Source organism: Schistocerca piceifrons, chromosome 1 (genome assembly GCF_021461385.2).
Source record: "Schistocerca piceifrons isolate TAMUIC-IGC-003096 chromosome 1, iqSchPice1.1, whole genome shotgun sequence".
NCBI lineage: Eukaryota > Metazoa > Arthropoda > Insecta > Orthoptera > Acrididae > Schistocerca > Schistocerca piceifrons.
In genome coordinates, this window is record NC_060138.1 from 1,026,599,249 (window position 1) to 1,026,671,337 (window position 72,089).

Consider the following 72,089-nt stretch of genomic DNA (forward strand, 5'->3'; position numbering starts at 1 on the left):
GGCGGCTTCCTCTTTCATTTCTTAGCCCCAATCCATATTCACCTACTACGTTTCCTTCTCTTCCTTTTCCTACTACCGAATTCCAGTCACCCATGACTATTAAATTTTCGTCTCCCTTCACCATCTGAATAATTCTTTTATTTCATCACACATTTCTTCAATTTCTTCGTCATCTGCAGAGCTAGTTGGCATATAAACTTGTACTACTGTAGTAGGCGTGGGCTTCGTGTCTATCTTGGCCACGATAATGCGTCCACTATGCTGTTTGTAGTAGCTTACCCACACTCCTCCTTTTTTATTCATTATTAAACCGACTCCTGCATTACTCCTATTTGATTTTGTATTTATAACCCTGCATTCGCCTGACCAAAAGTCTTGTTCCTCCTGCCAGCGAACTTCACTAATTCCTAATATATATAACTTTAACCTATCTATTTCCCTTTTTAAATTTTCTAACCTACCTGCTCGATTAAGGGATCTGACATTCCACGCTCCCATCCGTAGAACGCCAGTTTTCTTTCTCCTGATAACGACGTCCTCCTGAGTAGTCCCCGCCCGGAGAATGGGGGACTATTTTACCTCCGGAATATTTTACCCAAGAGGACGCCATCATCAGTTAACCATACAGTAAAGCTGCATGCCCTCGGGAAAATTTATGGCTGTTGTTTCCCCTTGCTTTCGGCCGTTCGCAGTACCAGCACAGCAAGGCCGTTTTGGTTATTGTTACAAGGCCAGATCAGTCAATCATCCAGACTATTGCCCCCGCAACTACTGAAAAGACTGCCGCCCCTCTTCAGGAACCACACGTTTGTCTGGCCTCTCTACAGATACCTCTCCGTTGTGGTTGCATCTACGGTACGGCTATCTGTATCGCTTAGGCACGCAAGCGTCCCCACCAACGGCAAGGTACATGGTTCTTGGGGGAGGAGTCAAATGGAGTATGCAAACCTATACGATTCTAGCAGCATCCAAATGATACTTTTTCCTCGTAGATCAGTCAAGTAACGCGAACAGATGTGGCTCATATGACTGGTAGACAGCGATCATGAAGTGTCGAGTTGTCGAATCGCTTCTACTGTCCATCAGTACGTATCATTTAACAACAAACGGGTCTATGTGTGTAAATTCAGAATACCAGCTGACAATGACCTTAAAGCTATAGTGACATATATATCGAGGTGCAGTTGATGGCTGAGTACGACACATTCTGTTTCGGCGTTCCCATCTTCGACAGCAGCAATGTTAGTGAATCGATACTCATTGTACTTGTTGTTACCACTTTAAAATTAACTGCTTCAGAGACATGACTGGACGTATCACTAAAGCAACAAAATGTCATGAATACATGATCTGCAGGAAATGGTATGTTCTGCAGTCGAGTGACAGTAGATCTGTGGTATTGTTTTGTTTAAGGTAGTGGCAGCATTGAGATGGAGATTTGCAGTTCGTTATTTCGGTCACTCAATCATTCTAAGGTCAACGAAAGCTCATTTCAAGATGGAGTATCTGGTCCAACATGTATTGCATGCAGAGAATGAGGAATTCAAAACAAGAAAAGAAAAACAGTTATCTGCGAAATGCTGTCGCATACTATCCAAACGTTTGTCAGGCCTATTTAAGTAAACTGATGCTGTGTGTAGCACTCCTCCCGCCATGAACAGATGTTCCATTAACTAGAGTCTCCCATGTCATGTAAATGTGTATAGACGCCATTCTAATTTCGAAATGGAGTTTGCCTACGAAGGAAAAAAATAAATAATAATTAAACGGTGCATTGCAATAAGATGTATGTAACATAGGTTCTAAATGACTTTCAGGGCTATTTAATTACAGTGATGCTGTATAGGGTGCTCCCTTTCGTAACTAACAAATGTTTCATTAAAATTACAGTCTTCCGCATCATATACACCCCATACGGAATTTTTAAATATTCTTCTGTATCACTAGCATTGAGACAGGTTAATATTCAAAGAGTCCATTTCCATAGTTATAATTCAGAGCTTAAAAACCATGCCCTATTTAGTGAAAGAAGATGTAAACGTTTCTCCCAAACATTTTATAGTCGCACATATCCATTCAGATCATCCTAATCCACAAGCTATTAGTCATCATTGAAGGCCATTGCAAAAGCACAGGCCGATGGTCCGTCTGAACGTCAACCAGTTCTGCTTTAGATGGATTTTTGTGTTCCCGCCGCATCCGTACCAATTTCTCCTAATATGCACCATGCTCCTGACTATGTAATATGGTAAATGTCTCTAGAGTGCATAGACTTCCTCCTATACGTACTGATAAATGACATCATCCTTCCATCTATCAAATAGTGTGTACGTTAAGAAACCAAGCACCTTCAACCACCAATTCTGATTATGTCTGCTGTGTAATGCCTTATACTAAAATAATAAATCGCATGGCTGTAGGCAGCGGTCAGATTTTCTTTCTCCCCCCGCAACACATTGCAATACAGAATCTACTCGCTACTAGCTTAGTGAGGTATACATGTCGCAGAGCACTTACCACCGAATCGTATGGAACTCTGCAGCACAGATCTTAACAATAGTGCTCTGCTGGGAGACGAAATGATGCTTTCTTTAACCACGTGGAAGGCTGCTTACGTTGGCGGAATGGTGGTATCGTATGCCAGTTCAACGCTACAGCACTAAAAGAAAACGATTCCACAGCACAGATCAGGACGTGTTAAAATCACACTAATCATAGCTACCACATTAAGAAGAGACCAAAGTGTGATCAACGCAGAAAAAAAGGGAAAAGAATGCATTTCAAACGATAACGCTTTTTTCTTCACTATGTGTGTTAGCAGAATATAAAGAGGACATCATAAAATAATCCTATCTCTTACAAGATAGTAGCCTTCGTCAATAAGTTCTGGCACACAGCATACGAGGAGAGGATAGGTCCACATTTAGCGCAAACAGCAATATGTCTGCATGGAAAAAATACTATTTCCACTTCATTTTGGAAGCATATTTTACACACGTGACCGTTGTCAGAAGTTCTCACAGTCACATGGTGTTCTAACCCTCGCAAGAGGGCGACTGGGACTTTAAATGTGAAGAAATTAAAAACTACATGTGGAGTTCAAAGTCCAAAGAAGATGAAAGCCATTAAGCAGCTAATAAAAAATGGCAAAAGTAGAATAAACTTACAGTTGATAAGCATAGATAAGACATATTATGCAGACTGTTTAAACAAGATTTGTCCGAACTTCACGATATATGCTCCTTTGCAGGCAACGAACATGACACGAAATCCTGGAGATAACAACAACAGCCTTACAGGACATAGTAATTCCAAAATGATGAAGCACAAGCACCTGGAGCTGTACATATGGAGTGGTGGGAGGCCGGTCCAGAGGTATTATCTGAACATCTCGCAAGAAATAAAATCCTTATCGAGTTAAAAGGGGGTTCATCACAAATACATTTAAAAAGAGAAGCAAGGATGACTGCGCAGATTACTGAGGCATCACAGTTCTCAGTTCCATATCGAGACTACGAGGAAAAATACTTAAAACTACAGAAGAGGGAGAAATTGAGGAAGAAGAAGAACAGAGTGGTTTGCGTTCAGGAAAGTCTTGTATCGATAATATCTGCATCATTAGACAGACGACTGTCAAGAGAATGACATATGACTTGAAGAAATACTTGGTTTTTATAGAGTAGCAGAAGGTATATGACAGTATACCACTTTCTAGGGTGTGTGAAGCAATGGAAAACCTGAACATTCATAAATTTTATGTACAAAACACTAGAAATCTATATTCACATAATGCTTATCTTGTAAAATTTGGAAAGTTACTATCACAGGAACTTGGTTAATAAAGGACTCAGGCAAAGATTCTAGTTAGAATATACTCTCTTTAAAATATCTTTGAACGATGTGCTGAAAAATGGGAAAAGGAAGTGCCAAAACATGAGGATTAGAGTAGATGGTGACATCCTGTTCTCCCTAAATTTTGTCGACGATTAGGTCATCTTCGCCGAGGAAGAAGGGGACGCGCTTATAGGTTACGCAAGTTTAAAGAAGAATATAAGCATTGGGGCATGAAAATTAACTTCACAAAGAGTGATTACTTGGTTCTCGGAAGTATAGGAAGGAATCTTGTGAGCTATGGATCTGTAGCACAGTGTATTTGATAACATAAATATTTAGGGACAATAATTTTTGATGAACGAGGTAATAAAGTACAGAATAGGAAAGAGAAAGATGGTAATTAAGCAGTTACTGTCCATTATTTGGAGAAAAATGATGTCAACGAATCTGAAGAGGGGTATATACACTAAGGTGACAAAAGTCATGGTATAGCGATATGCAAGTGTACAGATGGCGGTAGTATAGTGTACACAATGTATAAAGGGCCAGTGTACTGTCGGAGCTGTCATACGTACTCAGGCGGTTCAAGTGAAAAAGTTTCCTACGTGACGAGTATGACGGGAATTAATAGATTTGAAACCCGGAACTGTAAATGAAAATCGTTAGGGACTTCAATATTCCGGAATAGACAGTGTCAAGAGCATCCGAGAATACCAAACTTCAGGCATTACCTGTCACCACGGCAAAGCAGCACTAAACGACCGAGAGCAGCGGCGTTTCCGGAGGGTTGTCAGACAAGACACACTGCGTGAAATAACCGCAGAAATCATTGTGTGACGTACGACAAACGTATTCGTTACAACAGTGCGAAGAAATCTAGTCAGTGGGCTATGGCGGCAGACGATCAATGCTAACACCATGACATACAGTGTCTCTGTTGGGCTCGTAACCATATCGGTTGGAGTCTACACGACTGGAAGACCGTCGCGTAGTTAGATGAGTCCCGATTTCCGTTGCTAAGAGCTGATGGTAGGATTCGAGTGTGGCGCAGACCCCACGAAGCCATAGGCCCCAGTTGTCAACAAAGCACTGTGTCAGCTGAGGGTGGCTTCATAATGAACAGATCGTTGACTGGAAGTGGTTATGTTCGGCTACGTGAAGACAATGTGAAGCCACTAAAGGGCTTCATGTTTCTAAACAACTGCCACAATAGTTTCGAAGGAATGATTTGGCAATCCAGATAGCCCGATATAAACTCCCGTGGAACATTTATGGGACATAAATAGAGAAGTCAGTTCGTGTACAAAATCCTACAATGGCAACACCTTCGCAATTATGGACTGTTACAGAGGCACCATGGTTCAATATTTCTCAAGGGGACTTCCATCGACTTGTTGCGTCTATGGTACGCTGAAATGATGCACTATTCCGGGAAAATGGTCATCTGACACAATATTAGGAGCTATTCCATGACTTTTGTCACTACAATGTACGAAATTATACACTACTAGCCATTAAAATTGCTACACCAAGAAGCAATGAGATGATAAACGGGTATTCATTGGACATACATATTATACTAGAACTGATGTGATTACATTTTCACGCAATGTGAGAAATCAGTACCTAGAACAACCACGTCTGGGCATTGAGTCAAACGGAGCTTGGTTGGCGTGCACAGGTACAGCTGCCCATGCAGCTTCAACACGATGCCACAGTTCAAGAGCAGTGACTTGCGTATTGTGACGAGCCAGTTGCTCGGCCACCATTGACCAGACGTTTTCAGTTGGTGAGAGATCTGGAGAATGTGCTGTCCAGGGCAGCAGTCGAACATTTTCTGTATCCAGAAAGGTCCGTACAGGACCTGCAACATGCGGTCGTGCATTATCCTGCTGAAATGTGGGGTTTCGCAGGGATCGAATGAAGGGTAGATCCACGGGTCGTAACACATCTGAAATGTTACGGCCACTGTTCAAGTGCCGTCAATACAAACAAGAGGTGACCGAGACGTGTAACCAATGGCACCCCATACCATCACGCCGGGTGATACGCCAGTATGGCGATGACGAATACACGTTTCCAGTGTGCGTTCACCGCGATGTTGCCAAACACGGATGCGACCATCATGATGCTGTACACAGAACCTGGATTCATCCGAAAGAATGACGTTTTGACATTCGTGCACCCAGGTTCGTCGTTAAGTACACCATCGCAGGCGCTCCTGTCTGTGATGCAGCGTCAGGGGTAACCGCAGCCGTGGTCTCCGAGCTGATAGTCCATGCTGCTGCAAACGTCGTCGAACTGTTCGTGCAGATGGTTGTTGTCTTGCAAACGTCCCCATCTGTTGACTCATGGATCGAGACGTGGCTGCACGATCCGTTACAGCCATGCGGATAAGATGCCTGTCATCTCGACCGCTAGTGATACGAGGCCGTTTTGATCCAGCACGGCGTTCCGTATTATCCTCCTGAACCCATCGATTCCATATTCTGCTAACAGTCATTGAATCTCGACAACGCGAGCAGCAATGTCGCGATACGATGAACCGTAATCGCGATAGGCTACAATCCGACCTTTATCAAAGTCGGAAACGTGATGGTACGCATTTCTCCTCCTTACACGAGGCATCAGAACAGCGTTTCACCAGGCAACGCCGGTCAACAGCTGTTTGTGTATGAGAAATCGGTTGGAAACTTTCCTCATGTCAGCAAGTTGTAGGTGTCGCCACCGGCGCCAACCTTGTGTGAATGCTCTGAAAAGGTAATCATTTGCATATCACAGCATCTTCTTCCTGTCGGTTAAATGTCGCGTCTGTAGCACGTCATCTTCGTGTTGTAGCAATTATAATGGCCAGTAGTGTATTTCAAAGCACTGCTCTCTATGGCACTGAAGTATGGAATGTTTCCCGGGTCATTGAGAATCAATTAAAAACAGTGGAAAAGGAGCTTTGGAGACGAAGTTGTGAAGTAGCAAGAAGAGACAAAATAAGAAATGTGCTACGAGAACAGATGGGAGCCACAAGAGATACTGGAAACACAATTCAAAATAAACGGTTATCATGATTCGGGCATCTTAGGAGAATGTCGGAGGAAAGATAGCCTTCTAAAATACGACAATGGATATCTCCACGACACAATAGAAGAGGACCACCCAAGCTACGTTGGAACGATGAAGTGAGGCTTGCGATGCAGGACAGGGCCATACAGGGAGAGGACTGACAGGACTGAAGGAGATGGAAACTTGAAAGCGACGGACTCCGAATGCTGTAGAAAACTCGCAGAGAGAAGAAGTAATGTTGATATTACTGTAAGACACATGCAGAACTATGTGAAATTGTAGGCAGTCTGAAGGCATCTTACATTATTTAATGGTAACAATATATGCATAAAAACTGTTGATTTACGATTTTTATTAGTTCTGCTCTTACGCTTCAAGCTGGAGTGCCACTACTTTTATTTTATGACCGCACTGGAACCTAAAAGCGCTTTCTTTGGTTAAAATTGGTTATCGTTAAATTGACGTCGATTACCTGTATATTCTCGTTAGGTTCTACCGGTGCTCTCGAGGCCGCAAACAATGGTTTGAAGCGAGGTTAGAAAGGAGACTAGCCAGCGTAGCAAAGTTGTAGAGACACTGACCGCGCAAGCAGAAATTCCGAAGCTCAAATCCTCGTTAGCCTTCCTTATTTAACATATTAATTTACCCATTTCGGCCAATATTGTTTTTCTATAAACGTCTTCCCTTTCCATCTCATGAGACTTGTAGAATGTCTTTTCAGCAGGCTGGGAGCGGGGCTGAGAGAATCCCAGTTTTCAGCCCGGCGTTCACTGATGACCAAGAGAAACTTCCGAATTGTCCGTAGTAAAGCAGAGGATAGTCCACCACGGGTAAATCAAGTGAGACAGGTACTGCTGACGATGTTAACCTACTGCAGCGAGGACATGAAAAGGGCGTAAGGCCATGTCTGTAGTGCTGAGCTATACAAAAGTTCTATTAACTGTCCTTTGATGATAGTAGCTTGGAGGTTAAGTACATATACCGCAGACGTGTAGCAGTAACTGAGGCAATGAATATGTAATTACACGTGGAATCAGTGTCATGTCAGACGTAAATGGAGCCGAACAAGATCGTAAAAGTAGTTCAGCAGTATGTCGTCACAAATTTCTTTCATTATTCCCCATTAACAATGCAGTGTCTTGATTATATGTTCTGCCGTGCAGCTATTGCAACACGTGTAATACGTGTGTCTGCGTCACCGGCATTCTGTCAGTGGGATCGACACTTCATGCACGTACGTGCACAAGATTAAATATGTACCCGCAGGTCGTGAAAGTGTCTCATTTTCAACAACCTTTTCATTTCGATTCCCAATCTGTCTGTCTCTCTTGGTGATAAGTTACTGTCTTTAGTGATGACTACAAACGAGAAACCGCCTTTGTAATTCAGAAACAAAGCCACATATTTGTAATTTTAGCGGATGTACTAGTAACGTTCTTCGGAATATTAAGATGTTTCATGTGGATCACTTTTTGAGATATTGGCATAATGATAAGTGATTTTAATTCCAAGGGTATTTTCCTACGAATGAAAAATAATACCCAAAAATGTGACTTAAAGAAATAAGTAGGAAAGATTTAATCCAATAAGTACTAAAGCCTCTGTTTGGATTTGTTAATAAAATATATCGAAGAGAGAAACTGAAACAAGTGAAGTAAGAAAAAATTATATTTCAAACATTAACTGTGTGGCGTTTGCTGCCCCTTGCGACGTCTATCTAGAAAGCATACTAAGGCACATAAGGAATACTTTTGCCAAAAGTCTGACAGAGGTTCCAATACAACACCCAGCAGAGAAACTGGTAAATCACATGTGACATTAAGACCAACTGACAACAGGAATTTTGGAAGTAGCGATAAGATTTTGAATTTTGAAATGGATCGTCATTAGCTGTAAACATGCATATAACATGGAGCTAGGGATTTTATACTAGTGTAATTAACAGTGACGTAAAATGAGAAGTGGCAGAAAAGGAGTTTAAATGCGTCATCGTTATGAGTTATACAAAAAAATTCAAATTGCAGAGGTATGTGGTGGTGGTGTAAGTGCACCTCGCAACGTGACTGTATTTGTTCTCTGATGGAATAGGAATAGCGAATACTGCAGCCTTCATACTAGTTAATATCACAAAATATAGTAAAGAAATTATCATCTTTCAGCTTCGGTAGCCATGGAACAGTCACACACTAACAAAACATAGATCTGACTGTCGCGTCCAGGTACTAGCACAAATCCGCATGAATGTGAGCTGGAATTTATGATTCTGCAGCCAAGTTAGACGAGAATCTGCTGGCACTTGGTCCGGCATGGTACAAAGAACGTCACAGAGAGAAATGAGTTACGTCAGTGTCGAATAGTCTGAACACAGCCTATCCCAGCCCATACATTCAACTAAACTGGTGTCGTTACCTAGAATTTTCAGTACAAATGATTTCCCCTGCCTAAATACGAGTGTTGTGGGGGTTCACAACGCCCTCTACAATGAGTACAATCGTTGGTGAATAGCACCAAAGTCAAATTGTGTCTAGAATGTACACTGCACAAGTCCAGCATCAATTTTGCCTCAATATTTACCGAGAGGAACCACCCTCGAATGCATGGTTTGCGCGTCAAGTAGCTTCAGGCTGAGAACAGATCTGACATGATAATAGGCCAAGGACCAAACTTCACAGGTAAACCTCGCCTGTGCCTTAAGCTTGATTCACTTGACAGTTGTTGGTGAGCGATTCTTCTTCATGAGGGTCAAAATGTCCTCCTCAAATGAAACGTATCGAACCGAGTGTGGTAGTAGTTGTAGTACAGGTTATGCAAGCAGTAAGAGGTGCAAAATTTTTATCTTGATCACCAACAGGACACTCAAAATACAATTAAAATGCTTCCTAACCAAATCAGCGATTGGTTTCCTTTGGGCTTTGCGAGCGAATTTCCCATATACATAACAAAAGTTGTCGCGGTGGTTTAGACAGCAATGAGATTTACTAGTTGCCATTTTTCTTAGTGTAAGTTTTAGATACAAGAAGTCTGCACTGCCTTTCACAGGAAACACTCACAGAGGATCTCTTTCATACCAGTGGATAACCACACCAGCCATTTACTGACAATTTGTAGATCCTTAGCTCTTGTCTGCTAATCATAAACAAACAATTAAACATCAAAACAGAAGAATAGCAAAAAGCGAAATACTGAATACGAAAATAAAAATCCTTTAAAAACTCAAAAATGGTTAGTGCTAGAACAGATTTGAAAGTTATGTTCTGATTCTACACACCAAAATACGTAGTAGTTTATGTAACACATCCCAGATGCAAAATGGCTGTTGACTAGTGTCATCGTGACTTAAATGTTCACATCTCAAGAGTTCTATCAGAGCACGTAGGTTCATACAACATGTATCTGAGAAATTCTTTTAGTTCTTCTTGATAGATGGTGTGATATATTGCGCTGGGAAAAGATCCTCTTTCAGTAAGAAACTGATTACAGATGAAGTCCCAAATAGGAATATCAGGATCAGGTACAATGATCAGAAGGCGCATCATAGAAATGTTGCTGTTACGAGCTGTTCAGACAAGGATGACCTAAACTCGGCACTGGTGCACGAAATCGCCCCCGAGGACTGTCAAGACGAAGTGTCGCATATGTTACTCTGCGATGTCTCTACATCTTTTCGCAGTCTCTTCGGTTCGTAATACTTCGATAATTTTCTTCACTGATTTGTACGAAACTTTGAAATAAGACTGATGAAACAGAAGGTTGTGTCCTTCTCGGAGACAGTCTTTCGTAATGCGGTCGGGGTTAAATGCCACGTGGCAAGTTCAGTATTGTGCAGGTGAGGAACTCTAGCACACTATGACAGCTGAGTGATAATCTTCAGAGAAAATTATTTGTTTTAGTCCGTAGTAGACATTTTCTTTATTTTACTTATTGGCTACCTGATTCTGTTCATAGCACCATTCTCAGCTCGTTCTCTAGAACACAGTTGTCAGGCTCGCTTCCCAAATGGGACGGGAATGACCTGAGGATGGTACTGTGTGCCGAAACCGGTAACCAGTCGGCAAAATAAAGAAAAATGATGAATATAGACTAAAACTTCATTTTCCTGAGTGTACTGGTCGCTGCTGCAACCGACAGAATGTCAGGAATATGATGATCTTCACTTGGTACGAACAACTTCCACGATTTAACTATACCGACGACATTTGTCAGGCAACTTTTCGGCGTTACATAGAAAGGAACTTTTAGGAGCTCTGAAACACCACTATTAGAAAGAAACATTTCTTTTAATTCCTTTTTAAATCAGTTAGAAACTGTAGGGAACTGGGTCATAGTGAATATGAAATTATTAATTCAAGAATATAATCTAGATGTCACAATAAAGTGAGATGAGAATATTAATAGACAAAAGTATTGTCCTTCCTAGTATGAACAGCAGCTGGTGTGACAGTGAAGATAGAATATTCGAGCTGACAGGCACCTACAGTAGTATGTCGGAATTTCCAAGTGACACTTGTAACCTTATGTGGCGCCATACAATAAAATCGGACGCAAACGTAACGTCGCGATTGGACAATCTCAAGACTGCGGACATATATAATTACTCCCGCCGAAAAATTCTCCGCATCCACAAATTGTAAAGCATAGTATTTTCAGTCCGATCACCACTAAGCCTTCTGACTGTTTTATTGTCACGTGATTTATATGATAAATTAAATATTAATTTGTAGTCTCTGTGCAGCGTCGTAAGTTCTTACACACAACGAGTGCAACAGGAGCAATGAGTAACATAAAAAAGCGTCGTTCGGTGATGGTAACTCGTGAGAAAGTCTGACTCCATGACATTCCCAATTCACTAGTACTTAGGCCCTAGAACCATGAAGTTTACAAACAAAGTTAGCTCAGGTATTTACAGTTCAGCCAAGCGAAGGCACTGTACACAGCCTCAGATGGCTTGGAATACTCTCAAAGTGTATAGTCCTACTGTGTGGCTAGTTAATCTTCTCCTTCTAGTCTGAAGCCTTTGAAGTACGGAAATTAGAAACCATTTGATGTATAATAAAGAATAAACTATGTTTTTCGAAAGTTCCAATTACACTATTTTACCTTTTACAGGGTGTATTGTGTGCAGTCCTTTGGAGTGTTTGTTATAAGCAGAAATTTCAGGGTTCATTGCGATCGAATTGCGAACAGAGTTTCATCAAAATAGCATCCCAGAGACATTCATGTGTTTATTGTCGTATTTCCAGAACACCACGGTAGTTTTTCATTCTCGTAAATTCGCTCTCTCCGGAATTTCCAAGGCCGTCATTGAGCATTTTCTGTGAACTAACAAGCTCTTTACTCAGGAGGAATTCCAACTCTAACGTGGGACCGGTGTGGGCCTGCTCCGAGTCGTCACACTGAAGGATAACAAGTGTCAGCCTGGTTGAACACGTGGGGAGCCCGCCGGCTGGCGAAACACGATGCTTGCAGCGAACACGATGCGGGAATAACAAGGAGCGGAGCGCCGGCTGTGCCTCTGTTAATTGAAGGAGTCTCCAGCTGCCAGCCTGCGAAGGCCAATCCCTGATAACAACACAGGAAATGGAACTGATTAAGGCCTGTCGTTTCACCCTGAAGTGCATTGGTAGGCCGTACGTTAACGAGCTCTGGGACTGTACCGGCGAACAATGAACAGATCAAAGGCCGACCGTGGCCACTCATTCGGCGGAACCTTGGCCTGTTGAGCTCCAGATACATACCAAGCCCAGGACGACGAAGACAGGAGCGTATCTGGTGCAGCTCCAGTGACCCGTCGTACGTAATGGTGTGATCATTATCTGCCCAGATCTACAGTGTATGTCGTCAGCCCAGAACCCTCGACTCTCAATCCCAACTATGTTGGCCACTGAGTGAAGGCATTACGTTTTTGTTACTAAACGTCAGGTGCTCAGCTGTGCGATGTTTATCGCGATATTAGCATTGCGGTAGCAGGAGATGTGATTCAAAGTGGTGGAGTTCTCCGAATGCAAGATGCTGATACTCTTCACCAATTCGTAACTTTATCACACAAGCGACTGAAAAGACAGATTTTAACCTCCACCTCACTTATCGACCTTAATGGCAGTGAAAAATTAAACCGCATGTACCTAATGGAAATTTTGGGAAAAGCAATAGTCAAGGAACTTAATCTGTCGGTAAAGGAGAGGAAGGGTTACATCTAAATGAAAGGAAAAATGCAAATGAAATTGGTGGAAATTAATTTTGAAAAAGGGTAAAGTTAACAAAGAAAGTAAATGTGCGGTCGTTACGTTAACAATTAACTGGAGTTAATTAGATATCTGAGATGTGGGGAAAATTACGGTCGCTAGTCCTATGGACAACGGCTATTATAACTGAAAAAGAATGCAAATGAAATTGGTGGAAATTAATTTTGAAAAAGGGTAAAGTTAACAAAGAAAGTAAATGTGAGGTCGTTACGTTAACAATTAACTGGAGTTAATTAGATATCTGAGATGTGGGGAAAATTACGGTCGCTAGTCCTATGGACAACGGCTGTTATAACTGAAAAAGAAAGGTTAATGCACATATAATTAGCACTAAAAGCGTGGTAACTGAAAGTTGACACGTGTTGTGTGAAAACTGAATGTTTGTCAGAAGTAATAAATTTCGCTACACTGTGAATTAATTTAGAAAAAGTATTAATAAAACTGGAAAATTTAAAGTTAATTTAGTGACTGAAATTAATCGTGAAATTTGTTCCTGAAGTACTACGAAATAAAATAAAACAAGGTTAGTCCTCGGCTACCTCAACAATCATCTCAAAAGCAATTTGAATCTAGGCAATTTAGAAATAAGAGCTTTAACTCTGAACTTGAATTAAATGATTTTGAACAATTGACAATAGTAAAATTTAGTACGTACCAAGCTGAGCTGCAGTCACAGGTAAGCTAAAATATGGTAACAAAACTCGCACTCTTAATTTGTGCTTGTGTAATCTAAATATAGTTCTGTTTGGTTACTGTATCCAGTTACGAATACTTCAACTGAACTTTGAAATTAAAGCAGTGAAATGGAATGATATTACTTAAATGCTGGCGTTTGAATTTCAACAACACTCGGATTCATTTCGGAAAAGGAAGGGACCCTGCTTGATAACGCAATTGGGACAATGAGCAACAAAGGTTCATGCTAAGTTGCTCTATTTTAGTGATGCAAATGGAACAGTTTGAAAAGCTGAGGTCTGCCATACAGTTCTAAAACTTTATGTGCTTTCAGTCTTCCTCGTTGGTTGATTGAAGGTTTGAAGTCGTCGATCGAGGAGATGGCGACAATCACTTATTGTCGGCCGTCGCTGTTGCAGAAGCTGGATGTTGGCGCGCCTTCTTCTCGACACGGTCACCAGGCGAAACGGGCTCTTGATGTGTGCCAGCTAATGTTTCCCGTCCTCGACACCGTGCCAGAAACTATCATAGCAAGTCGAGCGCAATTACATGCTGCCAAAGCCCGAAAGCGCGGCAACTCGCGGGAGCGTCACTCAACACACCGGCTCCACCGCCCTACTCCAGCCAGACTCTGCTCTGTCCGTGCTCCATGCGGCAGAGATGACACTACCAAAGATCCTAAACACTTTCGTTCTCCACACGAATTATCGATGTAATCGTTCGATAGCATAGTTTCCCCTAGGCAAGACCCAGCGTAAAAATACAAATGATATTTACAAAACAAACCAATTATACATCGACATAAATGCATAAATATATATATACAAATTGTAAAACAATTACAATATACAAAGACACAGAAATGTCATATCTTCAGGTAACAAAATGAAGAAAATATTTATAGTACAATAGATGGAAATAGGTTGACATGCATTTCCGGCGTTACAAGATACGTGAAGTTTCTTATAAAATGAGGGATACATTACATTTGCTTTCTGAATAATACACATTTATACAGGCACCATTAGTTTGCACGTAGCATAGCAAGACGGTACCCAGTTTCTTGCCGTGTTTGCTGAAGCAAACACACAGCAATTGTAAGTAGGCTGTTTAGGTTTTTGTGTTGGTAACGCCACATAGTGCTCTGTGTGAAAATTGCTGACTGCACTGTGTGCAATCTGCGGCTGATTGGTCTCATTATTGGAATATTCGCTTGTGTAGCGATGAGCAGTTAGATGTGAACAGCGCGTAGCGTTGGCAGGTGGAGGTGAGCCGCTAGCAGTGGCGGATGTGGGGAAAGAGATGCCAGAGTTTTGAGATGTTACTACAAGGGGGCGATCTGGACATGTGTCCGTCAGAAAAAGGAAAGTTGGGAAACTGGATGTCATGAACTTATATATATATATATATATATATATATATATATATATATATATAAAGGTAAATACATTGTTTGTTCTCTAACAAAATTTTTGATTTGCTAACTTTGCCTCTCAGTAGATAGTGCTTTCAGTAGTTATAATTGGCAGTATTGGCGCTCGCTGTATTGCAGTAGTTCGAGTGACGAAGATTTTTGTGAGGAAAGTGATTCATGAAAGGTATAGGTTATTGTTAGTCAGGGCCATTCTTTTGTAGGGATTATTGAAAGTCAGACTGCGTTGCGCTAAAAATATTGTGTGTCAGTTTACCGATGATCAGAATAAGTAAAGAGAGAACTGTCTGCGTACGTTCAGTTTTTCTCAGCTATTTGAAAATAAAATAATGTAAGAATTTTTCTATCACTGTCATTCTTTACATACAAAGGGGAAGTTTCACAATGGCTGTATTGTCATCAGATTCCTTGTCTGAAACCAGTGATGTCCCATGCTTTTCTACCGATGCATGTTATCTTGAATGTAACAGTTTCACCAGAAGACATTTGTCCGGAATGTTAGCTGAAAGTTATTTTCGTCTTGCTTTATCATTTGGCTCCAGTGTCCGCAGTATTTGCTCTTTGTAAGTGGACAACCGTACATTTACTTATAGAACGTTGTGTGGTGTGAATATGACAGATACAACTGCCTGGAAGCAATACAAAGGGAGTCTCTGCGAAAACGATCGCAGTTTTGTCTTATACTATCGATGTTTTGTTCAGATTGTAACACCACAACATTAACGAGGCTCGTCATTTCCGATAGGACCGCTGTAGCAACTTGAGCTGCCCTAGGAACATGGTAAAATCTGCTTCTGCTTGTAAAATAACCTATACCTCTGCAGCAGAAATTTGTCTCCAAAAGAAGTTCTGACTTGGAAGCATTTGAGTTTGAACGGGAACATATGTATCATTGATATATACCTGGAAACAGATACCACCACGTGGGACTTTCGTAAAATCAAGGACACTTTTCCTTTCGCTACGCAGTAATCCGAGCCTGAGCCTGCTACCTTTACAGAGTTAATTAACACTACTCAACAAAATTAAATCGTCACTTTTTGGAAGCCCGTCATTTTCTCCCATTGCGATACAGAAATTCGAAATTCGTCCGCTCCTCTCTTATGTTACGGAAGCGTAGCGCCTTCCAAGGTCACCTTCACGCTTGGTGACGCTTCAAACACCATAGTGCCGACGCATGCTGAAAAGGGCCAGTGCTCAGAAATGTATGGAAGATGTGGGATGGGTTAAGACTCTCACATTGTAACCACATTTCACAACGAGTCTACCCGACATCAACATCGAAGTTTCACACCATGAGAAGCTGTCATGCCTCATCACACCCATTCTCCTCATGTCTATGCGATGGAGGACAGCACCACTATGACGCGGTCTTCTTGTGGATGGCCGAGGAAAACGTTTCGGGCATACATGTAAAGGCTTCAGGGGACATAAAACGTGTGAATGAAACCACCCCTTCCTTCGAGGTTTTCACTTTCACACGTTTCTCGGTTGAAAAACGCGAGTTTGCAGTGCGATGTGCAACTGGAGAACGTTCTTGACAAGCTTTGACACTGCTCAGATCCCCCAGGTGATTCAACTCTACTCTACCGGCATCGCACAACTGCAACACCACTGAACATGATATCACCCTTTCGACGAGCAGTGTGACTGTAATTTCTACTCTGGTATGCAGGGTGAACGCAATAGTGGCCTTTAAAACCCATTTGACGAAATTTGAACCTGCTTATGAGCAGAAAATGGCCTCCATAAGGGCATTGCAGGGCTTCAAAACCATTGAATATGATCTCGTCCCTTTGAAATATAGTCTGACCGTAATTTTTGCTCTCGAAAACAGGCTGGAAGCATTAGCGACCGTCAAAATCATTCGACGAATTTTGGACGTGAATATAAGCAAAAAAGCAAGGATGTGTATGCTTTTTCATCCTTCCTTTTCCGCGCCCCCTATCTCGGGTGCACAGGGGAAGTACGGAATTAGTACGAGTGTGAATTAAACAAGAAAAGTTCGCACTACGACGTTCTAATCCGGCAACATCATTGTACAACTTTGTTGGGAACTTTAAAAATTTCTGTCTAAAGAGACACCCATGCATCGATCGCTACCGTCGATGGGACAGACAACCTGCCAGCACGCGAGCTTGCTGGCCGCATGTGAAATCCGTGGATTGACGACAGGAGAGCTCGAAAAATGAAAGGTTAAAGCATAAACACCATTTTCTGCTCCGTATCACGTTCAGATATCTTCGAATTACTCTGAACGTTCTCTAGTGATTCAATCCTGTATACCAGAGAAAATATTGCGGTAACACTACACTGCAAACGGACCAGATCATGTTCAATGGTGCGCAACCATCCGATGTTCGTAGACAAAAGTTAGGAGAATTATTGGCAACCAGTGCTGTACAGTCGCAATAAAGTCATGAGATTTTAAATTGACTCTTTTATTAGAACATGTTGTGCGTTTCGGGATTTCACCCATCTTCAGACATTTGTTACAAAAAAGTACAAAACATAAGTGAACAGCACATTCAACATGTCTCAACGTTACAGGAAATACCACAAACTTCAACTCCTTCCTAACCAATCCTTTAAAAACTGCAGATTTTTAGATTGGCATACTGTACCTAAAGCCAGTGGTGGCACTAATCACAACTCAAACCATATGTCAATATAAAACAAACAATAGGGGGGGGAGGGAGGGAGTTCCTTCATGCATAAACCTTTTGTAAGTAGGATGTTTAGGTTCTTATATTGGTAACGCCGCCGCCACGTAGCGCTCTGCTCACTGGCTGTGCTGTGTGCAGTCTGTGGCTAGTTTGCATTGTTGTCTGCCATTGTAGTGTTGGGCAGCTGGATGTTAACAGCGCGTAGCGTTGCGCAGTTGGAGGTGAGCCGCCAGCAGTGGTGGATGTGGGGAGTGAGATGGCAGAGTTTTGATAGCGGATGATCTGGACAGAGACAGTAAATTTGTAAGACTGGATATCATGAACAGATATATATATTATGACTTTTGAACACTATCAAGGTAAATACATTGTTTGTTCTCTATCAAAATCTTTCATTTGCTAACTATGCCTATCAGTAGTTAGTGCCTTCAGTAGTTTGAATCTTTTATTTAGCTGGCAGTAGCGGCGCCCGCTGTATTGCAGTAGTTCGAGTAACGAAGATTTTAGTGTGGTAAGTGATTTGTGAAAGGTATAGGTTAATGTTAGTCAGGGCCATTCTTTTGTAGGGATTTTTGAAAGTCAGACTGCGTTGCGCTAAAATTATTGTGTGTCAGTTTAAGCACAGTCTTGTGCAATTGTTCTAAGGGGACGTTTCATATGTCGACCCTTAGCCGAGGATACCTCACTGGAATCTTCTGATTTTTTCTTGTAGTTTGTGTAATTAGTGTAGCTTTTGTTTATTGCTAGCGCGTAATTATAGAGAGAATTTCCTTTGTAGTTGCAGTCTTTCATTGTTGTACAGTAAAACAGTTGTGGCATGCATGTAGATTTGCACCAAGTATTTCGCAGCTGCGCTTGCGATTAACTAGATATTATTTTCAGTGCTATGTTAATGTGTTTTCTTATTTTTACTCTTCAAATTGTGCTTTTCTGTGTTATCGTGTAAAATATTGTGACAATTATGGCGTGTGAAAAACGTAATACTAGGCTCCAAAGTAAACTGAGAAATGACAGTGAAGACGAAAGCAGTTTGTTAGCGCCACCGTGTAATGAATTAACTAATGTTCAACATAGTAATTTGGTAATTGTGCATAGGGAAATGAAGCTGGCGGCAAACACTGGTGTAGACAGTGAAACAATTAGTGAACAGGGAAGCATTATCGATAGATCGATCGGCAACAGCCCGCCTCAGGTATCGGGAATGACAGGACACAATCTTGCAAATACTGCAGATTCAGGTTTTGGGTCCTCACCATTTTCTCAAATAAGTCAAGACACATTTTCTGCTTGTCAAAATGTGAATGTTGCCGGTGCAACTTCACTGCCGAAAAGCACTGAGGAACATGTTTCAGATACCAGTGCATTGTTATTACAGTTAATGCAACAAATGGGACAAAGGCTACAAAAGTTGGACACAACGCTTGAACTACTGAGCTACATAAAATCGAATCGAAATGTCAGAAAGTCTGTAAAGAAGTAAAAACACAAATTTGTGAGCATTTCCAACCTATTTTTTCGCAGCATGAAAATACATTACAGAATCACGAAGCAGCCATAAAAGAACTGTAAACGATTGTTCATGAAAATCATGAGACCTTGCAAGCTAAAATTAACTCAGTTGCATCTACCGATTCGGTTACGCAACTTGCAAAAACTCAAGAAAACTTAAAGGACACAGTAGATACGATTTCAACACAAATTGACACTATGGAACTTGGTCCAGAAATACACACTGAGGAAATAAGTTCACTATCGGAGAAAGTAGCCGAACTTTAGGATCAGTTCACTAACTTATCTGCAAAGGTAGATGATGATCTAAATGACACAAGACCTGTAGGCATCACTGACACAGAAGACTATGAACAAGTTAAGAAATTCAAACAAAATCAGAATGAAATTAATACGCAACACAAAAGAGAAATCTGGGAAGTACAAGATCAGTTGGCACAAGTAATACAAAAATTACATATTTCAGAGGACCCTCGCGCTCCAACACGGGAAGAGGGACTTAGAAATACGGAAAAGCCACAAAATAATAACATAGGGCATTTCAGAAAATAAGGAAAGAAATTGGCAAGGTGCACCGAATTTTGAGATGGAACCGCCGACACGACGTAACAATGACCGATATGCTACTCGCCGACACGATGATTTTGAATATAAATTGTTCATTACTACATGTAAATTCAAAACATTTAAGAATTCTGGCAACGACATTCATCCACAAGCGTGGCTCCATCAATTCTCTCTTTGTTTTCCTCCCAACTGGTCACTAGAGCACAGATTAGAATTTATGTGTGGCTACTTAGAGAATGAACCAGCTGAAAGAATGCGATCGGTCATTCACGATTATCACAGTGAAGGAGAATTTTATCATGCCTTCCTCTCAGCATATTGGTCTCAAGCTACACAAGTCCGAGTAAAACATAGCATCATAATGATGAAACATTTCGAACAATCTGAATTTTCCAGTCTTGTGAAATATTTTGAAGACATGTTGCACAAGAATCAGTACCTGTCAAACCCATACAGCCCCTCAGAACTCATCCGCATTTGCTGAATCAAATTACCTGAACATTTATGACATATTATTTTGGCAGGACGTTGCAAAGACGACATTGAAGCTTTGCAGGGACTCTTACAAGAAATGGAAATTGACACTGACAATCGCGGGACGCGAAAATAGGAACACAACAATTACAGGTCACATCCGTCACAATTCCGCGATGACAGAAATAATAAATGGACAGGACAAGGCTATTCTTACAACTTAAATCGTGACCAAAACAGACACCACCCATATGACAACCGTTGGCAGAGTAGTAATAATTACAGGGAAAGATCACCTCTCTGCAGTAATGACTATCACAGAGACAATCAGAGAAACAGACAATATGGGAACCAAAATAATTATTATCAAGGTAGACACAATACCTTCAGACACAACGGTCCTCCGCACAGTTACGACTCAGGGAGAAGTTCTCCACCACATGACCGACAAGAAGTTAAGTACAGAAATTACCGACATGACGACAGACTATATAATCGTAACGAAAAACCTGAATTGCATCAGAACTGGCGAGCTTCAAACAGGGCAGGGCCTTCTCGTCAAGGTGAATTTGTAGAAGTTAGGTCTCCTAATCCCAATAACGATGCACGCCAACAAAGAGATAGCAGACAATGACTCGCACCGCAGGCAGCCACGTGCGCCGGCTGGCTCAGAGAAAAATAACATAGACGCTAACATTGAGAAAAATTCCAGTATTCTTTACCGACGTATACCGCATGATAACTGCGTTCAAGTTGAAACTCTGTGTACTAGGAAGAGTAAAGGTTTACACCATATTTAACATGTAAAACCGTTTATTGAAAGATAATCTGCTTTTTAACTTTGTATTTGCCACAAAATTTTTCACTTCACGCTACTAGCACAAATTGTCACACTGAGAAACTGTTAACATGCAGCAATGTTTTGAAGGTAACTATCCAGTCTAGAACCTAGGGAACTTATTTAGACAGTAATTACGAATGCATTGTTATAGTGAACAGACGACAGAGTGTTATTGTGTGTGTACATTCTTCCTTGTTAGTTGCACGATTACATAACGACTATAAGGCTTACATACTTAGAACATATACCAGTACTGCTAATGAGATTTTACTGCAACATTTTGGTTTACTTCAAAATACATTATGGATTTAAAGTGTTTTCTGAGAGATACCAGATGACACAGTGGTTAGTTTATTTGACAGCTACACGACTATATCATGACGCTGTTAATATATGACACAATTTACATTGTTGCTTTTGCGGTGTATCTGTTTTATATCTGCACAGTTTTTCTGAATTATTCTGGAAAGGAAAACATGTTTTAGTAGTAACTTTTGTGGTATAGCTACAATGAGACAGCCTTTTCCGTAGCACGACAATACGTTACAGCACAGTACTTTCTTCATCACGGCAATAAGCGTAATAAGTAAGACATCTATACGCAAAGCATTTCACTTTGTTTATCATGAGGTAAGTACATTGACTTCTGCAGAACTTAGCTGTCGGAGGACGATAACTACTACACTTCCACAGAGATTATCTTACAATAAGACGCACAGTTTAGCGCTACAGTGCACATATTTGAGTGATTAATTTTGTACTTAAAACATTTATTTTTAAAGATTTTTGAATTACAATGATACAAAGGTTTTCCGTGATACGTTTCATTCCATTGCTATAATCTGTAACACATGAGGGTATAATTACATTAATCCTCAGGGGGTTACACGCTTACTTTATGCACCATGTGTCTGCAAAGCACAAAGAGCCCTAGCTAATATTGTATTTACTTATACAACTTTACACATCGGTACCATATTCCTTTAACACATAAATTACACAGCTATCTGATCATTTAACTGAGAGACAAACATTTTTTTTACTACATCAGTGACACATGTTTACGCAATTACACAGTTGGATAACTTCACACTTATGAAATTGTATTTTGTCTGCACTGTGTGAACTGTTCATACTTTTTTGGAACCATTGTGATACTATGAGAGCTTTGAATGATATATTTGGTATGGGATCACGATTTTTAAAGTACGATTGAGGTAGATGGCACTATTAAAACGAGCAGAGAACTTTCTTTAGGTTTTGAAATTATTGCAGAAAGCTACGACGTTTTTGAGATTTGGCTGACTTTTTATGATGTTATTATTACGATGATGATGTGTATTATGTTGTTGAGGTATGTTTATGATCAATAAACTGATGCTATATGAGAAATTTGATTATGCTACGTATTTATTATGATGAAATATTGAAAAAGTGAAGACGAATTTGTATATGTGTAATAAGGTAAGGAATAACGAGTAGTGGATAGGGACTCTGACTTGTGGAAAAGGATGTTGGAAACCAAGAATAGTACTTTAAGAGTTATAAAATGTGTGTAAATGCGTGAATGTATCACAATGCCGGAGAAAATTTTTTGGTCACTGTTATATTTATAGGATTTTGTTTCTACAGATTTGTAACGCAAATATTTCGACCTGTGAAATTTTATTTGTATCAATCTGCCACTGTAGCGGAAACTGATGTAAATATTTCGGTAAGAAAGGTAAGTGACCATCACGTAATGCGTCGTGGGCACCCAGCTGCGCGGCAGTCGCCTGGAAAAAAGCCATTGGTGTGTGCCTTTCAGAGGTACAGGTGGAGAAAAAAGGAGGCCATTATCCTCGCTATTGACATTTCTTTGTAGAAAGCATCGCAAATACCACACGCTCAAATTTGAAAACATATGATTACACTGTGGAGCTCTTAATTTATGATATTTACTAAAATGCCTAATGAAATGATAAGAAACATTTTACGTCTATTGTCTTTTTAGTTGAGAGATTGCTCATTTTGTTTAATATCTGGTTTCCAGCTGTGTTGCAGCATTGGTTTTATAAAATAAAATTAAGTGCATTTGCTAATGTGAACACTTTCTGCCAATAGATCTATTAAATAATAATTTTACTATCCACATTCTTCGAAAAAGGAGCACTTGGAATGGAAAGAACAATAAGAAGGGATTAATAACAGTAACTGCATACATAATTTTCTTTTCAACAACTTGGTAATTTTTTTGGTAGTGTAAGTTATCGTGATGCATCACTCTAGTGTTAAGATGTGACATAGGTATTAAACATGGCCATTTTTACTGTAATATTTTTTCTGCTTGAGCTTTGTCATATTTAGATATAAGTTATTGCATTTGCTGCTGCTGTTTGCCAGGCATAGTGCTACTAAATTTCACTTTGTATTACTCTGTTAACCCAGTTTTACTACTGATTTATTTTTCTTGTTGCTGCACATTGGCTCATATTAGTTGTAATGTTGCATTTGCTTGGTAATTTAGATTTACTGTAGCTTGCTTTGCCAATTTCCATTTTTTGTCATTGTTGTTTGTGTTAATTGTTTTGTGCTGCTGCATTGCCTCATCCCTTAGTTTAGCATCTGAGCTCAGTAGATTTAAGTTAGCTTAAGATGGGGTAGGCTATATGTGGGAACGAGTTGTGATGAATTGGAAGAAATGCATTGAGAAGCTATAAGAAAATGGTTTGGCCAAAAAAGAATTTTGAAAGATGATGTGAACAGAATATAGAAAGCATGCTTGGATAGGATTTTTTTGGTGGAAACAAATGTTGAAATAAGAGGAAAGATCTGCAGAACGAAGTTTTGGGTTGGACTGCAGTACCAAATGTCACACTGAAAACGAACCCTGTCTTTCCTTTTGTATTATTCCGCTATGTGTTTATGTACCCTTGTGTATTTGTCTTTTTCCTGTCTTTAAGTGTTTAGCTAATAAGATTTATGTTGTAGAATTTTTCAAATACTATATTATTTACTTTGTAAAGATATTTAGACATTATTAATTCTGTTCTGTTTCAGTGCTCATGTGTGAAATTAATGCTTCGAAAACTATTCTCATTATTTTATGTATTTACTTATTTCATAATTCCTGTAACACTGATGTATATGTTTCTTCCTATTCTTCTGTAAAGTCTGTGTTATTACAAATGTTATCTGTACTGTTATGTTCTTTAATGATGTACTTTGTACCTTTGTTATTGTATTCTTATGTTACAAAATTGTAATTGACACCAGTTCATCAAATTAAGTAACTTGTAAGTTACATTTCTCTGCACACGTTTCTGTTGGTCATAATATATGCACAGTATGTGAGAAGTTGGGACTGTTAGTGCTTGCACGTGTGTTGATAATTCATCAAGAGGCTGATTAACAGCATTGCTGGTTCTAAGGACAATTCCAAAAACTTTGTGAGTGCACAAGTGGTGGTTTATGGACTTGCAATACAGGGTGAGTCACCTAACATTACCGCTGGATATATTTCGTAAACCACATCAAATACTGACGAATCGATTCCACAGACCGAACGTGAGGAGAGGGGCTAGTGTAATTGGTTAATACAAACCATACAAAAATGCACGGAAGTACGTTTTTTAACACAAACCTACGTTTTTTTAAATGGAACCCCGTTAGTTTTGTTAGCACATCTGAACATATAAATAAATACGTAATCAGTGCCGTTTATTGCATTGTAAAATGTTAATTACATCCAGAGATATTGTAACCTAAAGTTGACACTTGAGTACCACTCCTCCGCTGTTCGATCATGTGTATCAGAGAGCACCGAATTACGTAGGGATCCAAAGGGAACGGTGATGTACCTTAGGTACAGAAGAGACTGGAACAGCACATTACGTCCACATGCTAACACCTTTTTATTGGTCTTTTTCACTGACGCACATGTACATTACCATGAGGGGTGAGGTACACGTACACACGTGGTTTCCGTTTTCAATTACGGAGTGGAATAGAGTGTGTCCCGACATGTCAGGCCAATAGATGTTCAATGTGGTGGCCATCATTTGCTGCACACAATTGCAATCTCTGGCGTAATGAATGTCGTACACGCCGCAGTACATCTGGTGTAATGTCGCCGCAGGCTGCCACAATACGTTGTTTCATATCCTCTGGGGTTGTAGGAACATCACGGTACACATTCTCCTTTAACGTACCCCACAGAAAGAAGTCCAGTGGTGTAAGATCAGGAGAACGGGCTGGCCAATTTATGCGTCCTCCACGTCCTATGATTTGCCCATCGAACATCCTGTCAAGGGTCAGCCTGGTGTTAATTGCGGAATGTGCAGGTGTACCATCATGCTGATACCACATACGTCGGCGCGTTTCCAGTGGGACATTTTCGAGCAACGTTGGCAGATCATTCTGTAGAAACGCAATGTATGTCGAAGCTGTTTGGGCCCCTGCAATGAAGTGAGGACCAATGAGGTGGTCGCCAATGAATCCGCACCATACATTTACAGTCCACGGTCGCTGTCGCTCTACCTGTCTGAGCCAGCGAGGATTGTCCACGGACCAGTAATGCATGTTCCGTAGATTCACTTCCCTGTGATTTGTGAAACCCGCTTCATCGGTAAACAGGTAGAACTGCAACGCATTCTCTGTTAATGCCCATTGACAGAATTGCACTCGAGATTAAAGTCATCACCATGTAATTGCTGATGTAGCGACACATAAAACGGGTGAAAGCGGTGACGATGCAGTATGCGCATGACACTACTTTGACTCAGTCCACAGGCTCTCGCACTGTCCCGTGTACTCATGTATGGGTTCATGGCAACAGCAGCTAACACACCAACTGCACCCGCTTCTCCTGTGACCGGCCTGTTATGGACCCGTTTGCGTGCTACGACAATACCTGTTGCATACAGTTGGCGGTAGATGTTCTGCAATGTGCGTCATGTTGGATGATCTCTGTCCGGGTACCGTTCTGCATACACCCTGCAGGCTTCAGCTGCATTTCGTCGACACTCGCCATAGATGAGTATCATCTCCGCCTTTTCAGAGTTCGAATACACAATGGTCACAGTTCCTACAACACTACACTATCTCAGACGTCTGGTAACACGGTGTACTACAGTTGGTCTACGTGCGGAGACGAATGCAGAATAACAATAGCAGCAAGCGCTACATGCGGACACTGCGACAGCTACACCAAACCACAACAGTGCACTACAGGCACACTCGTAAAACCGGTCATCATCGTAAACATGTCCCTGCAGATGCTGCTCGCCGACCGTGGCCCGTGTTTGTTACAACACGGAACTGAACGTCGGAGGTTTCTAGCGTCAACTTTAGGTTACAATATCTCCGGATGTAATTAACATTTTACAATGCAACAAACGGCACTGATTACTTATTTGTTTATATGTTCAGCTGTGCTAACAAAACTAAAGTGGTTCCATTTAAAAAAACGTAGGTTTGTGTTAAAAAACATACCTCCGTGCATTTTTGCATTGTTTGTATTAAACAATTACACTAGCCCCTCTCCTCAAGTTCGGTCTGTGGAATCGGTTCGTCAGTATTTGATGTGGTTTACGAAATATATCCAGCGGTAACGTTAGGTGACTCACCCTGTATTGTCCGCAAGACTCTTCGATGGTGATTGTGCACCAGCACAGTTGCAACAGATGGCTGCTGGCCGTCTCTACAAGGACTACAGTGGGTCTGCATCTTTGATGGCCGCCCCAATACCATTATTTCTACAAGGACTACAGTGGGTCTGCACGTTTGATGGCCCACCAATACCATTATTTCTACAAGTACTGCAGTGGGTCTGCACCTCTGGTGGCCCACCAATACCTTAATCTCTACCAGGACTACAGTGGGTCTACTCTGCGATGACCTACCTACCAGTATTCTTCAAAACTTAGACTGACTCTGCTGTCGGTTTGCTCTGTTGTGGCCCATTACCTGTCTGCATGTCAACAGTCAGCATTGTCTTTCCGTTAGAAGGACAACACTACTTCTTCAAGATTGCATGGAAATCCACTACTTCTATGTGCATTCTCTTTTACTGCTCAGACTTTGAGGAAAAAAAAACACTGCAATTTTACTGTGATGAATGATCAGGACTGTCTTTATGGACTGTGAGAAAATTTTAGCTTTTGACCAACATTGTATCAATAAGTGTGTGCATTTGATATCTTTGTTATTGTAATTATGAAAAATTTTATCAAATCATTAGTGGCCATTGCCCAAAACAATTTGTAAAATTTTTTGTGGGGAGCATGGGGGCTATGTAAGTAGGCTGTTTAGGTCAGTGTGCGATTTGCAGGCGGGGATTTCCCCCTCTCTGCATCAGACCATCCCCTCCTCTGGTTTTAGTTTATGCATCCCAACCTCGGATGTTTATTTCCCACGCACTGGAGTAAAACTTTACATATAATTTAAATTTGTGGAGCCGAACACTGAAAGTTTTTAATAAGTCTTAGTATTAATACTATTAATATGTTTCAGTATTCTGTCATCAGAATAAGTACAAATTTTCACAAATGTGCCTCTTCTTTTTGAATTCCCCTAGTATATCCGTACCCGTATGTAGATGATTTTGTAAGTAAGATTTACCTATAATGTGCTTTTAAAGATATAACAAGGGATGTCTTTTCTGACAGTGCATACGCATCAGTAGGGAGTTTCGGCATTAACATCTATTTATAAATAGCTGTTTAACCATGCGTAACGCCACGGTCCAAGATAGTAACATATATAATTCTACTAACCCCCTAAGACATCCCACCCACTGGTAAAAGCACAAATCGCATCCTGGTTTAGGTTCTTATATTGGTATCGCCGCTGCCACGTAGCGCTCTGTATGAAGATCACTGGCTGTGATGTGTGCAGTCTGTGGCTAGTTTGCATTGTTGTCTGCCATTGTAGTGTTGGGCAGCTGGATGTTAACAGCGCGTAGCGTTGCGCAGTTGGAGGTGAGCCGCCAGCAGTGGTGGATGTGGGGAGTGAGATGGCAGAGTTTTGATAGCGGATGATCTGGACAGAGACAGTAAATTTGTAAGACTGGATATCATGAACTGATATATATATTATGACTTTTGAACACTATCAAGGTAAATACATTGTTTGTTCTCTATCAAAATCTTTCATTTGCTAACTATGCCTATCAGTAGTTAGTGCCTTCAGTAGTTTGAATCTTTTATTTAGCTGGCAGTAGCGGCGCCCGCTGTATTGCAGTAGTTCGAGTAACGAAGATTTTAGTGTGGTAAGTGATTTGTGAAAGGTATAGGTTAATGTTAGTCAGGGCCATTCTTTTGTAGGGATTTTTGAAAGTCAGATGCGTTGCGCTAAAAATATTGTGTGTCAGTTTAACCACAGTCTTGTGTAATTGTTCTAAGGGGACGTTTCATTTTCAACCTCCCTAGTCTCTAAGAGAATGCCACCAAATTAAATATAACCAACATTATCCATCATAAACTAAAACCCTGTGATCAGCTCTCGTACCCGCTTATTATTTATTTTATATTGACATATGATTTGAGTTGTGATTAGTGCCACTACTGGCTATATGTATAGTATGGCAATGTAAAAATTTGGAGTTTTTAATTTTTTTAAATAAAATCCTTTATTGTCACATGTAAGGAAGTGCTATTCCGGTTACTAGTCATAATTACACCCTGTTAGATGTTATATGGTGAGTATATTATTATTAAATTACATGTGAACGCATGGAACACATGACCATGCAGCGCCCACTATCGAGGGCGCTTCGCTTCTAGTTGACTTGTTTAGCGTCAGTATACACTATGCTTCAAGACTGCTGTCGCAGTTATAGTCATATGTTATTGGACACTTTCTTTGAGTTTTCAAAGCTGTACGCCTCGTTGGTTAGGAAGAAGTAGAAGTTTGTGGTATGTAACTCATACGACCCGATCTCATTTTCTGTAACCTTGAGATGTGTTGATGTGCCGTTCACTTATGTTTTGTACTTCTTTGTAACAGATGTCTGAGGATGCGTGTAATCCCGAAACGCGTACGTGTTCTAATAAGAGAGGCAATTGAACATCTCATGAATTTATTGCGATTGTATAGCACTGGTTGCCAATTATTAACATAAAAAATGATCGCAGGCCTCAGCCGGGATTTTATGTCCTGTATATAAAAAGAATAGGAGATTGACAGCAGTGTCAAAGACTGTCAGTGTCAAAGAACGTCAATCTGTTGCTCACCGCACAGGAAACTGTCGTTTCCGATCGGGAAATGTTTGATAATAAACTCTCGAAGGGAAGGGGTGGTTTCATTCACACCCTTTATGACACCTCTAAGGCCTTTACGTATCGGTTCTAAGCACCAGAGTGTCTTTAATATTTTCCTTACACACCCATAAGAAAATCGCGTGATTCCAGCGCTGGGCGTCGTGGTTCTGACTCCGTCACAGAGAAAGGGTGAGATCTGAACATGGCGAGGCATGACGGCCTTCCTATGGCGTGACACGACCAAGGTGGTATCAGGTAGACTTAATTTGGAACAAATGTACCATCATTAACACGCATTGCACCTCACGTGAACTTCTGAGCTCTGGATTTTTTTTATTTATTTATTTATTTTGTTTTTTGAAGCGTCGCCGAGCACGTGGGTGACGCAGCAGGGCGCGCCATCTTTTACACCGTTACAGAGTGAGGTTTAGTGCCACATTTCGAACATCTGCGTCGCAGAGGGGCATATGACGCGGTTACAGAATAGAGACCCTTCAATTTTCTTAGGCAGTGTATTTGCTTGGCACTAAGTCTGTGTGCAGAAACAGTGCGTCAACACACAGCTCAAATTCGGGCAGTGAAAATTTATTCCTTCATCAGATGTCGAACCTGGCGTTGTTGGTTTGCGTGCAGTGACACTTTCAGGTGTAAGTGACTTCTACTATGGAAATCGAATATGCTATGGAGACGGCACTTAAATGACACACCGGATAACCTGCTAGTAGCGACGATGTACAACGATCTTCCTATCTAGGAAAAATAAGAAATTTCAACAATTTTCCCTCCGGATACCCTACTTCCAGTTCCCAAAGTAGGTTACTTATCTAATAACTGATTAATACCTAAGACTATTAATACCCGAAACTTCCCTTTCTTCCGAATTTTCGATACCGAGGCTTCATACCCATATACTGTTGTGGTCAAGACAAAGACATTTTGAGTAACGTACTCTTAAACAGCTGCTCAAAATTTGATGCCAGCTGATTTTTGTAGATAAGTTTCTTCTTTGCCTGCCTTTATCTGCACTTTATATCCTCTTTGGAGCCTTTCTTTTCTGACACTAATATGTTTGTGCCAATTTCCATCTTCTTTTCATGTTTTTATATTCCATGAATGATTCCTGAATTCATATATGTGCTATTCGTCCCTTTTACTAGCCGGATAGCTACACCATTATTAATCTTCGAATTGTCTTACTCGTACAATTTACCGCACAGCGGACTTGTTTGCGAAACAGGAAGGTAATCCAGCGTGGATAGGTCTGTAAGTCAAGTTATGAACAATCAGATCTCTCCTAGCTGCATCAGACACCTCGGCTTGTAAGAATTTAAGAACTTTCAGCATTGCAGCGCGTCAGCAATCGTAAGTATCGAAATAATTATTAAAAATGAGCCTCGATTGCACAAACTACCTGGTGTTTACCTAGGTTTCAGCGTGGGTAACCACGCCTCCATCAGAACAAAATTATTCAGTTACTCAGCTTCTCAAGTTCCCTGTTCGTACGTATTTAAATGTTTTGTGACTCATATATTTGGGCTTATTTCCTATTCTACTCTAAAATGCACATCTGAACTATTCTTCTAGCCGTAATATTATCTACTTTGATATACATGACTGATTGACAGTTCATACAGTGAAGAGTTTTTTAATACAGGTGTTAAAACTATTAAATATAAAACTGAATGCAAAGTCCCATGAAGGGTGCAGGGTGCACCCATCTGCAGGTGGTCGCTCATGTCGGCACCAATGATGTGTGTCGCTATGGATCGGAGGAAATCCTCTCTGGCTTCCGGCGGCTATCTGAATTGGTGAAGACTGCCAGTCTTGCTAGTGGGATGAAAGCAGAGCTCACCATCTGCAGCATCGTCGACAGGACTGACTGCTGACCTTTGGTACATAGCCGTGTGGAGGGTCTGAATCAGAGGCTGAGACGGTTCTGCGACCGTGTGGGCTGCAGATTCCTCGAACTGCGCCATTGGGAGGTGGGGTTTCGGCTTCCGCTGGATAGGTCAGGAGTCCACTACACCCAGCAGTCGGCTACACGGGTAGCAGGGGCTGTGTGGCGTGGACTGGGCGTTTTTTTAGGTTAGATGGCCTCAGGCAAGTATAGAAAGGGCAACAGCCTCAAAGGGTGCGGGGCAAAGTCAGGACATACGGGGACCAAGCAGCAATCGGTATCGTAATTGTAAACTGTCGAAGCTGCTTTGGTAAAGTACTGGAATTTCAAGCGCTGATAGAAAGCACCGAAGCTTAAATCGTTATAGGCACGGAAAGCTGGCTGAAGCCAGAGATAAATTCTGCCGAAATTTTTACAAAGGCACAGACTGTGTTTAGAAAGGATAGATTTCATGCAACCGGCGGTGGCGTGTTTGTCGCTGTTGGTAGTAGTTTATCCTGTAGTGAAACAGAAGTGGATACTTCCTGTGAATTATTATGGGTGGAGGTTATACTCAACAACCGAACTAGGTCAATAATTGACTCTTTTTACCGACCTCCCGACTCACCAGCATTAGTGGCAGATCAACTGAGAGAAAATCTGGAATACATTTCACATAAATTTCCTCAGCATGTTATAGTCTTAGGTGCAGATTGCAATTTACCAGATATAGACTGGGACACTCAGATGTTTAGGACGGGTGGTAGGGACAGAGCATTATACTGAGTGCACTATCTGAAAATTACCTCGAGCAATTAAACAGAGAACCGACTCTTGGATATAACATCTTGGACCCGAACTTTTCGACTCTGTAAGCGTAGAACAGGGAATCAATGATCGTAAGGCCGTTGCAGCATCCCTGAATATGGAAGTAAATAGGAATATAAAAAAAAGGGAGGAAGGTTTATCTGTTTAACAAGAGTAATAGGAAGCAGATTTCAGACTACCTAACGGATCAAAACGAAAATTTCTGTTCCGGCACTGACAATGTTGAATGTTTATGGAAAAAGTTCAAGGCAATCGTAAAATGCGTTTTAGAGAGGTACGTGCCGAGTAAAACTGTGAGGGACGGGAAAAACCCAGCGTGGTTCAACAACAAAGTTAGGAAACTACTGCGAAAGCAAAGAGAGCTTCACTGCAAGTTTAAACGCAGCCAAAACCTCTCAGACAAACAGAAGCTAAACGATGTCAAAGTTAGCGTAAGGAGGGCTATGCGTGAAGCGTTCGGTGAAATCGAAAGTAAAATTCTATGTACCAACTTGACAGAAAACCCTAGGAAGTTCTGGTCTTAAGTTAAATCGGTAAGTGGATCGAAACAGCATATCCAGACTCTCTGGGATGATGATGATGGCATTGAAACAGAGGATGACACGCGTAAAGCTGAAATACAAAACACCTTTTTCCAAAGCAGTTTCACAGAGGAAGACCGCACTGCAGTTCCTTCTCTAAATCTTCGTACGAACGAAAAAATGACTGACATCAAAATAAGTGTCCAAGGAATAGAAAAGCAACTCAAATCACTCAACAGGGGAAAGTCCACTGGGCCTGACGGGATACCAATTCGATTCTACACAGAGTACGCGAAAGAACTTGCCCCCCTTCTAACAGCCGTGTACCGCAAGTCTCTAGAGGAACGGAAGGTTCCAAATGATTGGAAAAGAGCGCAGGTAGTCTCAGTTTTCAAGAAGGGTTGTCGAGCAGATGCACAAAACTATAGGCCTATATCTCTGACGTCGATCTGTTGTAGAATTTTAGAACATGTTTCTTGCTCGCGCATCATGTCATTTCTGGAAACCGAGAATTTACTCTATAGGAATCAACATGGATTCCGGAAACAGCGATCGTGTGAGATCCAACTCGCTTTATTTGTTCATTAGACCCAGAAAATATTAAATACAGGCTCCCAGGTAGATGCCATTTTCCCTGACTTCCGGAAGGCGTTCGATACAGTTCCGCACTGTCGCCTGATAAACAAAGTAAGAGCCTACGGAATATCAAACCAGCTGTGTGGCTGGATTGAAGAGTTTTTAGCAAACAGAACAAAGCATGTTGTTGTCAATGGAGATACGTCTACAGACGTTAAAGTAACGTCTGGCGCGCCACAGGGGAGTGTTATGGGACCATTGCTTTTCACAATATATGTAAATGACCTAGTAGATAGTGTCGGAAGTTCCATGCGGCTTTTCGCGGATGATGCCGTAGTATACAGAGAAGTTGTAGCATTAGAAAATTGTAGCGAAATGCAGGAAGATCTGCAGCGGATAGCCACTTGGTGCATGGAGTGGCAGCTGACCCTTAACATAGACAAATGTAATGTATTGCGAATACATAGAAAGAAGGATCCTTTATTGTATGATTATATGATAGCGGAACAAACACTGGTGGCAGCTACTTCCGTAAAATATCTGGGAGTATGTGCACGGAACGATTTGAAGTGGAATGATCATATAAAATTAATTGTTGGCAAGGCGGGTGCCAGGCTGAGATTCATTGGGAGAGTCCTTAGAAAACGTAGTCCTCCTTTGGGAGGTGGTTACAAAACACTCGTTCGGCCTATACTTGAGTATTGCTCATCAGTGTGACATCCGTACCAGGTCGGGTTGACAGAGGAGGTAGAGAAGATCCAAAGAAGAGCGGCGCGTTTCGTCACAGGGGTATCTGGTAAGCGTGATAGCGTTACGGAGATGTTTATCAAACTCAAGTGGCAGACCCTGCAAGAGAGGCGCTCTGCATCGCGGTGTAGCTTGCTGTCCAGATTTCGAGAGGGTGCGTTTCTGGATGAGGTATCGAACATATTGCTGCCCCCTACTTATACCTCCCGAGGATATCACGAATGTAAAATTAGAGATTCGAGCGCGCACGGAGGCTTTCAGGCAGTCGTTCTTCCCGCGAACCATACGCGAGTGGAACGGGAGAGGGAGGTAATGACAGTGGCACGTAAAGTGCCCTCTGCCACACACCGTTGGGTGGCTTGTGGAGTATAAATGTAGATGTATGCTGTAGCTGTATTTATTCAAGTCAATTACAGACTCACACAATCGGCTTCGCAACTTTGAAGTTGCATCTTCTGGTGTATATAGTAGCTATATCATATTGGGAGGGGAGTAGTTACAGAATGACACAGAGAAGCTGTTGGCGTAGCTAGACAAACTTCTCAGCCCTCCTCAATTAATAAAATACCACATCATAGATTGATAAAAAATCATCTATGGTGAATTTCATGTCGGTGTTGAAATCATGAACTAATTGATAAAAAATCATCTATGGTGAATATCATGTCGATGTTGAAATCATGAACTATTACCACTTTGCTGATTGAGATATGGTCTAGTTAGCCTATGTCAAGCAAAAGGCAATGCTTCTGGATAACATCTATGAAGGACATTGTCAGTTGCTTGACATACACCGACAAGAACATATTTTCATCAGTTAACTGATGACAGTTCGTGATTGCAACACAGACATGACAGTCATCGTAAATGATGTTTTCTTTTATCAATTTATGATGGTATAAGTGTGAAGAGATAATGTTCATTCCGAAAGAAAATAAATACTAATATTAAAATCTGAAAGTAATTCTGTTTGTTACGTTTTCACGACCATGCCTCTGAAGTGATATCCATGAAATTGGTATGAAGATAGCTTGAACTCCGAGAAAGACCGTAGGCTACTTCAGAGAATTACATCTTTTGGTATGATTAACATACATGAGTGGTATGCAGACGGCGCTGGCTTGATGGTCCGCGATCCTAAGAGATTGTATTTCATAGTTTATTCCGTAACAGTGCAAATCCAAAGTTATTGTACACGTGGCGGTACACCACCTGGAATAGCTGGAGAGTATTTCTGGTGATACAACAATAAAATCCAAAGATAAACACGAGAACCATACTTACAACTGTCATAATAAGCGTCGCAAACGGAAGTCTGATTTAGCACATGGCTCTAAGAGAACTCGAGCTGCAGAAGTTACTCGAATCCAATAAACCTCAGAGCTATCTCAATTCCGCTGGAACGTAGCTGCAGAACACCAGGCGGCCTTAAGAGTTACAGAGGCAATAGAACGGTCACAAGACCGTCGCATTTTCGACGCAAAGCGTCACGCATCTCTTATAGCTACCGGGACGCTTCAAAACCCAGAAAGACGATAATTTTAAGGTTGTACGACAAACAGAGAGATATGTTATCTTTTCGAGTTGGGGGATTTTGGTGCGACATTTGAATGTGATCTACTACTGATTATGTCAATCATAAATTGGTTGTTTTAGGGGGCTGGATGTAAAATATAGGCTCCATAATGCGTTGAAATGGAAGGAAGAAATGATTGGTTTGCGTTGCTGTGGTGGCAACGTCTTACATCCAGTACTAGGTGAGCCAGAGGAACCCCTAAAAACTCTACTTCTGTTAGAATTTGAATGACATTTCTTAAACATAATTAGAAAATTCAATGCACGTAGCAACACACGGGTATTTATAAATTACCGTCTTACTTACACACCATCAAAATCACAATAGAATTACTGATACGCGAGCGCAGCCACGGGTAACGACTAGTGTCTTTATAAATAAGAGAAAGCACATAAGCAGCGTCGGATATGCGCACGGAGTGACTGACTCTCAGTAACGCTGAGCTGACTGTGCAGTCCTTGACGGCGTACGCCATACCGCGTCACCCGAGGCCACGAAGCACGGAAATTTTCTTACGCACTCAGTACCAAGAACTGATGGCTTTCATTCGAGATAAATAACACGCCTAAAAAAGTGGGTTTTTAGTTATTTTGTGGTTTTAGGAACATTACGCCAATAAATATCAAACGGTGGTTTACTTATTCGTTTCTGTGGTTGCATTCTCTCTAACTCCTCAACAGTTGACAGCATTGGTATGCGGCAGGTACTGGCTTGTTCCGTAGCGTCTTCTCTACAGCTCCAGTTGGCGGGAAGCCTTAGCACTGAACGGTTGTGTTGATACAGTGTAAAGCATGGAACCCTGCGCAGACGGTCGGTCAATGCGCTTTAAGCAACGTGCAGTCATTGAATTCTTGACAGCAGAAGGTGTCACCCCAAAGGAGATTCATCAGAGAATGAAAGCAGTTTATGGTGATTGTGATGATGTGATTACTGTGCGTCGTTGGGTGAGTAAGTTCAAAGATGCTGAGGCGCGAAAATCTGGCTTGGGTGACAAATAGAGTTGGACGTCCTGTGACAACAACCATCTAGTTTCACAAGCAAAATGTTGATAGATTGATGCAAGACGATCATCCTATCACTGAGAGAGAAACTGCAAGCACAATCGGCATTTCAAAAGAACGTGTGGGTCACATTATTGCTTTGCTTGGCTATTGGAAGATCTGTGCACGATGGGTACCCCGGGTTCTGCCTCCTGAAATGATAGTGCACAGACCTGAAATTTGCCAGGCACTCTTCTCGCGTTACGGGAATGAAGGTGACGCCTTTCACCATTCAGTTGTGACAGGAGACGAAACGTGGGTACACCATTACGACCCGGAGACGAAACGTCAGTCTATGGCACAAAGACCTGCCCCAGAAAAAGAAATTCAAGACGCAGCCCTATGCTGGAAAATCACGGCCACAGTGTTCTGGGACGAAGATGGTGTTATCCATGTTGATTTCCTTGATCATGGAACAACAATAAATTCAGAGCGTAACATCACAACGCTGCTAACTCTGAAACGACTGCCAACAAGGGTCGGAAAGGAAAAGGGAAATGTTTTCCTGCAGTATAATAATGCCAGACCACACACTTCACGTGCCACCACAGCAGAACTTCAGAGATTGAATCTCACCACCGTACGGCATACTCCATAAAGCCCACATTTAGCACCGTCTGACTTCCATCTGTTCCCGATAAAGAAAAAATGTTCAAATGTGTGTGAAATCTTATGGGACTTAACTGCTAAGGTCATCAGTCCCTAAGCTTACACACTACTTAACCAAAATTATCCTAGGGACAGACACACACATCCATGCCCGAGGGAGGACTCGAACCTCCACCGGGACCAGCCGCACAGTCCCCAATAATGAAAGACGACCTGCGGGGACATCATTATGTTCCTGATGAAGACGTTGAGAGAACTGTGAGACTGTGGTTGCAGAAACAGAGTGTCGACTTTTTCCCTGACGGCTTCACAAAACTTGTTCATTTTTGGCAGAAATGTGTCCAATTGCCTGGTGACTGTGTGCAACAGTCAATATTGGTAATTAAATATCAAATTCTAAGGATTACTTTTGCATTTGATTTATTGAAAAATTTCCATCCAAGCTCAATGAGCGAATGTGGAGGCATTACTTTTCATTCTACTCTCGTATTACTTTCTTTCATTCGCATTATATGCACTTGACATTTGTTTTAAGATATAGCAGTATGTTAGCAATAAAGCTCCCAGCTTGGCAGAAACGACAGAATTTAAGTTGAAACAGGAATTTTCTCATTTATTACATAATCTCTCCACTGTATGATGCAAGTGACAATCCTAAAAGCAAGTTGAAGCTAACAAGTTTGTAAAGTCTCAACTCCGCATGATAGTGGTGTACCTCGTTTCTCACATTATTGCAGTAGCCTGCCAACCACTGCTCGGATTTTGCTGTATCTTTTTACTACTGTGATTACTGGTTTGATGTAGCTATCCTGTGCAAGCCTCTTCATATCAGAATAACTTCGTAACCTATGAATGTGCTTGGTGTATTCATCTCTTGGTCTTCCTCTACAGCTTTTACTCCCCCCTCCCCCTACACACACACACACACACACACACACACACACACACACACACACACACATCCCTCCAGCACTATATCTGCGATTTCTTCATGTCTCTATGTCCCATCAGTCGCCTCTTCTCTTAGACATGTCGTGGCACAGATTCCTTTTCTTCCCAGTTCTGTCAGTATTCCTCATTAGCTACTCGATCTCTCCATTTAATCTTCAGCATTCTTCTGTAGCACTACATTTCAAGAGCTGCTATTATCCTCTTGTCTGAACTGCTTAACGCCCACGTTTTGCTTCCGCTCGGGGCTGCACTCCATACAAGTACTTTCAGAAAACACTTTTTATCATTAAATTTAAGCTCAATTTTAACAAATTTCTCTTCATCAGAAATGCCTTTCTCGCTATTGACAGCTAAACTTCATATCCTCTCTACTGCGGCCATCACCGGCTATTTTTGCCCAAACAGAAAAGGTCATGTACCACTTTCAGTGACTCGTTTACTAAACTAATTCCCTTAGCATAGCACAATCTAATTCGACCACATTCCATTACACTTGTTTCGCTATTGTTAATCGTATACCTTCGTTTCAAGATACTGTCCATTCCGTTCAACTGCAGTTCCAAGTGCTGTACTGTCTCTGACAGGATTACAGTATCATAGACAGATTCCTAGTTTTTATTTCTTCTCCTGTGAATCTCTTCCCAAATTCTCCTTACTTTCCTTCACAGCTGGCTCACTGCACAGATCGAATGACATGTGAGATGAGCAGCAACGCTGTCTCACGCCCTTATCAACCAGTACTCAATTTCATGCTTCTGGACTCTAATAACTGCTCTCAGGCTTCTGTGCAAGTTTTAAATAAATTTTTGCTTCCTATATATTACCACTGATACCTTCAGAATTTCAAAGGGTCTATTACAGCTGACATTGTCAAAAGCCTTCTCTAAGGCCACGAAAGCAATAAACTTATGATTGCATTCTGTATCTTAGACGTTGAAACCCCATTCACCATAAAATTATATCTAGGTAATTATATGTTTCATAACCGACATAACTGTTTGCATTAGAGAATTAATGTTTAGTATTGAGGTCATTATCAACGTCCTTCACTGTAGATTAAAAGGATTCATCCATATTTACCCACATTTTACGATCTTCAGCTTAACAGAAAGAAAAAGTACGCCTGTACTAATATCTTCTAACTGGCTGTTGGTGATTCCATTGATTACGACAGACCATAAAATCAAAGAATTTTCTGTTAGTTAATCTTGCAATATTACCATAGTAGTTCTGTTCTAGTTTCGCAACGTCCGGTACAACATACGCGACAAAACAGTGAACAAAAACAGCTCGTCTCTTAAACACTCTCACCTTTCTTTACCTAACTTGTGTTTTCTTTGTTAAAAATACTCTACTGGCTATTTTTCGTTGGAGAACATGCAAGTTTTGGATACTTTACGGATCTATGTCGGACTGGCGAGCGTAGGAGTGGGCAGCACTGATATATACCTAACGATTGCAGTGATATGTCAGACTGATTTTCTACGCGGTATTCGAAGTTAGCAATGAATTTCAAGCAGTTTCACCAGTTGGCTAGTATCATCTCCAGTGGAATAGTCTTGTTACCAGGTTGAACAAAACACTTCCGGTAACAGAAGGATGAGATCAAAGCTGTGTATCCTGGATGACTACAGCTTCACAGCGCACGTCGGTAATATAAATCCTGCTGGCTGGAGCACTGGCTCGAAATCGTGAGCCATCATTGAATCGTAGCACCAGAAACGCTTTAAGCTGCAAACAGACCATATGGAAGTCACCCTCAGCAGGTTTCAGGCTACTACCGTGTAAGTCCACCGCTAGTATTGAAAAGGACCAGAGTCTAAAATTTACCTCTCATATGCTATATGCAGCTGAAGTCTCTTATTGGTGATGAAATCCCATACAGCTACCAATTAGCGCGTAGATCGAGTTCTAGCCGGCCGAAGTGGCCGTGCGGTTAAAGGCGCTGCAGTCTGGAACCGCAAGACCGCTACGGTCGCAGGTTCGAATCCCGCCTCGGGCATGGATGTTTGTGATGTCCTTAGGTTAATTAGGTTTAACTAGTTCTAAGTTCTAGGGGACTAATGACCTCAGCAGTTGAGTCCCATAGTGCTCAGAGCCATTTGAACCATTTTTTAGATCGAATTCTACGTTTCGTTCACTGTTCATAATGTTCCAAAAACATTCAATTTCATTAATTTCCGGTGGTTCAGCGGTACGTTCGAGGTATGAGAGGTTCTTGAATGGTAGTCAAACCAGGAACGTATGCCTGTAGCCCTTTGCGGATGGCTGTTGTCATCTTGGAAGGTGGAAATGCCCTCAGCACACGCTTTATGAAGATGCAGAAGAAAAACAACGTTTGATCACTAAGAATGTACGTGTGCCTGTGTGTGTGTGCCTGTGTGTGTGTGTGTGTGTGCGTGCGTGTGTGTGTACGTGTGATCGTACGTGTGTTTGTTCCGTTTTCCACATCTCCTACTAGACCACTGGAGCACTTTCAACCAAACTTGGTACACCTATCCTTTACTGTCATGCAATAATCGCTGTAGGGGTAAGAACAACCTACTTGACGTAATTCAGGAGATATAACGTCATAAAAAATGAGATGCGTAAAAAACGGCCGCATGCTACATGGCGTTTAAATTTATTATTTCTGTTTTGCTAACTCTGTTCATTATATAGATGCCGCGGAATGTACCTACAAGTTAAATCATTGAATGACACACAGATCATGGATATGACGTCAAAATGTAAATGAGCGTGTGGCGTCATTGGGCGGGAGGCCCCTTGCGGGGCAGGTCCGGCCGCCTTGGTGCAGGTCTTATTACATTCGACGCCACATTGGGCGACCTGCGTGCCGGATGGGGATGAAATTATGATAAAGACAACACAACACCCGGTCCCTGAGCGGAGAAAATCTCCGACCCAGCCGGGAATCGAACCCGGCCCCGTAGGACGGCAATCCGTCACGCTGACCACTCAGCTATCGAGGCGGACTATGACGTCATAAACATTGAAATGCGAGAAAATCTGCCACATCATGCTTGACGCTTAAATCTGTTACTTCTTTGTTACAAACTCTACTCGAAACATATTTTGCAGGCAGTACCCACAACGGCGCAGATTCTACCTACTCGGATACATCATTGTAAGACACACAATTCAAGAGATATAACGTCATAAAAACTACGTTGTGTAAAAAAATTGTCGCTCATGAGTGAAACTTCAGAACACTTATTCTTTATTACGAAGATAATCGCACAGCAGAGTCAGATTGAGGAAATCTCTGACAGCCAGCAGCCCCTTTGACAGTTCTCAGGGATTAGCCAAGCGGTCTAAAGGTACGTTGTCCAAGACGCGACGCACGCTAGCGACTGCGACGGGTCGCTACGTGACGTCAGAAATTGTCCGCTGGCGCATGTGCAGTTCGAGTTTGGGATGCGACGCGCGACTGTTGCGGCAGCTGTCGCAGCACTGCACCAGTGAGCAGTGTTGCGACGGAAGTCGCACGACACAAAGACGTACGGCTGCGAGAAAGATGTCGAGCCAGTCAAGGAAAACTGAAATGAGCCACTCACAGGATGTGATGCTCTGTGAGCTGGTCTCGCAACAGCCTTGCCTTTACGATTTGAAGAACCCTAAATATAGAGACACTATGTTCAGAGACAGAATTTGGGAAGAAATTGGTGCACAGTTGAAACTGGCATGTGAGTGAAATATATAATATTTTCCCATTAATGCAAATTTTTCAGGCCTGTTATGAAAATCAGTATAATCCATGCACATGTAGAATTAGAATGATGAAAATGAACTTGAAGGTCAATTTTCGCATTACTCTTTTTTGTGACGATAAAAATTGAAAACGGCAAGTGCATTATAAAATGAACAATCTAAAGTACAACGAGAAAGTTACATTTTACAATACCTTCACTTTGAAAGTAAACGGTAAATTGGTGTCTTGATGATACCTTCTAGTTGTGAAAAACCACCACCAGATTGTTGTACAGCTTTCTGTAATCAATAGATGTTCGTTTTTGAGGAAGGCGTTTCTCAACAGATTGCGCAAACAGTATTCTGCAATAAGTAATTTGTCACATTCACTTCAATTCATTGGTAGAAGATGGTGCTCAAAAAACTTGTGCCAAAAGTGCACTACTGTTTTACAAGGCCCTTCTGGTCTGACACAGTTCACAATTGAAATTCGTCTTTTGTAAATCCTGGAGTCATCTTTTGAGTGCAGCTTGGCAAGATTAAATGTTCATGTCATCCATAACGATGTATGCTGTCAGAGTACAAGAATATGGAAGTTCATTTCGATGGGAATAAAGATTCAGTCGGCTATGAAAGTTGCCTTAGCTTGTTCCAAAAGTTTCTGCATGGGAGAAACTGACAAGTATAATTTGGGTAAATTTTTTGAACAAGCACGGACATTATTTCTTCCACATTTCTGCCAGTGTATACTGTAGACGTTCAGAATGAAAATTCTAGAGATGTTTAAGGTGTAACCCTATCTTGTTGTCAAGAACTTGAAACAATGCAATGACGCTAGCGTGCGCTTATTGTTAATAAACTTATCTTTCATTGGAATTTTAGGTGAAATGTGCAAAAACAGATGGAGGAATATTCGGGACTCGTATCAGAGAAATAAACGAGAAAGAAAGCTTGGAACAGGTTCCGATGCCTCAGCAAAACCAAGAAAATGGGTTCTGCTTGATCACTTGGCTTTAAGAAACCTACGTTTCGTGGCATTTTAAATGAAATTGTCAAGAGCATATGGAGAAATATTAGTAACTCATACCGGAGGAATATGACATAAAATGGTTTCATTAGGTCCAAATGTGTCAGCGAAACAAAACAAATGCATTCTCTATCGTGTGATGACCACACGATTCTCGTCGCGCGTCGACAGAACTGGCGGCTAGTCGCGACACTCCCGGAGATATATGAGCCCAAATCTCGGAAACGGAGATCGATATCAATCTGATCTCAACTTAAAAAATAATTTCGATATGTTAGCTTCTTTTCATCGGCAACGATGTATGACGTAACGTGAACCATACGTAAAGTAGCCAGCGACCACATTTTTCACTGTACACAATTCAAATTTTATGCAGTAGGTTACTTGTAAATTAAGTATCGGGATAACTGTGGCGAATATCGGAAAAATAGACACCTCATTATCAAGCTGTGATGTGAAACTGTAAGATACGCAAACATCAATTTTTTGTGCCTTTTACTTTCCTCACAATTGATTGAGAAGTAATATACAGCGAAAAAAACACGCAAAACCGGAAGAGATACTTTTCAATTTTTTAAAGTAAAAGGAGAATCTGTATCGAAAAACTAACTCTGGGAGCCGATGTAACTTTGTTGCATTAACATACAGTATTTTTTAAAGCAAGAAAATCGGAATTCTTATTTTCCTTATGTATTTGAATCCGCCGCCGACGACCGGAGCTTGGGAAACAGCGACGACTCCAGTCGTGTTGCGGCCGTGTCGCCGTCTGCCAGGGTGGGGAAAGAGGAGGGGGCAGCGTCGCAGTCGCAGCCAACTGTCGCGTCTTGCACAACGTAACTTAAGGCGCTACAGTCATGGACTGTGCGGCTGGTCCCGGCGGAGGTTCGAGTCCTCCCTCGGGCATAGGTGTGTGTGTTTGTCCTTGGATAATTAAGGTTAAGTAGTGTGTAAGCTTAGGGACTGATGACCTTAGCAGTTAAGTCCCATAAGATTTCACATACACTTGAACAGTTTTGACAGTTTTCAACTGTGAAGTGCAAACGGCTGTAAGCGAAAACAGTAGTCTATAGAGCTATGAAGAGTCGTTCTCATAGAAACGTTTCCAAAATCGGGTGGTAGATATGGTTCAAATGGTTCAAATGGCTCTAACATCTGAGGTCATCAGTCCCCTAGAACTTAGAACTACTTAAACCTAACTAACCTAAGGACATCACACACATCCATGCCCGAGACAGGATTCGAACCTGCGACCGTAGTGATCGCGCGGCTCCAGACTGAAGCGCCTAGAACCGCTCGGCCACTGCGGCCGGCTGGTGGTAGATATGGCAAGCAGCTGAGCCCAGAGTACAGAAACTGCGCGAGATTATGTTTCTTAAGTGGGATACTGCACTTAACACATTTATACAACATGAATCTTTATTTGTACGACTATTCTGTAATTTCAAAGGTGTTTTGACGAATACGTGGAAGTGAACTTTCTTCGACACTTTTCATTTTTGTTTTCATTTCTAACGGAAAAATGGCAAAATGAACTCCCGGACAATGGGTTAGTACTGAATACACATCTCGACCGATCTTTATCTGTTGTGAAGCTTTCACATAACCGTATCACGAATCAGTACTGAACAGCGCTGCGGGCGGAACGCTGACACTATGCTGCACCCATCGAATACTGTAAATTAGCTGAATGAAGTAACGCTTCCGAATACCGCTGTATCACTCGTAACTGCCGTTCAACGCTCTTGAACTCTCTCGGCCTCCTGACAAAATACGGTGCTGTGGATCCCGACTTCAGCTCGGCTATCTGGAGTGCTGGGTTCGACCCCCAACCCGCAACACCATTTCCAAAGCCACATTTCCAAAGCCTCTATTCTCTTCTTGTCTAAACGATTTATCGTCTATGTTTCATATCCATACATGGCTACACCCTATACAATACTTTTTCTACACTTTATATCCTCTCTACTTCGACCATCATCAGTTATTTTGCTCCCCAAATAGCAGAACTATTCTACTGCTTTAAGTGTCTAATTTCCTATTCTAATTCCGTGAGCATCACCTGATTTAAGTAGACTACATTCCATTATCCTCGTTTTGCTTTTGTTGATCTTCAGCTTACGTCCTCCTTTCAAGACACTGTCCTCCGGTCAACTGCTCTTCCAGGTCCTTTGCTGTTTCTGACAGAATTACATCATCGGTAAACCTCAAAGTTTTTATTTTTTCTCCGTGGATTTTATTTCGTACTCCAAATTTTTCTTTTGTTTACCTTACTGCTTGCTCAATATACAGATTGAATAACATCGGGGAGAGGCTACAACCCTGTCTCACTTCCTTCCCAACCACTGCTTCCCTTTCATGCCCCTCGACTCTTATAACTGCGATCTGGTTTCTGTACAAATTGTAAATAGCCTTTCGCTACCTGTATTTGACCCCTGCCACCTTCGGAAATTGAAAGAGAGCATTCCAGTCAACATTGCCAAAAGGTTTCTCTAAGTCTACAAATGTTAGAAACGTAGGTTTGCCTTTTCTTAATCTATCCTCTAAGGTAATTCGTAGGGTCAGTATTGCCTCACGTGTTCCAACATTTCTACGGAATCCGAATGGATCTTCCCCAAGGTCGGCTACTACCAGTTTTTCCATTCGCCTGTAAAAAATTCGTGTAAGTATTTTGCAGCCGTGACTTATTAAGCTGATAGTTCGACCATTTTCACGAATTATTATATACTTCTTGAAGTGTGAGGGTATTTCGCCTGTCACGTACATCTTTCTCAGCAGATGGTGCAGTTTTGTCATTGGTGGCTCTCCCAAGGCTATCAGTAGTTCTAATGGAATGTTGTCTAATCCTGGGACTTTGTTTCAACGTAGGTCTTTCAGTGCTCTGTCAAATTCTTCGCGCAGTGTCGTATTTCCCATTTCAAGTATGAGTAAAGGAAAAAATGCGAGAATGGTTAATTTGTAAATCTTCTTCTTCTTAAGTTGCCAATCCTAAGATTGATTTGCAGCAGCTCTCCATTCAGTGCGATTGTCGGCCAGCCTCTTCAATTCCGTGAAACTTCCGCATCCTAGGTCCTGCATTATCTGGCTTATGTACTTTCTTCTAGGTCTGCCTCTTGCCCTTTTGCCCTCCACAAGGCCTTCCGTTATAGTGTGGAGAAGACTTTCATGTCTCAGAATGTGTCCCATGCATATATCTCTCCTCTTCTTGACCGTCTTCCAAAGAACTGGAACTTCCTCCGCTCTCTGCAGGATTTCTTCATTTGTCATCCTGGCCGTCCATGGAATTTTTAACATCCTTCGCAGACACCACATTTCGAATCCTTCAATCCTTCTTCTTTCGTCCTCTCCAAGTGTCCAGGTTTCGCTGCCGTAGAGAAGCACACTCCCAACAAAGGTCTTTATTAACCGCTTCCTTAACGACAGGCTTATCATATTTGATGTGAGGAGTGCTTTCCTTTTATAGAATGCAATCTTTGCCTGATTTATTCTACTTATTACATCTTTCCTACTACGACTATCTGATGTTATTCTGCTTCCTAAGTAGACAAAGTCTTGTATTTCTTTCAGCTTCTCTCCATTCAGCCTTATATTCGTAATTGCTTGATTATTTTGTTTGCTTGCAACTAAGATTTTTGTTTTTGACTTATTAATTTTCATGTTGTACCGTGTAGCAAGAGTGTTTTCCATTTCCTCCAACACTACTTGTAATTCTTCCTCATTTTCCGCTAGGACAGCAATGTCATCCGCAAAACGCAGCATATCAACTATTTTTCCCTGGATCCTGATTCCATTAGCTTGTCCTAACTTTTCTCTGACCTCGTCCATTGCTTTCTGTATGTAAATATTAAAGAGGACAGGGGAGAGTGCACATCCCTGTCTCACACCCTGTTTAATTTTTGCTTGTTGTTGATGTTCCCCACATCTCACTATTGCCACCTCTTCTTTGTATATGTTCCATATCGTTCTCCTGTCCTTGTACTTAGCTCCAGTTTCCCTCAATATCTGGAATAGTTTTTTCCATTCAACCTTATCAAAGGCTTTTTCGAGGTCAATAAATGCTATGTAGGTGTCCTTTCCTTTCTATTATGAGCCTTAGGGCCATAATGGCTTCTCGCGTACCTGTCCCTCTTCTAAAGCCAAAGTGGTCTTCTGTGAGCATGCATTCCACGTTCCCTTCAATTCTTCTGAGGAGGATGGTCGTCAAAATTTTTGATGCATGTGATGTTAGGCTGAGGGTTCTGTATTGTGCACACGGTTTTGCTGGCATTTTCTTTGGTAATGGAACAATAATACACTATTTGAAGTCCTCAGGCAGCTCTCCAGTATCATATATTTGGCAGATTAATTTATACAATTTATCTTTTATTTCTGTTCCATCTGCTTTGATGATTTCTGCAGGCAATGAGTCAATTCCTGGTGCTTTTCCGTGCTTAAGTGCCTGTAGTGCCTGATCAAATTCAGACCTTAGTATGCTGTCTCCTAGTTCATCTTTATCTACTTCGTCCTCACTTTCAATCATGTCATCTTGTACGTTGCCTCCATATAATTTCTCTAGGTATTCCTTCCACGTAAGTGCTATATCTTCATGATTATATACCATCTTATTATCCTCTCTTATTAGGGCATTACATCTAATCCTTTGTCCTCCTGAGAAGAAGCGTTTCACTGTTTTGTATGCTAATTCAAGGTTCCCTTTCTTCAGAAGGTCTTCAACTTCTTTGCATCTGTCTTCAAGGAATCTTTCTTTTACTTGCTTCAACTTCCTGTTGATTTTGTTCCTAAGCACTCGGTATGCCGTTTTCCCTTCTTCCGTTTCATTATTTTTGAGCTTCCTTCTTTCCTCAAACATAAGTATTATTTCATCAGTTATCCACTCCTTCCTCTTTTCAGGTTTTTGTTTTCCAATTATCTCTTCAGCTGCTTTTATTAGGCCATCTCTCATATTTTCCCAATGTTGTTCTACATTCTCTATAGGATGCTGTTGAATTAGATCCTTAGCCCTTTCTTGGAACTCCTTCTGCGTCTCACGGTTTCCAAGCTTCCCTATATCCAGTTTTCCATTTCCTATTTTCTTCCTTATGCATTTGAACTTGAGTCGGCATTCCGCAACAACCATGTTGTGATCACTCACAATATCTGGGCTTGCGTATGCTCTAGAGTCTTTTAGTTGATTTCTAAATCTATTTTTGACTAGAATGTAATCAATTTGGTATCGTTCTCTATCCCCTGGTGACTTCCAGGTGTATCTTCTACGGGGGTGATGTTGAAACCACGTGTTCGATATTATCAGTTGATTCCTGTTACAAAATTCTATAAGTCGGTCTCCTCTATCATTCCTTTTACCAAGGCCGTAGCGTCCAACAGCTGGCTGTACCTCTTTATCTCCTACTATTGCGTTCCAGTCTCCCATGATTATTAAATTTGTTTCTCCTTTGATTCCTCTCAAGGCTCCATTTAACTCTTCATATACAGCTTCAACTTCCTCATCCTCCTGGTTTGTGGTAGGCATATAGACCTGTATCACAACCGTCTCTGTAGGTTTGGTATCCAGACTGACAAGTATTATCCTTCCTCCATATTGTATATGTCCCTTCACTCTCTGCCCCAATTTTCGACTCATAACTACTCCAACCCCACCTGCTCCAGGTCTATCTTCTATCGTTCCTGTGTGAATTATCCTGTACTCATCACTCCAGAAATCTCCGCAGTTAGGCCATCTCATTTCAGACACTCCTAGTATATCCAACTTCATTTTCTTCATTTCTTGCTTAAGGTTTTCGAGCTTCCCCATCTGCAGTAAGGTGCGGACGTTCCACGTTCCAATTCTACTATACCTCTTTTTATTTCCTTTCTTCCTATGAACTGTTGAAACGAGATCTCTGGTAGTCCCCTCCCGGAGAACCGAATGAGGGGCTATTACTCCGGATTGCATTTTTACTAGAGCTTGTTTCATATTTATATTGTGGCTGCTGATACTTGAGAAATCTAATTAGATCTTTAATGAAGTGGTTTCTCCTTGCCTTCTTCATTCTGTGCCGTTGGCCATCATGTGGCTCTTCCGCCTTTAGGGACAGTTTCCCATCCCAAGGACAAGAGAGTGCCCTGCCTCTACCTGCTCATCCGCCCTCCTAGGAGGCCGTTTCGCTTGGTAGAGGGTGTCTCCTTATTATTATAATACACGAAAAAATATTTATTTTATCATTTGTTACCGATGTTGAGCTTTGGAATTAAAACGATTTGTAGTTCTGCTTTCAGGCCGACTGGGTAGCGACGGAAAAAGTCAAACATCAGGCAAGGTTCAAAATGGTTCAAATGTCTCTGAGCTCTATGGGATTGGACATCTATGGTCATGAGTCCCCTAGGACTTAGAACTACTTAAACCTAACTAACCTAAGGACATCACACAACACCTAGTCATCACGAGGCACAGAAAATCCATTACCCCGCCGGGAATCGAACACGGGAACACGGGCGTGGGAAGCGAGAACGCTACCGCACGACCACTGCGGACCGTCAGGCAAGAAATGACTTCATTGTTAATATGAGGCGATTGATAAGTTCCGATACTCGTCTTATGAGCAATAAAGTCATTCATTGCCTAATGTTTAACATTTACATCGCGACGCAATCAGCCTGCATGGAAAACTACTGATTGTTACAGTAATGTTACTTTATGTCACATTATATTACTGAAATTGAAATATTGTCTAAAGTTTTGGTATCCTTGAGACAGTTATCTCGCCAGTGTAAATGCTGATAACAGGTAAAAAGGATATAAATATTATCGATCTCCAGAATGGATGAACTGCCTACATACATAATTAAGTTTCTACGGAAACCTCAGTGCGCGAGTCCTACTCGCACCTGGACAATTTTTTTTTTTTTTTTTGCATATTTTGACTCCGTATATTCTTAAAAATATGTGAACAAAAAGATTGTGTCGAGAAATTGTTCTATATCTCTGACAGACACGTTTCAGAGGAAGCGAGCATGTGCCCACTCCAGCAGGTCTCGGCGCTTGGGCCGTTTGCGACTGCGATCGATATGTCGGTAAAGCTATTGCAATGCTCTAGATAGAAGAAAATACTTGCCCACCATATGTCTCAAATAAATGTTTTCGGCACGAGTGACATGAAAACAAAGCTGTTATGGCGATGCTTTATCACAGGAGTTCAACGAATGACAACCATCAGCGCAATTACTGTTTTGGAAGTTGGTGTTAAGTTGAAGCACGCTGAGGTGAACGTGACACTGGATACATTTGATCATAAGCCGTCAGTGAGGAGTGAAGGTATTGAAGCTATCTCACTGACAACAATTTGATGGAGAGGTGTCTCGAAGACTATACGTCGTGCAACAATGAATATATTAATTTGCACAGATTGTTCAAAACACATGTTTTCGAATGTACAGGTCGTCCAAATTATTAAAAACCCGGCGTGCGTCATTTTTAACAACGGAGTCAATGGCGTCCTGGATAAAATTAAAGTCATGGCAGTCGTACTCGGCAACAAGGCTTGCTTATTCGCCTCAAGCGTTCGAATCAGCGCTCGTTCCAGAGCAACGTCGAGGCCAGAATAGCGGCAAGAGAGCTTCGCGCTCTACAGAATCTGATCTTCGAAGAAGAGGAAGGTTTACTGTATAGCTCAGAAACAGCAGGTTAAGGGTAAGCTCATAAAATGAAAGGTAAGCTGGAAAAGTTCAGAGTTATTTACAAAAACCCGAGCTCAAAACTTTAAATGTGTATTTCTCGAGACAACATTTTTTTGAACTGTTTCGCATGATTAAAAAAACCACTAGGTAAAATTTAATGCCGTTTTGCATTTAACGAAATAGACATCTCTAATTTTGGTGTGAACCTCTAATAATAATACATTTTCCACACTATTACTATCTATTTACATTTAAAGGAGACAAAGTAGGTCGAGTTTCGGTAGCTACGCTTTAAAATGCCCGCTATTTTTACAGTTACTTCAGGAAATCTGATGTTGGATATTCACGCATACAGAATTTAATTCTGGTAATGTCCGTATGTTTAAATTTGATTGCAGACTTGTACTTCACTCTCGATCATGCCAACTGGTTAGTTGTACAGTCCACGCACAGGTATTTTTGCCACCATTTCGTGCTGCAGAGGCTATTCAATTTACCAACCAAAACTCATTCGCATAGTGTTTAAGACATACATTTTTGGTCGGTAATAAAGATTTGTATGAAACATTAATGTTCTGTGGAAAAAATTGTGGAACGTGAGCATACAATAAGGTTCCAAGACCAGAAATCCCCCCTTCAACCTCTCCCTCTGGGTTAGGATACATTACGGTAAGTAAAAATTATCCTCAATACAGCTATATCTTTTATTGCAATACAAATAGGACACAGATGTTAACCTCATTTTTCACTATAGTCCCCTTGGTTTTCAACACTCTTGGTCATCGTTGTCCACTTCACGATGCCCTCAGAAAATAAGGTTATCGCCAGAGCAGCCTGCCGCGCATGCACCGCATAGTTCACTTCTTGGTCCGAGGTGAATTTACGGTCACTTAGTGCCGCTAACAGCGGACCAAACAAGTAGCAGTCCAGTCGTAAAATGGCAAGATTAGAACTACAAGGAGGATTAGCCACTACTTCAAAATTGGGTTCCCGGAGCGTTTCAGCAATATGGGCAGCGATATGTGGACGGGTATTGTCGTGCAACAACACAACACTTCTCGACAGAAGTCCTCGGCGTTTCCTTCGAATTGCACACTTTGGCCTGTCAGTAAGCATCTCACTGTAACACGCACGGTTCCCAAACGTTTTTGGCATATGTCCACGCGTGTTTGTTTACGCAGCCCTGAGTTGTTTCGGGACCGTCTTCCACAGAGTTTATGAAACCCAAGTTGTTGTGGATGATATCGTAGCCAGAACCGTGGCTAATTTGCAGACTTTGTGCCACTTCATAAATAGTCACTCGTCTGTGTATGAGAACCATGTGTGCACGTTCATTGCTATAATGTGTGGCCGTGGATGGCAGTGCGGCTCCTTACTCATGGGTTTTTTAATTTTGCAGTCCATTTGTAGACGCTCAATTGCGGCAAGGCATTGTTTCCGTATCGTTCCGGGGTCTTTGATGGGTTTGGGTTCGTAATATACCTTCAGACCACAAAAACCGGGTCGCCTCTCGATGTTCCTTCTGCAAAAAGACGAAGCCAAACGGAGGGTTTAGGATCAAACTTTCACAGCAGAACTACAACAGCATAAAAATAAAATAAATGATGACAGAGGTCAGTATGAACAGCGTAAGAAGAGTTATATCAACATTATGGATAATTTCTGACTCACCCTCGTATATACGCCGTGGCTGTGAGTGGTACACCATTTCCTCTAGACACGTTGGACAGTCTGCGCTGTTTCACCAACAGACCGAGAAATTCCACGGTTTGACCACGGGTGAGCTGTGGCTGGCTCATGCTATACGCTGGATTAAACCTTCGTTGCGATTCTGTGTTTAGTCTACCGCGGTTATCGCGATTAGGCTGTTATCCTCTCCTTCCGCTGGTGGCAGCAGCGGTGTGTATCGATATTCGCACCTTGGACTACCTTTGACCCGGCACTTATAGTTTCCGGCTGGGCGGTGTGCGACCAGTCGGTCGGTTGGCGTGGAGCAGCGAGGAATTCTCCGCGGGACGCAGTTTGGCCGGGGCCGCTGGGGGTCTCAGAGTGTGTGGCGCTGTTCCCATTGCTATGAGGTCTCTGGCTCACCGACGCTGGACACGAAAGTTGAGTTTTGATTTAATCTACCAGCAAGTCACGACTGCTCACATTGTGTAGTTTGTTGTTGTTTGTCAGCTGTTGGGATATTCCCGCTAGCAACAACGTGGTTTTCAAGTTGGAAAATTCTAGCCACCCTCCGGTGGAGTTTCACTGTATTTGGTTGTTTGAATTGAAGTGTACCAGCGGAATCTTCTGCCTTCTGGCCGTTAACGTTCCAGTTACCTGCCCTGGCCGTTAGAGTAAATTTCAGGCAGCGTAGTTTCCTCGTCGTGTTCTTGCGGTCCAGCACGGTGTGTAGTTTGAGAGCTTCATGTATGATTGGTTGTGGGCGTCAATATCTTCTATGTTGTTCCGTTGAACTCCCTGTTGTGCCCTGCTCAGGTGAAGTGGAAGTTATCTTGTCGGTGGATCCGTTGTCTGACGGTCGGTAGGCCTGTCGTCGGATTGTGAATGATTGGCCAGACGGCCTGTCTCGTCTAAGCGAGCGTTATTTTTTGAATTCCAGGCCAACCCTCGAACACCTGAGCGCCCTTGGGTGTACTGCCTTTTTTTTATTTGTTCTTGTTGTTTGTACTTGTATAGCTTCTAGCCGATTTTCTTTTAAATTAAGGTTGTTTTGCCCTTAAGACGTAAGATTCTTTAGGCCTTCAGTCTGATTTAAAGCACTGTTTCACGCAAGACCTTTGGCATTTTAAAGGTTTTAATGTTGTTGAATTTTAAGTGTTGGGCCTTCAGCCGATTTTGAGTTTGAGTTGTTTTGCTCTTAAGGTCTTCAGCCTAGTTCAAAGAACTGTTTCATGTAAGGCCTTTGGTATTTAAAAAAAATTTAATGTCATGGAATTTTAAGTGTTAAGCCTTCAGCCGATTTGAATTTAGCTTGTTTGCTCTTGAAATGTCTGTTTCTTTAGGCCTTCAGCCCAAGTGTCAGTTTCTTTATGCCTTCAGCCTAACTAAATAAATGTTTGAAGGTAAGACTTTGCCTTTTAAATCTCTGTTTTGGTTGAGTTTTGCATAATTAAGAACTGTTTTACGTAAGGCCTTTGCTTTTTTTAAAATTAATGTTGTTTAGACTTAAGTGTTAGGCTGTCGCCCGATTTTGAATTCGGATTGTTTGCTCTGAAAATCTCAGATTCTTTGGGGCCTTCAGCCTAAATAAAGAACTGTTGTAAAATAAGGCTGGCCTTTTAAATTCCTGATTGCATTTTAAGATATTGGCCTTCAGCCATTTTTAAATTAAAGTGGCTTTCAGCCGGTAATTAAGTCCCTGTGTGTTTAAAATAATTTTTTGGGGGGCTCTTGTAATGTTTCATCAAATAATAAAGTTGTATGTTCAAGTGTAACTGACAGCCCCTTATTTTTCCCCTTTCCACAATTTAAACTACCTGTCCTGTCATGCGGGAAAGCTGGGCGTCTCAACGGGCATCTCCAAAGACGATATAGCTGTCGTCATCATTTCAGCCCATCTTAGATCGCTGATTCCATACAATCTAGTAACATATGCACTCCAGTTTATTGCGATTTTACTTCAACTGTAGAAAGTCACTTTACAGTTAGTACCAGTTAAACGTCATTTACAACGGTGTAAAGTGATTAATATGCTTTGTGAAGTGGCTGGCTACTATTTAATTAGCTGAGTTTATGGATAGGTAAGGCGTGGAGCACACTAGAGATGCGGCGTTGCTGTATGCATTTTGTCTCATCTGCTGCACGCCGTTAATCTTCAGAGACCTCACACCAGCAGCTACACTCCGATCACCGTAATTCTCGGCTTCCGAGTGACTACTGCTCCATTGAGAATTCTTAGATACTTCGGAAAAACGTAAGAAAGCAGCGATAAGTCATACTACACAATGATGAAGTAGAGAGGGGGAAAGAATTTTAAGTGTAAAGTAGTGTGCGAAAAAATTACGAATGGCGAAGGAAAGGAAAAATGACAATGCTGGAGAGAGTTGCAGAAGGTCCTCTTCGTGAGGTGCAGACACAGATTGTCCGCATGATACTCTGTCTGGCGGCTAAACATCGCCGCGCTTAATCATTACGTCAGAGTACTGTGCGTCAAAGAAGTCCTTGCGTTGCATCATTTTCTCACCGAAGTATACATTTGAAACTAATTGCATACATTTCACGTAGCAATACGGTATTCTCATTTTGCTAGATGAATTACTTCCACCTACCTTCCCTCCGTCATTAGAGCCACAGAGCAAAACATTCCGATGAGATACGCCTGCTGACGATCTGGGCGGTGAAATGACGCCGAAATGAGAAGAAGGTGTTTTTTGCGTGCTCTTCGTGCATGAATGTCTTTCTGCTCCACCTACAGAGAGTTGCAGCAGCATATCGCTGGCAATACCAGAACTGAAAGCGCTCTTTTATATTTATAAATTTGAATACCAGTCTCTATGAAATAAATCGATTTTCTACAGCATAAGCAACGAAAATACGGCGTGTGGTTACTGACAGCTCAGATACAGTTCTTACACAGTTACCTTACGGTATTCCATAAATTTCAGCATCGCCCCTACCGAAAGAAACACAAAATTGGTCTACGAAATTCATATCCCAGTACACAGTTTTAGGTAGGAATCATGTTGCGTGCTGATGAATTTTTTCACTCTCAGATTAAATTTATTATCGGACATAGCTTAAAAGACGATTTCCAATACTTTTTCTTCGTACACTAGTAGTCTGCAGCGGATGTACACCACAATACAAATACTCGCCAAATGTATTAGGTTGCTTATATCTTTTGGTATTTCATGTCCTTTATAATTCATACCACTCCTCAATTATATTCTACAATCCTTTTTTTCTCATCAATCTTCTAACTGCTCTGATGCGGCCCGCCACGAATTCCTATCCTGTGCTAACCTTTTCATCTCAGAGTAGCACTTGCAACCTACGTCGTCAGTTATTTGCTGGATGTATTCCAATCTCTGTCTTTGTCTACAGCTTTTACCCTCTAACCTCCCTCTAGTACCATGAGAATTATTCGCTGATGTCTGAACACATATCCTGTCAGCCTGCCCTTTCTTCTTGTGAGTAGTTTCTTTTTTTCCTCGCCCATTCTGCGGAAAACATCCTGATTTCTTAATACATCAGCCCATCTAATATTCGACATTCTTCCGCAGCACCCAATCTCAAATGCTTCGATTCTCTTCTGTTCCAGTTTTCACACAGTCCATGTTTCACTAACATACAATGCTGCTCTCAGTACGTACATTGTCAGAAATTTCTTCCTCAAATTAAGGCGTATGTCTGATACTAACAGACTTCTCTTGGTCAACATCCCCTCCTTGCCAGTGCTTGTCTGATTTTAATGTCCTCCTTACTCCGTCCGTCATGAGTCATTTTGCTGCCTATGAATCAGAATTCCTTAACTTCATCTACTTCATGATCACCAATCATAATGTTGAGTTTCGCTGTTCTCATTTCGGCTGCTTGTCATTACTTTCGTCTTTTTTTCGATTTACTCTCAATCCATAATCTATACTCATTAGATTATTCATTCCAACCACCAGATCCTGTAATACTGCTTCACTTTTAGATTATTCATTCCAACCACCAGATCCTGTAATACTCCTTCACTTTTACTGAGGTTAGCAAGGTCATCAGTGAATCGCGTCGTTGATACCCTTTGACCTTGAATTTTTATCCCACTCTTCAACCTTTCTTTCATTTCCGTCATTGCTTCTTCGATGTATAGACTGAACAGTAGCGGCATAAGACTACATTCCTGTCTTACACCCTTTTTCATTCGGCCACTTCGGTCTTGGTCTTCAAACGTTATTGTTTCCTCTTACTTCTTGTTTATTACTCGTCTTACACTATGTCTTACTCCTATTTTTCTCAGAATTTCGAACACCTTGTACCATTTTACGTTGTCAAATGCTTTTGCAAATCGACAAATCCCAAGAATGTGTCTTCAGTTTTCTTCAGGTTTGCTTCAGTTATCAACCGCAACGTCGGAACTCAGTCTCCTGTGCCATTATCATTCGTAAAGCCAAACTGACCGTCATTTAACATATCGACAGTTTGCTCTTCCATGCTCACGTGGGCTCTATCAATCTTCGGAATTGTGTGGATGACGTATTTCAGAAAGTCTGATGGTATATCGCTGGTCTCATACATTCTACACACCACCCTGAATAGTCGTTTTGTTGCCAATGCACTCAATGATCTGAAATGTGCCTATCTAACGTTATTCATCCCTTCAGCCTCATATGATCCTAAGTTATTCAAAGTTCTTTTAAATTCTTATTCTAATATTGGATCCTCTATTTATTCCCTGTCGATTCCCATTTCTTCTTCTGTCACGTCGTCAGACAAGTCGTTCCCCTGACAAAAGGACTTCAAAGTTCTCTTTCTGCCTATTTGTTCTGTTCTCTGCATTCAACAGTGGAACTCCCATTACGCTCTTAATGTTATCGCCTTTGCTTTTAATTTAACCGAAGGTTGTTTTGACTTTTCTATATGCTGAGCCAGTCCTTCCGACAACCATTTCTTTTTCTAATTTTTCACATTTTTCATCTAGCTGTTTCGCCTTAGCTTCTCTGCATTTCCTATTTATTTCATTCGTAAGTGAATTGTCTTTCTGTATTTCTTAACTTCCCTAATCATTATTGTACTTCCGTCTTTCATCGATCAGCTGAACTATTTCTTCTGTCAGACATAGTTAACATCTCAATAGCATTAAAATTCGGCTACCAGTAGAGTGATAGGGGCCTTATCCTGATTCTTTTACTGTAGAATGAACATGGTTTCTGACCATAGATTCCAATGAGAGCTATTGTATGGCCAAATAATTACATATCCTGCACCTTGCTTCGTAGCTGGAAGAAATCAGTATGCTTCCAGTGGTGTTCTCCACGTGTAAATTCTCCCATCTGTGGTGACATGTCTATAAGTATAGCTGTTGGACTTGAGTTTCCATATCTAAGTAGATTTTAGGTACCTTACATGAACTTGGTCCATAATGACAGTACGATACAGTATGAGACCCTCAGAAAATAATAATTACATTATATCAACAAAAGGCAACTGCAGCTAATATCATGTACTGAAAACTAACAAAACAATATCTACCAATATAAGGACAGAGGCATGAATAAACAAGTTAAACTGAAACGCATTTTGGAGACGAACCAAGCAGGTGGTTAATGACATCGGAAAACCCCATTTAACAAGAGAACGGCGAGCTTCAGCGCAGAAAGGGATAAGGCCAGAACAATACATTATTACTTTTAACGTAAATACGGCTGGGACTGAGAGTAGCTGCATGGCATTAACAGGGCTAGGCTGCGACCCAGCAAGAAAAATAAAATTCACCTCTAGTGAGACGGTGATTGGCTGAAGCCATACTGGGCGACGCAGACGCGACACGGTGGGAAGATCACCATTATTTTAAAGCATTTTGAGAACTAAAATGGCTAGATCTCTCTCTCGTTTCATGGCGGACCGCACACGTTCATGGAAAATAGCGAGGTCATTGCTTTCTGCAAAGGGAGGACGATACGCTTCACATATCCAGCTATCCAGCGACAGATAGCAAAGCGGTAGTTAATTATTCCTGTGGGAATTTTTGCAGGCAAAGAAATTGTGAACGTCGCTCCAACCCTCAGCGAGTGTACAATAGCCATTATTTCGACTAGGGAAAGATTAACGTTCTATGGAATGCAGGAAAGTTGAGACTGAGTGAATTCAGTGAACGCTAGAGTAGGGAATTAGCATTTCAGATCCAGCACAGAGACACCGCCGTTGCAGATGCCACTTGGTTAAGTACCATCGCACAATAGGCCACAGTATATGTTGAGTCCAGATTTTGCTCACTCCAACTTGTGTACACTTTGACCATTGAATATCAAAAGCTTGGATACTAACCTACCCTCACAGTGAGTACATGAGAGTTTTTTCATTGGTTCAATAAGTAAAATTTATTATCCACCAACTCAGTGCATTGACCAGCTACGACAATGTAGATTTAAATGAGCTGATGAAGATTTTTAATCATTATTTTCTGTGATAAAATTTTTTCGTATGTGGCGATAACGATTTTAATAATCGTCAGTTCAATATGTTCAAGAGTTAAATATTTTGCTATTGAGTGTCAAAAGTAATTGAAGTAAGTAGTTTTTCCCTAACACTGTTTGCTAGTGGAAGTGGGAAGGAGATGACTAGTAGGTACAGGGCACCCTTTGAGATGCACTGTACAGTTGATTGTGGAGTACCTATTGAGATGTAGATGTAAGAACTGAAGGGTTAGTAGTAACTAACATCCTCGCTCATATCATGGCATAAATTTTTTGATGGTAACACAGATGTAGCTAAGACGATAATGTGCTGTTACCAGTACATTGATGATTCCATTTTATTGTTGAAAGGAAAAGTAAATGAAATCAAGGACATTACTGCAAAGCTTAGTGTCTTCCACCATAAATTGAAATTTGCTGTTGAGTATGAACGTAAAGGGGTAATCAATTTCCTTGACTTGACTATTGCTATAAAAGATGGCTGGTAGAAAATCCAGCATCTAGAGGAAGCCAACTTGCATGGACCTCATTATGGCTTGTACATCGTAGCATCCAATTACATCCAAGATGACATATTTTCGTTCCTTAACTGACAGGTTGCTTAAATTACTATTAAGTGAGGAGGACAGTAAGAATATAGTAGTCATTCTCAAGAAAGGTCGCTGTAAGCCATGCTTAAAAGGATGAAGTAGTCACTACCATGTATCAAAACAATGAAACATAGCATACATGGAGACCAGATATCATTTCGTTAAAACGGTAACATCAGGCGCAACATTATAATTAAACGGGGAAGTTTGTCAGATAGAATGGTACAACAGTTTCGGAGATTAAGAATAGGCTTTCACACAAGAGCGTCAAATGTGTATGCGATTAAATGCAGCGGCTGCCAGGAATGGTATGTGTGTCATACTGGTAGAATTATTTAGATCTTATTTGAAGAATACTTCACTAAGAAATAATAATACAACATATGGAGATCTTCTAAGTAAACTATCCACTCGCTAGGAGCAACAGACATACATCTTGAAGGTTTACACTTGGCGTCTAAGAAACGTTTTTTGAACATCTTAGAGGGACTTGAAATGTGTGGAAATCACCAGTGAGAACCAGATGAATCATTATCTAGCCTGACTTCAAGAATTCAGTGCATTTCGAGAATTCTGATGACGTACTCAGAAGGCCTAGCCAGCAGCAGCTGTCCAACTTCGCTGCAGTCCCATTCTGCAGAGGACAACTTTGCCAGCTCGCTGCACTTGCAGCGTGGCTGAGTCATGGCGTGGTCACAGTCAGACAAAGCCCACAGTACACAAGTAGTGAGTACACTTATGACTATGATCCTATCTGAAGAATTTTCGCTTCACAATTCGTGATTCATTATGTGCAAGTTTACAAACTTAAATTATAAAGAACACCAGTCTATAGTACTGTCTCCTTATTAAGGTTAAATTTCTAATAATTTTTTTATTTTAAATAATTTGAATCTATGTTTCTACATAAATAGAACTAATGATTCATTCAATTTTATTTTTCAGCATGAAAAATCTTATCAAGATTTCAAGTCTGCCGTTCTTTCAGTTTCGCATTCTGATTCTCTCCCAGTTCCAAATCTATCAATGGAATGTACACTGGAAGATAAAATAGACAAACCACATAACATGAGGATCGTGAAGATCTTGAGTACACGCCTTCAGCAGCGCGGCAACGACCACAGCCACTGTTGCCGGCAGAACTGAATGATCATGTAAGAGATTCAAGTCTTTCAAGGGGCAAGCAGAATTATTTGGGTCTCATCTTCAAGAAAAACACCTGTTATAACAAAACACTGGTATTGTATTCCATATAACTTCCCCCCCCCCCCCATGAACCATGGACCTTGCCGTTGGTGGGGAGGCTTGCGTACCTCAGCAACACAGATAGTCGTACCATAGGTGGAACCACAATGGAGGGGTATCTATTGAGAGGCCAGACAAACGTATGGTTCCTGAAGAGGGGCAGCAGCCTTTCCAGTAGTTGCAGGGGCAACAGTCTGGATGATTGACTGATTTAGCATTGTGCTGGTACTGCAAACGCTATTTTTCCTGAGGGCATGCAACTTTACTGTATGGTTAAATGATGGAGTCCTCTTGGGTAAAATATTCCAGAGGTTAAAAATTCCCCCGCTCGGATCTCCAGGTGGGGACTACTCAGGAGGACGTCATTATCAGGAGAAAGAAAACTGGCGTTCTACGGATCGGAGCGTGGAATGTCAGATTTCCTAATCGGGCAGGTAGGTTAGAAAAGTTAAAAAGGGAAATGGATAGGTTAAAGTTAGATATAGCGGTAATTAGTGAAGTTCGGTGGCAGGGGGAACAAGACTTCTGCTCAGGTGAATACAGGGCTATAAATACGAAATCAAATAGGGGTAATGCAGGAGTAGGTATAATGACGAACAAAAAAATAGGAGTGTGGATAAGCTACTACAAACAGCATAGTGAACGAATTATTGTGGCCAAGACAAGAAGCCCACGCCTACACACAGTAATACAAGTTTATATGCCAACTAGCTCCGCAGATGACGAAGAGATAGATGAACTGTATGATGAGGTAAAAGAAATTATTCAGATAGTGAAGGGAAGCGAAAATTTAATAGTCATGTGTGACTGGAATTCGAGAGTAGGAAAAGGAAGAGAAGGAATAGTAGTCGGTGAATAGGGATTGGGGGTAAGAAATGAAAGAGGAAGCAGCCTGGTAGAATTTTGCACTGAGCGTTAACTTAACCAAAGCTATCACTTGGTTTAAGAATCATGAAAGAAGGTTGTATACATGGAAGAGGCCTGGAGACACTGGAAGATTTCAGATAGATTATGTAATGGTAAGACAGAGATTTAGGAACCAGGTCTTAAATTCTAAGACATTTCCAGGGGAAGATGTGGACTCTGACCACAATCTATTGGTTATGAACTGTAGGTTAAAATTGAAGAAACTGCAAAAAGGTGGGAATTTAAGGAGATGGTACCTGGATAAACTTAAAGAACCAGAGGTTGTAGAGAGTTTCAGGGAGAGCATTAGGGAACGATTTACAGGAATGGGGGAAAGAAATAAAGTAGAAGAAAAATGGGTTGCAGAGGATCAAGTAGGTAAAAAGACGAGGACTAGTAGAAATCCTTGGGTAACTGAAGATATACTGAATTTAATTGATGAAAGGAGAAAATATAAAATTGCAGTAAATGAAGTAGTCAGAAATGAATACAAACTTTTCAAAAATGAGATTGATGGGAAGTGCAAAATGTCTAAGCATGGATGGCTAGAGGACAAATGTAAGGATGTAGAGGCATATCTCACTAGGGGTAAGATAGATACTTCTTACAGGAAAATTAAAGAGACCGTTGCAGAAGACAGAACCACTTATATGAATATTAAGAGATCAGATGGAAACCCAGTTCTAAGAAAAGAAGGGAAAGCAGAAAGGTGGAAGGAGTATATAGAGGGCCTATACAAGGGCGATGTACTTGAGGGCAATGTTATAGAAAGGGAAGAGGATGTAGATGAACATGAAATGGGAGATATGATACTGCGTAAAGAGTTTGATAGGGCACTGAAAGACCTGAGTCGAAACAAGGCCCCGGGAGTAGACAACATTCCATTAGAACTACTAACAGCCTTGAGAGAGCCAGTCCTGACAAAACTCTACCATGTGGTGAGCAAAATGTATGAGACAGGCGAAATACCCTCAGACTTCAAGAAGAATATAATAATTCCAATCCCAACGATAGCAGGCGTTGATAGATGAGAAAATTACCGAACTATCAGTTCAATAAGTCACGCCTGCAAAATACTAACACGAATTCTTCACACATGAATGGAAAAACTGGTAGAAGCCGACCTCGGGGAAGATCAGTTTGGATTCCGTAGAAATGAACACGTGATGCAATAATGACCCTACGACTTATCTTAGAAGATAGATTAAGGAAAGGCAAGCCTACGTTTCTAGCATTTGTAGACTTAGAGCAAGCTTTTGGAAATGTTAACTGGAATATTCTCTTTCAAATTCTGAAGGTGATATTTGTAAAATACAGGGGGCAAAAGGCTATTTAAAATTTGTACAGAAACCAGCTGGTCGAGGAGCATTAAAGGGAAGTGGTTGGGAAGGGAGTGAGACAGGGTTGAAGCCTATCCTCGATGTTATTCAATCCTTACATTGAGCAAGCAGTAAAGGAAACAAAAGAAAAATTCAGAGTAGAAATTAAAATGCGTGGAGAAGAAAAAAAAACGTTGAGGTTTGCCGATGACATTGTAATTCTGTCAGAGACAGCAAAGGACCTGGGAGAACAGTTGAACGGAATGGACAGTGTCTTGAGAGGAGGATAAAAGATGAACATCAACAAAAGCAAAACGAGGATAATGGAATGTAGTCGAATTATGTTGCGTGATGCCGAGGGAATTAGTAGTAAACGAGTTTTTCTATTTGTGGAGCAAAATAACTGATGAAATGTTTAAGTAGAGAGGATATAGAATGTACACTGGCAGTGGCAAGAAAAGCGTTTCTGAGGAAGAGAAATTTGTTAACATTGAGTATAGATTTAAGTATTAGGAAGTCGTTTCTGAAAGTATTTGTGTTGTGCTTTGCCATGTATGGAAGGGAAACCCGGACGATAAATAGTTTGGACGAGAAGAGAATGGAAGCTTTCGAAATGTGGTGCTACAGAAGAATGCTGAAGATTAGACGGATAGATACATAACTAATGAGCATCTATTGAATAGAATTGGGGAGAAGAGGAATTTGTGACTGGAAGAAGGGATCTGTTGGTAGGACACGTTCTGAGACATCAAGGGATCATCAATTTAGTGTCGGAGGGAGGGGTGGAGGGTAAAAATAGTAGAGGGAAACCAAGAGATGAATACAATAAGCAGATTCAGTGGGATGTAGGTTAAAGTAGGTACTGGGAGATGAAGAAGCTTGGACAGGATAGAGTAGCATGGAGAGCTGTATCAAAGCAGTTTCTGGACTGAAGACCACAACAACAACATAAGACATCTTGGTCTTTCGACTTTTTTCTCAGTGACAGAGAGTTTGAATACTGTAATGAAATAAACGGGCTACTTACAAAATTTGGGATGAATCATAAACCAGAAGAATGACGCCTTTTTATAAATTCATCAAAGAGTAGTCCCAAATCTGTTCTCTTACATAAAGAAAAAACCTTCGATATCAACGGACCATTCCATTCCGTTAAAGGAAACCTACGAGAACATTAGGATACTCCGGAAGTATACTGGCTATTTGAGTCACAAACAGAAAATCTGCGGTGATCTCAGAGTTCTGGGACTTCTTCTGGGAATGCAGCACTGGGATAGTAGGGTAAGTTAAGACCGTTATGTAGCCAAAGACTGGTCTCTGAGCGAAATTTTCAATCCAAATGGAAAAGGTATGTGTAGCATGAGCGCCTTGCTGACAAAGAAAGCGTGTTGTCACCATCACTCCATCTGAAACTCGGCTTCATCAAGAATTTTGTGAAAGCAGTTGACAATGGTAACCAGTGTTTTCAGTTTTTACTGTCTAAATTTCCTGCGATTAACACTGAAAAAATTATAGAAGGAATTATCATTACGCCTCATATTCATAACCTTTAAATATTTTCTGACAGAGACTGAGAAGTCAGATTGGCTAGCTTTTTAATATGTATGCTACAATTTCTTGGGAAACGTAATATCTGAAAATTGCAGGAAACTGACGGAACACATACTGGACTGTTGCGGGGCTATGGGGCGCAACAAATCTCTGAAATTATCTCCTTTTCATTCCCACATGGATCTCTTATCGCCTAATAGTGGAGATGACAATGGTAAGCAATTTCACCAAGAAGTCGCTGCCATGGAAAGACGATGTAAGGGAAGATGGTCACCAAATCTTTTGGCAGATTACTGCTGGACGCTGCTACAAGAAGACTCACCGTCCCTCCTCAAACGGGAAGTTTCCAGAAAAAGTTTATAGCTAGTAAGTACATTTCAAGCTTTATTCAGATGGGACATTTCTGGTTTCATTTTCGCAACCAGCTTTTGTGATGTAGTAAAGAACACATACTTTCATCTCGCAGCGAAACAGAAAGCTCGAATTTGTTGCGCTGTGTTACTGATACAGATAAAGAGGGAACTACATCAATGTTATGTTGCATAGTTGGTTCCTTGTGGTAAAAAAACGAAAACAGTACATTGCACAGTAGTGAAGAAATACACAGATCTCCCTGCATAACAAACAAATGCACAATAATGAAGAAATAGACCGCTCTCTGTGCATAACAAACAAAAAGACAGCACCCACAGCTGTATGCTAGTCATTACTACGTTCCCCTCTTGTCCTGCGGATGAGGTCCGGGCAGTTCGTCTCGGAGAATAATGCCTTAAGTCTCTGTCACTATTCCTGTGTTCAAAAATGGCTCTGAGCACTATGGGACTCAACTGCTGAGGTCATGAGTCCCCTAGAACTTAGAACTAGTTAAACCTAACTAACCTAAGGACATCACAAACATCCATGCCCGAGGCAGGATTCGAACCTGCGACCGTAGCGGTCTTGCGGTTCCAGACTGCAGCGCCTTTAACCGCACGGCCACTTCGGCCGGCTATTCCTGTGTTGATGATTAGACATTCACTCTGATGTTATCTTCTGATGCCTGGTAGAAGTCAGCTGCGGGCTGGGTTTAAGAACATACTGACCAAAAATTTAGCATAGACTTCCGACAGCGTGAGTGGTGCTGAAGGCGAATAAAACATTCCGGTAGCAAAGCTCAACAATCAAGAGCGCTCTTGTCACTGTCGTGGAACAGATAAGATATCGACATTCCTTTGATCCATTTCACGACGTTAGCGTTAGTGCGAGGGAAAACGTCTCGTGTGGGAATAAAACGGACTGAGGATCCACCGCATGTGGGGCTGTGCAAAGAAGAAAGGCAAGTATTTTTCCTACCAACAACCGCACCTCCGCAGAAGATCACCATTCCATGCAGTGTGCATCTGTACCTAGAAGAATGCACTGTCTGCAAAATGGATTGTCTGCCATTATAATGGCATGGAGCCTATGCCGCGTCATATATTTTTGATTGACCACCAGATACCAGGTCATTCGAGCGTTCGAGTCAACTAGGGAGTAGTGTACTGCACACCACACCCCAGATCACGCTATCGTAGGTTGACATCGTTTCATCACATTACGGTTATATTCTCTGATAATCAGACAGTAAACATCACGCGCCGTAGGGACCTTGCTACGTGGGAGACCGGCATGTAAGTGCAGTCAATGGAAAAAGGACTCGTCAGAAATCGATGAGGATGTATGCACCACTGCAGTGTTCGGTAGTCGGGAGGGGGGAAACAGCCTTTCGATCAAGTGTGCTTTACGCTGTTCTGAAGTGGGGTCCACAACTTTATCATCGTACTGACATTTGTACTTGAACGTTGACGAACCGCCGTCGCTGGTTGGTAAGGTGAGTATATCATATCGAACTTCTAGTATCAGATCCGTGCTCACGAAAAAGCCAAAGACCGTGATCAGCATGTGTGCCTTCATCTTCGGAATTGGTAAAATGGCAGACAAGTGCGCAGTTCTAGACGCTAGGGGAACGTTGACATAAGCAATCCTTTGAATCATGTTTAATATTCGGAGTAGACTGCCTCGGAAGCTCGTGCGTATCCCTTGAAGAAGTTGGATATAGTTTATCACCACCGTTCTCCTCAAGTCACATCCCCAAATTTTTAAGTGTATCTTGTAATCGTAACGGGACCACACTTCCTTCCGGCAGGCCTCTGGGTATTCCCATTGCTCCGAGCTTTTATAAATTCATATTGCTGCACACGGCAGCTCAAGATCTGGCAGTTCATTCCTCCGTCCGTTGAACTTCGTCACTCGATCGCACCAAAAGTACCGGATAGTCTGCTTACTCTAGGCATATAAAGGCATGACCTCTCAACACAATTCCCGCCACCCGCCATTGCAGCTGATGTAATAGTTGCTTCAGGGTGTTGGCGTACAGAATCACTGGCAGCGGTCATCCCAAGCATACTGATTAGAAGATGGTAACTGAAGGTGCCACGCACCCACTGATCACCACTGGTGATGTAGCACCTCGACGTAGACGCATGACAGTGTAGATGAAGGCCAGGGGAAAGGTCATCCGTCCCAGCACCGCCTCAAGATAGTCGCGTTTCATCCTATCAAAGGGGTGGTCCACCGCTACAAAAGGGCCGCTCAAAAATGGTTCAAATGGCTCTGAGCACTATGGGACTTAATTGCTGAGGGTATCAGTCCCCTAGAACTTAGAACTACTTAAACTTAACTAAACTAAGGACATCACACATATCCATGCCCGAGGCAGGATTCGAACCTGCGACCGTAGCGGTCGTGCGGCTCCATACTGTAGCGCCAGGAACCGAGTGCCGCTCAGGTGACAAGCCACTGCCAGGACGATGAGCTCTCTATAACCGTCGAGCTCGGTTTGAATCTTACTGTTACCGCATAGGCACTTTAGGTCCAAGGAAACAATTCGAGGCAGGACGCATCGAATGCGAGCGGCTACATTTCGGGTAAAGAGTTTGAAGTCACTGTTAAGCATAGTGAGAGGGCGATAATGTTCAACGCCTCTGTCGCCCAACCGCTTGGGGATCGAGAGAAGGAGGCTTTCGATGAATTCAAGTGACAGGGGGACACTGGGAGTCATCAGTTCCTGATACATCATTACCCACTGGGGAGCCATAAGATCGCTGAATGTGTGGTAGAACTCTAGAGGGAAGCCATCCTGGCCTGGTTCTTTGTTGGCAGCCCCTTTGAGATGAGCTTTTTCAGTGTCAACAGGACTGTTAGCGTCACCGCAGCCTCTCCATGGGGAACACCAGTCAGCGAATGGAGAGCGTCGTCCGTGCTGAGGTTTCATGGTCCTCTGCTTCATAGAGCCACCGGTAGTGATAAATGCATCTGCAATACCCATTTGGGCCGTCAGGCGTCGGTCTTCTAGCATGTCGAGGGCATGTACCAATGTTCTCTGGCATCGCGGTTTTTCGCGGATGATATGATCCATGGATGGGGGTTCGTCTCCAATCCAATCGTAACAACGCGCATGTTGGAGTGTGTCCTCCAGACTGCGTCATGTGAACGTGATCATCTTCGTCTTTATCCCCCGTACTTCCACGTGACGTGCATCAGACGGCGCTTGAGGGGAGATCTCATGTAGCGGCGTATAATAGTACTCCAATGTTTGGCGACAACGTATTGTTTCGATGGCGTATTGGATCAGCGTGCGTCGGAAGGCGGGCTTGGCGCATTCGGACAACCATCTGAGCGTGGGCAGATATAATGGTAGGCGTCTCTCTCTCCGTTTCTTTGTTGTCAGTTGCACGCACTCTGGTTTCTTGAGGAGCGCGCTATACATCTTACGTAAGTCCCTTACATGCGGCACCTTCTTCCGCGCTAAGATTGATTTACAGACGTAAGCAACATGGTTAGAAACTGATGTCGGCCATAGCTCCATATAAAGCGTCACTGCCGTAAGTCCTGGGGAGACGTAGACACCTTCAAGACGGCTCGACGAGTGGCTGGTGTCATAAGTGAAGTAAGAGTCGCCAAGTACCTATGAGATTTCCGGGCGGGAAGGAGCGACTGGTGGATTTGTGTCGTGGTTCGGTGAACCAGCCAGTCTGTGGATGGTTTTAGGCGGTTTTCCATCTGCCTCGGCGAATGCGGCCTGGTTCCCCTTATTCCGCCTCAGTTACACTATGTCGGCGACTGCTACACAAACAAGTTCACCACGTATACATACACCACCATTACTCTACCACGCAAACATAGGGGTTACACTCGTCTGGTGTGAGTGAGACGTTCACGTTCCCCGGGGGGGGGGGGGGGGGGAGGGGGGGGGGCGAACCGCACAATAACCCTGGGTTCGGTGTGGGGCGGCGGAGGGGTGAAGTGGACCGCGGTAGTCGTCGTGCGATTGTGGACCACTGCGGCTGCGGCGGGGACGGAGCGTCTCCGTCGTTTCTAGGTCCCCGGTTAACATACAATACTATACAATACCTATGAGATGCAGTTCATGTACGTACAATCAGGTTCAATTCTGCACACGTGATGGAGTGTGACATTTGGTTCTTTTGGGACAACAGACAGTTGAAGTCGCCTCCGAGGACGATGTATTTATAACGGACCCCAAATAATGGCACTACCTCCTCCATGTAAAACTCTGTCTTTTTTCTTCGTTTATTAGCACGAGGTGGAGCATATAGTTGATCCTGACGTCCCGTAAAGCCTTCCTTCAAGAGTATGGCAGTCCCACAGTCGTTATGGAGGCACAGCGTACAGTAGATGTCGTACACGCAGATAGACGAGAGCAGATTAGCTTAAGCTACAATCATCAAATTTTTTTCGTTAGCTTTGACGTTGTACCTTTATTTTCAAACGTACATCTGCAGGACTCGTTAGAGCATATCAGTAGCCAGTTTTAGAAAGGCATTGTGGCGTTGTTTAAACATTTGCTTACCTCTTATTCAACGAGAACAAGTGGGCGGTGTCGTCATGGGAAGTCCTCTATCTCCCATGGCGGCCAACTATTTTATGGAAGACTTGGAGGTAAAAGCACTGCAGTCGGCAAGTCTCAAACCTCCCTGCTCCTGTCGGTACGTAGACGATACATTTGTGGTGGGGCCCCACGGAATAGAGATATTACCTGTGTTTCTCCGGCATCTGAAATCGTTCCATCCCATTATGCAATTCACAATGGAAATGGAAAACAATGGTATAGTCATAGACTCAGAAGAAAAGCCGATGGTATACTGGGACATAGTGTCCATCGCAAATAAACTCATTCGAAGGCTACAAGGTGCCATCTCCGTGCTGAGCGCATTAGTGTCTAACAGTCTTTGGTGCATGTGGTGCATGTGGTTTCAGATGCTAATAGCTGCATCACCTAAGGACGGTATTCCAACAGAATGGCTATTCCGATAGACAGATACGCCATGAATTACGTTCTAAGCAATTTCAAAGCAGGGTTGTAAATGAAGATGCTGAAGCACCCACTGGAACGGTGTTCTTCTCATATTTTCTACATCTACATCTACACGGATACTGTGAAAGTCACATTTAAGTGCCTGGCAGAGGGTTCATCGAACCATCTTCACGATTCTCTATTTTTCCAATCTCGTATAGCGCACGGAAAGAACGAACACCTACCGTATATCTTTACGTATGAGCTCTGATTTCCCTTATTTTATCGTGGTGATCGTTTCTCCTTATGTAGGTAGGTGTCAAAAAAGTATTTTGGCATTCGGAGGAGAAAGTTGGTGGTTGGATTTTCGTGAGAAGGTTCCGCCGCAACGAAAACCGCCATTGTTTTACTAATGTCCACCCCAAATCCCTGTCCCCTATTTAGCGATAATTCTTTGAGCTTTTTGGATGTACTCCGTCAGCCCTATCTGGTAAGGATCCCACACCGCGCAACAATATTCTGAAAGAGGACGGCCAAGCGTAGTGTAGGCAGTTTCGTTAGTAGATCTGTTACATTTTCTAAGTGTCCAGCCAGTAAAACGCAGTCTTTACTTAGTCTTCCCCATAACGTTTTCTATGTGTTCCTTCGAAATTAAGTTGTTCGTAACTGTAATTCCTAGGTATTTAGTTGAATTTAGGGCCTTTCGATTAGACTGATTTATAGTGTAACCGATATTTAACGGATTCCTTGTAGCACTCATGTGGATGACCTCACACTTTTCGTTATTTGGGGTCAATTGCCAATTTTCGCACTACGCAGATATCTTTTCCAAATCGTTTTGCAATTTGTTTTGATCCTCTGATGAATTTATTAGTCGATAAACGACGGTGTCATATGCAAACAACGTAAGAAGGCTGTTCAGATTGTCTTCCAAATCGTTTGTATAGATAAGGAACAGCAAAGGGTCTATAACACTACTTTGAGGAATGCCAGAAATCACTTCTATTTTGCTCGATGACTTTTCGTCAATTACTACGAACTGTGACCTCTCTGACTGAAAATCGCCGATCCAGTCACATAGACGATATTCCATAAGCACGCAATTTCGCTGCAAGCCGCTTGCGTGGTGCAGTGTCAAAACCCTTCTGAAAATCTAGAAATATGGAATCAGTTTGAAATCCCTTGTCAATAGCACTCAGCACTTCATGAGAGTAAAGAGCTAGTTGTGTTTCACATTTTGGCGGCATTTCTTCAAGAATAGAATGCGTGTTTTTTGGCCTCCAGCAAATTGATAAGTTTATTGTGCTCTGTCAAAGAAGACCTTGGCCTTAGGAAACGTAGCGTGTATAGCATCTCATGTCAATGTGGAAAATCTTATATTGGACAGACATTCCGAAATGTGCAAGAACGTTGCGTCGGACACCATCGTCATACACGCCTAGGAGAACCTGATACATCAGCGGTAGCGCATCACTGCTTGAACATGGGGCATCGTATGTTTTACGAAAAGGAGGCCATACATACCCGTACGGTGGACAATGTTATCAACAGGGATGTGGGTTTTCAATTAAGTACCTACAATCCAGCACTGGCTGCCGTTAAGTCAAAACAGGGAAAACAAGAACTTACGATTCATGGCGTGACGCAACGCATTGCTGGGATTTAATTCAGCTTTTAACCACAAAAGCGTCCGGCAGCACAGTCATTGCCCACAGCGCACCCGCAGAAGGCCTTTCTGCGGCTCTCATCAGGGGACACCAGGAGCGCCGCTTTCGTCCAACTGCGCGTATTGTCTGCTCCCCGCCTGATAAATTTCGACGCCGCCACAGCAGCAACTATCACCACCTGAAGATGTCGAGCAGTTGCATCGACGAAATACTGTGCGACTTACACAATAAAATCCGTCGGCAAACCCGAGGAATGCATTTGCAGGACGGGACATGTTTGGAAAGTTCAGTGTGAATTGCCGCACCTCGTTGAGAGCGGGATATTTGGTGGTGTACGCTCATTTTTCAGGCATATGGCTAATCACTTTTCCATAAGCGCTCAGCGCAGTAACCACCATTTCGGCCGGAACCTCGAACGGTAATTCAAAGACCCGTTAGTCGTCTGTTCGAGCCCCGCAAGTTCCACCTGCACATTACTTATATGTCCGTCCGAATTACGAGCTAAAACTCTAAGTCAAACAAAATAAAACGTAGATTAAATCCTCCATGAAAAACAGCAAGATCCGGCCGCTGGTGGCCGAGCTGTTCTAGGCGCTTCAGTCTGGAACCGCGCGACCACTACGGTCGCAGGTTCGAATCCTGCCTCGGACATGGATGTGTGTGATGTCCTTAGGTTAGTTAGGTTTAAGTAGTTATAAGTTCTAGGGGACTCATGACCT